Raw genomic sequence first — 63,612 nt, 5'->3', positions numbered from 1 at the left:
ACATCAATCACTAACAGCCAACTAGACTTTTTCATAGACGGCAACCATTTAAGCTAACGCCAGTCAATCGAATAACTTTCCTTGTTTGCTTCTGCCTCTTCTTTATAAAAGTCTCCCTTAGCTCTGGTTGGTGGAGACCTCCTAACCACTTCCTGTTTGGCCACTGCCTTATTGCAATTGATTTTTCCTCAAACTCAAACTTATTTTTAAAGATTTTAATTTTTTTCAGTAATCTCTCTACCCAGTGTGGGGCTGGAACCATAACCCTGAGATCAAGAGTCACCTGCTCTACTGATTGATCCAGCCATGTGACCCTCAAACTCAAAATGTTTAATATGCCATCTAGCTCACTGTTTCTCCTGTTCCAATTTTTTCCTCCCACTTGAAAATTTTTAAAGATTTTATTTTTTGATTGATTTGAAATACAGCATGTGCAAGCCGGTGGGGAGGAACAGAGGGAGAAGGATGAACAGACTCCTTGATGAGCTCAGAGCTTGACATGGGACTTATCTCAAGACAATGAGATCATGACCCAAGCAGAGATCAAGAGTCAGATGTTCAATCCACTGAGCCACGTAGGCACCGAGCACTTGAAAATTTTTAAAGATGAATTGAGAAAAAAGTCATTTTGGCATATGTGTAATCTAGGAATATCTAGTCCAAATAGTCCAAAGTGTCTAAGACAAAAAGTCTGTTAACCACTTGTGCTGTTTTGCATAAAAAATGTGGACAAGTGCATTTAAATAATAGCTTTTGTTAGTATGATTATAAGAAAGTTTTCAAGATAAAAGAGGATTTTTTAAATATGATTTAATGATTATGAATATAAGGTTTATGAAGTACTTTTTAAAAAGTTATATGAAATATTTCTGATAAATAGGTGCATTTGTGTAAAGGAATGAATATGCTCAACTATAGTCTTCTTCCAAGTTTTATTACATAAATTAATGCTAATAAAGTCTTCTAGTTTATATAAAACCAAGGTTGAACTTCTCATGATTTAAGCTTTCCAAATTTCCTATATTGATTTTATGGGTCAGATCATTTATTGTTGACTCCATCAATTGTGTAAGATTGCAAAATACAAAATGGTGTTTATCTAAATAAAATTACAATGTAGATCTCTTTTAAAGGGGGTTTAATCTTACAAGATTACTATAATACTATTTATTATAATGACTGAAAGTGTTAGCTAAAATTGTAATTTTCCAAATCTTTAGTTAACTTTTCCAGAGCTTAGAAAATATTAAATTAGTCCTTGGACACTTGGATAGTTTCTTTCTTTCTTTTTTTTTTTAAGATTTTATTTATTTATTTGACAGACAGAGATGACAAGTAGGCAGAGAGGCAGGCAGAGAGAGGGGGAAGCAGGCTCCCTGCTGAGCGGAGAGCCCAATTCCAGGACCCTGAGATCATGACCTGAGCGGAAGGCAGAGACTTAACCCACTGAGCCACCCAGGCACCCCATACTTGGATAGTTTCTAAGTAAAAACTGATACAAGATTTTGGTCACTGAAGATGGTTTCAAATTTCTTAGAGATTATAAAATGACTATGAATTAACTGTAGAAATGTTTTGGATGATACTGTATATGTGTATTTTGCCACTTTAAAAGTTAATGGAATTAAGAGTACCTGAGTGGCTCAGTTGGTTGGGTGTCTAATTCTTAATTTTGGATCAGGTTCTGATCTCAGGGTTGTGAGATCCAGTCTGCACAGGGCTCTGCACTGGCCGTAGAGCCTGCTTAAGATCCTCTCTTTCTATCTCTGCCTTCTGCCCCCAACAAGCTTGCTCTCTCTAAACACATACACACACACACACCCCTTAACAGAGATAATCTATAATAACATAAAAATTTAGCTAGACAGTTCTTGGTTTTCTGTCTTCCAGTTTTCCTTTTGGAATAAAGAAAAGTTGATTATTTTGATTAAAAGTGATTAATAAAAATAATATATTCAGGGGCGCCTGGGTGGCTCAGTGGGTTAAAGCCTTTACCTTTGGCTTGGGTCATGATCCCAGGATCCTGGGATCAAGTCCCATGTTGGGCTCTCTGCTCAGGGGGAAGCCTGCGTCCTCCTCTCTCTCTGCCTGTCTTTCTGCGTTCTTGCGATCTCTGTCTATCAGATAAATAAAATCTTGGGGCACCTGGGTGGCTCAGTGGGTTAAAGCCTCTGCCTTCATCTCAGGTCATGATCCCAGAGTCCTGAGATAGAGCCCCACATCGGGCTCTCTGCTCTGCGGAGAGCCTGCTTCCCCCTCTCTCTGCCTGCCTCTCTGCCTACTTGTGATCTCTGTCTGTCAAATAAATAAAATCTTTAAAAACATCAGCATAGTTACAGAAAAATATGAATACACAAGATAATGAGCATGAATTTTTACTTAAGCTTAGTTTGTTAAAGTGGTTTTAGTGTTGTAGATACGCTGTTTTATTTAACAATTTATATCTTTAAAATAACCTTAATTTAATTATCATTTGCATAATTACATATTTATGTATTTTAAGCAAATACATAAAAGGCTTATAAAGACTGAATTTTTGAAAGTCTAAACAAAAGTTTATTGGTTATACTCAGCATTAATGGATTTATTCTCTAATCAGTTTACAAATCCTTTCTTGCAAATTAATGCATGGATGGCATATGAAAAGTGAATTTGAAATTCATCATTGAAACTTTGATTTTTCTTTTCTTGTCCCTTGTAATTTACTCTGATTTCTATTTACTTATTCTCATTTGTACATTCATTTAATACTTATTGAGCACCTACCATATGCAAAGGGATACAGAAATTAACAAAACCAAATTGGTTTCCTTATGGAACTTACATTTCCATTGGGAGAGCTGGACAATAAACAGGTGTGTGAAATGTCCGGATCTATCTAAGAAGTGCTCCAAAGGAAAATTAAACAGCATGAGCAGATAGAAAGGGAGGAGGCTGCTGGTTCAGAAAAGTTGGTCAGGGAACTTCTCACTGATGAGGCTACTGAAAACAAAGCAAAGGGCTGCCACAGGATCTAGGGAAGAGCAAAGTCTCTGATTATATGAGGATCAGTAAGGAGGCCAATGTGGCTGGAGCAAAACCAGCGAGGGAAAGTAAGGCTATGTTGGTTTGGCTGCTGAAGTAGGGCATTTGCAGCCACTTACTCTGAGGAGGATGGGAAGCCACTTTGGAATTTTTTAAAAATTTAGTTATGAAAAGTTTCAAACCTACACAAAAGTGGAGATAACAGCAACGACGAACTCACTGGATGGAGTATTTTCAGCAGAGAAATGACAAGGTCTGGGTTAAAAGGATCCCTCTAGTTACAGGGTTGAGAATAAGTTGAGCTGTAGGCAAAGCAATGAGATCTTTAGGAAATCTATTATAATCTGGTGCAGAGATGGCAGTGTTGAGAGGCGGGGAGAAAGGGCAGATCCTGGATCTATTTTTGAAGGTGGTGCCTAGAACATATGCTGACAGGTTAGACCAGAGGTGTCCAAGAGTAGTAGTGAAGTGATATTTTTGTCTGGGCAACTTCAGCGGGGTTTCCATTTTCGAAATACTGGAGGAGAAGGTTTTGGGGAGGAAGATAAGCTCCGTTTTGGACACACTGAGCTCGAAATGCCTTTTTTTTTTTTTTTTTAAAAGATTTTATTATTTGACAGAGATCACAAGTAGGCAAAGGCAGACAAAGAGAGGAGGAAGCAGGCTCCGCGCCAAGCAGAGAGCTCGATCCCACGACCCTGGGATCCTGACCCCAGCCGAAGGCAGAGGCTTTAACCCACTGAGCCACCCAGGCCACCCTCAAAACACTTCGAAGAGATCTAACTGGAATCATCAAAGATGCCATCTTCCCTACGGCCTGAACATGTAACATTTAACATCCAACAGTGAACTTTTTGAAATGAGAAAAAACATTTATAATTGACAGTTCATTTTTCAAGTCATGTCTTTTTTCTTTTTAAAGATCTTATTTATTTGACAGAGAATATGAGCCAGGTGGGGTGTTAGTGGTGAGGGGCAGAGGGGAAGACAGACTGAGACTGACTCCCCACTTAGCAGGGAGCCCGCTGCGGGGCTCCATCCCAGAACCTTAGAATCAGGAGCTGAGCTGAAGGCAGTCACTTAACCAAACTCAGCCACCCAGGCGCCCTTCGGGTCATGTCTTATAATTATTATTTTTTTTTAATAACATAAACCAACTTCGCATTTTGTTTTTTACTTTATTCTGTTATAAACACATCTCCACATTTCTTGTTATATTGGTGTGGCTGTTCAAGCAGGGCCTTCTAGGCCCTTTAAAGGAGAGTGGAGGCTATTTCATAACTTTTTAAAACTTTTTTAAACTTTTAAAGTTTCACAACTTTTTAATTTTAATTTTAATTTTTATTTTTTTTAAGTTTTTTTATTTATTTGTCACAGAGAGAGCGCGAACACAGGCCGACAGAATGGCAGGCAGAGGCAGAGGGAGAAGCAGACTCCCTGCCAAGCAAGGAGCCCGATGTGGGACTCGATCCTAGGACAGTGGGATCATGACCTGAGCCAAGGCAGCTGCTTAACCAACTGAGCCACCCAGGCGTCCCTCACAACTTTTTAAAAAGTTATGAAAAATTTTAAACCTACACAAAAGTAGACATGACGGCAACACCGAACACGCAAAATAACCACGTTCAAAAGGTTGGGAGGTTGGGTGAGCCTGGGGATGGGTATTATGGAGGGCACGTATTACATGGAGCACTGTGTGGTACATAAACAGTGAATTCTGGAACACTGAAAAGAAATTAAAAAAAAATAAAAATTAAAAAAAAAAAAGGAAAAATAAATGTTGCATCTTCCTAGGGGCAGAGCGATTGCACTTTCTCTTCCAGGTCCGTAGAGGGCGCAAGGGCAGTAGACGGGGCTGGTCGGCTCTGAGGGCCGGAAGTCTCTCCTCTTTTCTTTCCTCTCGCCGCCTCCGCATCCTTCGACCCGGAAGCGCTCTTCCGGCACTGATTGCCGGCGTGACTTTGAACGCATTTTGATGTGGGTCAGGTTGTTGAGTAGACCTACAGCTGCCCCACCTTTACGCCACTTCTGCGCTTGCCATGAGACTGGTGGGAGCAGCCGCTGCCACGGCTTTGGGGCGCGGGCCGCTCCCGCGGGTCCTCGCTACCCTGGGATGGCAGAGGAAGCAGGTACTAGCGCCCGGCGAGGCGAAACCAAACCAGGGACTGCATAAAGGACCTTGCTGTCCCTCCAGGGCTAGGGAACAGTAATGCCTTCTCTGGGACCTCCTGAGAGCTCCGGGTACGAGGTGTCGTGCCTCAGTGCTGAAAAGTTTTTCGGTACCTGAACATCTCGTTATTCATGAGCTGCGTCTCGGTACCCTGGGGGAGTGGACGGGCCACCGCTTTATGTTTCAGCCTCTTTTGGGGGGGGGGGGGGGTGACTGGAGTGCCGGTCCAGAACAGCTGAAAAATTAGTGTGTTCAGGGTTCGAACCCAGGGCTTCTGACTCATTATCGAGTGCTCTTTTCTGCGCAGAGTCCTTGGGCTGTGGACAGCCCTCTTCGGGCAGACCCTGGGTTATTTGTTTTGTCGTTCGAACTTCCCGGTACTTTGATCCTATTTCTGTCTTTTGCGGAGGTTGCAGAGTGGAGTAGGTTGGGGTGGGAGTTGAGCTTTTCCTGGTATGCAGACGTCGTTTGCTTTGCTTGCTGATATTCATGGGATTTCATCTAAATGCCTGTCCACCAGAATCCATTTAGTATTTGCCCAGCTTTTCTAAGTTCTTCTGTTTCCCTTTCCCCAGAAGTGCTGCAGTACCTTTTGGATTTGCAGTCCTATAGGGAGAGGTTTATATTGTCTTGATTCGGTAAAATATAAGGTTCTCCCTTACCCCCACCTCCACCAAAATGAAATGAAGTTTTTAAAAAAGTAATTCTTCCCGTGCAGAAGGAATTGGAAACGTTTTGTGGGGTCCCTTGGAACTATCCGTACCACAACACAAAGCATATGTGTTGGAAAACATCCTTGCTAGCTGTCAACTACAATAAGGGAGAAGGGGGAATAGAAGTAAAATTTAAACGAAAAACTGTGTTTCCTTTTAAAATTGTTGGAAGCTGTCTTACTGGTTTTATTAGCCTCAGCATGTATTTTCAAACCTGTGGACATTTGGAAAAGTATCTGTCCCCCTTTATTTAACTAGCTTATTTGACTATATTTTTCTGATTTATTTATAAGAATGTGTGTGCCCTTTCTGTCCTCTCTTGCAGTTTCTCCTTTGGTTAAAGGAGTTGCACATAATCTCACATAATGTTTTTTTTCCATTGAGATTCTTTGGTGGAAAGATACCAACCAAACCAATTCTAGTTGCCCATTATCTCTTATAAAAAGTGCATTGATTTGAGCTCTTATTTTTTCAGGTTAATTGGGAAGTCTGCCGATGGAGTTCGTCAGGAGTGATTCCTAATGAAAAGATACGAAATATTGGAATTTCAGCTCACATTGATTCTGGAAAAACTACATTAACAGAACGAGTGCTTTACTACACTGGCAGAATTGCAAAGATGCATGAGGTGTGGAGTTCCTGGTTGATTCAAAGCTAGTTTGAGCTTGGTAGTTAAGATTTAATAAACATCACAAAACCTGAAAGAATAAAAGAACGGTTACAGTGGATCTTTATTGAAGTCCTAGAACAAAGGGATAGATAGGTCAAACTGGCTTGCAGTGTTCTTGTGAGGAATCTTTCTAGAAATCATGGGGCACCTGGGTGGCTCAGTGGGTTGAGCCGCTGCCTTCGGCTCAGGTCATGATCTCGCATCCCGGGATCGAGTCCCACATCGGGCTCTCTGCTCGGCAGGGAGCCTGCTTCCCTATCTCTCTCTCTCTGCCTGCCTTTCTGCCTACTTGTGATCTCTCTCTGTCAAATAAATAAATAAAATCTTTAAAAAAAAAAAAAAAGAAATCATCACTATGAGTATCCTCGGTAGATTGTCCTTTAGGAATGTTAAGTCTACACCTGAAACTAATACAACTATTAATTATACTTCAATTAATACATCATGATATATTCTTAAGCAGCTGTTAAAGTCGTATTTACATACTTTTTAACGTTATGGAGAGATGTTTAAGAAGGGTTTAAAACTATATATAGTATAATGTTAATAGTTACAAAATACATATATCAGGAAAAAAATTTTTTTAACTTGAACGTCTTCTAAAGAAATTACCATATTATTGGGTAACTTAACTCTCCATTTCTTCAGATGAAGGTCATCTTGTTAAGTCACATATTTTGCAAGCTGACTCCTTCCCACTCAGGCCTCAAAATCCACATGTCATAGACCAGGGAAAAATGTGTGCTTTGAGCATCTGCTCACGGACTACCACAAGGCTAGTGGGCAGGAACAGTGCAGAGGAAACGGGGTTGGCTCCAAGACTGAGGTGATTGCTCTATTTAGCCGTTGTTGGGAAGAGCAATGAAAAGAGGGTTAGACAGATAATAGAGGGAAAAACTTGTAATCATTTCTCTGTTTCATAATATGATATGGTCTGACTTCTCTGAAAGTTGCATCAGTTAACTTTCTGTGTTCTAGTTCCAGCTCAGTAAGATTTCTTTCCTTCTTGGGATGTAGGGATGGGGGACTCTGAATTGCTGTGCTGTGTTTAGGTGAAAGGTAAAGATGGAGTTGGTGCTGTCATGGATTCCATGGAACTAGAGAGACAACGAGGAATCACTATTCAGTCAGCAGCCACCTATACCATGTGGAAAGATGTCAATATCAACATTATAGATACTCCTGGTGAGTTGAAGTCTTAGTTTAATTGTTGCAGATTGTTTTGACAAAAGCACATTTAGTTCCTTATTATGTCCCAGCTCATTTTTAAGTGTCAAATGATATTCAAAAGTGTGACTGTGAGTTCTTGTTAGAGAAATCTGGGACCTAGAGCTCTTCATCATTATGTGGTTTCCTTAAAAGAGAGTGCAAATAGGGCGCCTGGGTGGCTCAGTTGGTTAAGCAACTGCCTTCAGCTCAGGTCATAATCCATGAGATCGAGTTCTGGATCAGGCTTGCTGTTTCTCCCTCTGCCTGCAGCTCCCCCATTTGTTCTCTCTCTCTCTGTATCAAATAAATAAAATCTCCAGTGCAAATAAATTTTGAGTAGGAAGGTTCTTGTCCATTGAAAGCTGTATCTGATTTAAAGGTGCCCAGGCCCTCGTAGTTTTGTTGTGTTTTTTTTTTTTTTAAGATTTTTATTTATTTATTTGACAGAGACACAGCAGGAGAGGAAACACAAGCAGAGGGAGTGGGAAAGGGAGAAGCAGGCCTCCCGCCAAGCAGGGAGACCCATGCGGGGCTCGATTCCAAGACTCTGGGATCATGACCCCAGCTGAAGGCAGGTGCTTAACAGCTGAGCCACTTAGGCACCCACCTCATAGTTTTTTGAAGAGTTGGGCCCCGGGACCTTATGGTGAGTAAACAGTATGGTGGTTTAAGAAATCCACATTCTAATTAAAAGACTTACATCATGAGGAGAGATACAAAAGCTTGTAATCGTGCATGTTAGAAAAATTCATACTTTAAGACCCACACTTCTTTGTCTAATTTAGGACATGTGGACTTCACAATAGAAGTTGAAAGGGCCCTGAGAGTGTTGGATGGTGCAGTCCTCGTTCTCTGTGCTGTTGGAGGGGTGCAGTGCCAGACCATGACTGTTAATCGTCAGATGAAGCGCTACAACGTTCCTTTTTTAACTTTTATTAACAAATTGGACCGAATGGGCTCCAACCCCACCAGGGCCCTGCAGCAAATGAGGTACTGAGCCTTAGAAAGAACAGGAGGGGCTGTGATGAAACCTGACATAGAAGGATAATTACTAATTCAATGTCATTAAGCTCTATTCCTAAAAAAATTTTTAGGGAAAAAAAAAAGTTTTTTTCCCTAAAATTTATGTGAGTACTTATCTTAGTAAAAGAAACATCGAAGTCAGTAGTTTGGTTTGTGATGTGATCTCATCAGTTACATTTGCTGTAAAATGGGGAAAATGTGACTTAAATTATAGGGAGGTTTAAGGTGAATTCAGATAACAATCTGGCATTTCACTGTTTTGCTGTGATTAGAGAAGTAATAATCTAGTGTGGATTCTATAAGTATATGTTTAGACAAACCTAGAGGATTGTCTGTTTTAACCTTTACTGAAGGAACTTTATTTTTTTATTTATTTTTTATCCTTTTTTTTTTAAGATTTTATTTATTTATTTGACAGAGATCATAACTAGGCAGAGAGGCAGGCAGAGAGAGAGAGGAGGCAGGCTCCCTGCAGAGCAGAGAGTCCGATGTGGAGCTCAATCCCAGGACCCTGGAATCATGACCTGAGCTGAAGGCAGAGACTTTAATCCACTGAGCCACCCAAGCACCCCAATTTAAGGAATTTTAATTAATGCCCTTAAGAAGTTATGGTGTATGGTAACATACTTGGGTTCATATGGTAACATACTTGCTAAAATAACAGTAACACTTCCTTTCTGTACCAGATGTAACTAAGTTGTGGTCCTAGCATTTTACACTTTGCTCAATATTGTATATTTCACATAGCCTTTGAAAAGAGTGGAAGTTTCACTTTCATCTTTGGTGGATGTGTAACTGGAGCTATCAACTTCCTATTGAAATATCCTAGGGCAGAGCTGATGAAAATAGTAAAGTTTCTGGTAGTGGAGACACCAAGAGCGATGTGTCTGATCATGAAGGATACGGTGTTGAAGAGCTTCAAAAGACGGTATTGCAGGGCGCCTGGGTGGCTCAGTGGGTTAAGCCTCTGCCTTCGGCTCAGGTCATGATCCCAGGGTCCTGGGATCCAGCCCCACATTGGGCTCTCTGCTCAGCAGAGAGCCTGTTTCCCTTCCTCTCTCTCTGCCTGCCTCTCTGCTTACCTGTGATCTCTTGTCTGTCAAATAAATAAATAAAATCTTTAAAACAACAACAACAAAAGAAGACAGTATTGCTGTGCGCACTGATGGAAGTGATATATTTGGGAATATGAGCTTGAAAGTTTTCTTTATTGGGTATTTGTAGTCATTTCTTACTTAGTTACTTAGTTACTTAGTAATTTCTTTCTTACTTAGGTTTGAAAACAAAGCCTTTTCACTTTTTGTCCTTTTTACTTATATTTTACTTGTACTTGGCAATGGATGGACTATTTCTACCATGTTGTGTGAATTCCAGGAAAATTCTCTTCTAGCATTTATGTGACTACTGCAGTTCTCTTTCTTCTCTGCTCCCTCTTATCTGCATTGTGTAACTCCTATTAAACAGATTTTAGAACTTCTGGATCTCATCTCCGTGTATTACCTTTTCTACCATTCATTCTACCATTTCATACATTTGTTTCTTCTCATTTTCATCTGGGTTATGAGAGAATTGATGTCAGTCTTCCAGCTCACTAATCTGAAGGTCATCTGTGTCCCTTCTGTTATGTTAGCCTTTTCTTTCTTTTTAATTTCTGTAATTATGTAATTAATTTCCTAAACTTTGTCTTTTATTGCATCGTCTTCATTAATAGAAAGGTAGTTCTCAGATCTTTGCATTTTATTTTCTTTCGATAACTCTGTCCTTGGAAGTTAATACTGTTTCTTGAGCTCACACGTCTCTTTCAAGCTATTGGTAACCTTCAAATATTTGGTGATTCTTAGTTTTCTATCCATAGTTATAGATGGGGGCCTAGAGTCTAGACTACACTATGGTAGCCAGAGCATGTTTCTTTTTCAGTGAGAATACCTGCCGTGAATCCCTTCAGTGGTTGTGCCTGACTGAGGGTATAGGCTGATAATGAATATCTGATTTTTTTTTTTTTTTTTTTGTCAGAGAGAGAGAGAGAGAGAGCTCACAGACAGACAGAGTGGCAGGCAGAGGCAGAGGGAGAAGCAGGCTCCCCGCTAAGCATGGAGCCTGATGTGGGACTCGATCCCAGGACACCGGGATCATGACCTGAGCTGAAGGCAGCCGCTTAACCAACTGAGCCACCCAGGCGTCCTGAATATCTGATTTTTAACATGCATGCTAAAAGTTCTCCTGTAAGAACTTCCTCTTTAACTGTACTCAGCTTTGCTAGAGTCAGATGATCTAAGGAGAGATGGGCAAGGTGATCCCACTATCCTTTAGTTTTCTGATCAACCACCATTGACTTGTTCTTCCCCCTTATGTTTTTGATCCAGGATATTCTGGGGAGCTGATGGAGAAACACTTATTTTAGAGTTCTCTTGTTGCTTAAATAGGGTTTTGGCTTCCTGAGCATGGTGAATTTGGTTACTCCCAATCGTTTTAAATTTTCTGAGTTTTTTGGCTTTTTTTCTTTTTAAGATTTTATTTATTTGACAGAGCAAGAGAGGGAACACACAGGGGGAGTGGAGAAGAAGCAAGCCTCCCACTGGTCAGGGAGCCTGATGCGGGACTCAGTCCCAGGACCCCAGGATCATGACTCCAGCCCAAGGCAGATGCTTAACAACTGAGCCATCTAGGTGCCCCAATATATTTTCTGTTTTGAGCTCCTGATGATACCCTTCTCGGTTCCACAATATCTGCCATTGATTTATTTTTGTCATTTCAAAGGGATTTAGGGAGGACATATGTATTTTTATTTGGTAAACATATATATTTTTATTTTTCAGGTCTAAACTGAGTCACAATGCAGCATTTATGCAGATACCCATTGGTTTGGAGGGTGATTTTAGAGGTATAATAGACCTTATTGAGGAACGAGCCATCTATTTTGATGGAGACTTTGGGTAAGTTAAAAATGTATTATTAATACCTTAAAAAGCATCAAAGAGAAAAAAGAAAGGATGATTTCTTTAAACATAGAGAAAACTTCTTTTTAAAATATGGCTGGAGGAATATACTCCAAAATGATTTTGTTTTAATGCCTTTAATCCTAGTTGGTTCCCATTTTGCTTAGTATTCTTTCCAAGGGAGAGTATGTTATTTTTTGGGTAATTTATATCATGTTATATGCATGGTATGGTAACAGGCCATCAGCTTGGGCTAGTAATGTATCTCGTTTTCCATTTGTTTATTTATTCATTGATTCATCCTGTGGACTTTTATGGAGTAGCTGCTGTGTCCTGGGTATTATGATAAAAACTGGGAAGAAAATATGGATCATGGTTTGCTCTATTTATGAGACTACAGAGATAAAACGACAATACATAAAAGCAGTTAAAAATAGTGCAGATGTGGTTTGGAGAACATAAGAAGCAAATTGGTGATTTTTTGACATGGTATTTGATCCATCAATCAATTTTGAGTGACCTCTACATACAAAACTGTTAATCAAAATTTGACATTCAGAAAAATCACGTGCAAGCTTGTTAAAACACATTCCTGGATCCACTTCCAGATGATTCTGATTCAGTAGGTCTGGGGGGAGTCTGGAATTTGCATTTCTGGAAAGCTCCCAGGTGATGCTGCCATTATAGGTCTATAGACCACATTTTGAGTGGCACTGTTTTGGACAATGTGGGAAGACATAAATGACCCTTCATTATGAGGAGTGGTCCCCAATAGCCTAGCAGTTTCTTTAGAAGTAATTCCTGAGAGGTTTTCTTTCTCTGCTGTGAAACTGGGATTGCTAGTCTGGCGGGTGGGTGAAGGGTGTTATGTTCAGTTAACTGTATCCTTTATCCTCATCAGCTGTCTTGTAGGCAGGGGAAGGATATAGGCTGTCTAGTAGATGAGGCGTTTCTCTCCCGTCTTGTATGACAGTAGTGACTGTGGTTTATCTACTATTTCTTAGAATGTAAGGCCCAAGAGGATAGGGATATTTTTTCATGTTTATTCAATTCTGTCCCAAGCCCTAGCACTTTCTGGTACACAATAAGGACTCAAAAATATTTGTAAATGAATTAATAAATCTACTTTCCCAAAGTTACCAGGGCACACATTTGTCTTCTAAAGTAAAGGCTCTTAAACTTTGTTATGCCCCTACCACAGATGAAATTTCTTATTATATCTGCCCTCTTTCCCAGCCCTAGACCTCTGGGTATATAAATTTTGAAAGGACCCACAGCTGATTCTGGCTAAGAACCAGGGGAGCTTGACAGGAAGGATGAAATTATGATCTGAAGGCTGTGAAGAGCATTTTTTGAGTTAAGAATTATTTTCTGACTATATGCGGTTGACTTCCTTTACTTTTTTAATTTAGGATCACATTTTCTGAAAAGCTGATATTTTGGACGTTAGTTTCCATTTTTAAAGAAGTACTTTGAAACTTTTGAGACTGATGTTTTGAGTATCATGTATATCTGTTTCTCAGTTGTGTATATTTATAAATCTTTCCTATCCAGCCCCTAAAGAAATGGCGATCTGGAGTTAAGGTTGAAGAGTTTGTCATATTTAGTAACCTTTTTTTTTTACTATATTCTGTGTTAAAATTGTGTAATTGGGTTTGTTATCAGTGGAAGGAATAGAGTCAGGTCTCTTTTCCTCTTTGTTAGTGACTGTGATATTCTGATTAATTTGGTTAATAGAATTTTCAAGAGTCATATGAGCTTTGGAGTCAGAATGACTTTGAAGCTTGGCTCTTGTATTTATTAGTAGTACAGCCTTGGCAGTTTGCTTTGCTTATTTAAGTATTTTTGCCCACTATTCTGTCTAAATTTTAAAGATCTACATTGGTCTTGCCATTTTAATGCAAATATATCAAAGCTCTTTCTCATTTAAAAAAATTTTAGCCCATTGGGGAGGGTATGTGCTTTGGCGAGTGCTGTGAAGTGTGTAAACCTGGCGATTCACAGACCTGTACCCCTGGGGATAAAAATATATGTTTATAAAAAATAAAAAATTAAAAAAAAATTTTTAGCCATTAGGGTTTGTGTTTTTCATTGGTGCTTTATATTGTATAATTGAATATTCTTATAGTAGTAAAATAAAGCATTTCTTTTCTTAGTCAGTTTGTTCGATATGGGGAAATTCCAGCTGAATTCAGGGCAGCAGCAGCGGATCACCGGCAAGAGCTGATTGAATGTGTTGCAAATTCAGATGAACAGCTTGGTGAGATGTTCTTGGAGGAAAAAATCCCCTCAGTTTCTGATTTAAAGGCAAGTGCTCTCAAAATAAGTCTTACAATAACAAGAAAAATAGGGTGGGGTTTTTTGTGGGTAAGAGACATGCTTTTATGCATGGGTTTTATTAATGAAATCTGAGTAAATTTATTTAATATTACTGGTTTTTTCAAAAAATACTTGCTATTTCTTATTATTCTTTAAATAATGAGTTCTATAACATCTTACAATGGGAAAGGAGTTATAGTTCTAAAAAGAAAAGATGATATTTAAACATCCAACCTCTTGGGCGCCTGGGTGGCTCAATGGGTTAAGCCTCTGCCTTCAGCTCAGGTCATGATCCCAGGGTCCTGGGAACGAGTTCTGCATCAGGCTCTCTGCTCAGAAGGGAGCCTGCTTCCTCCGTCTCTCTCTCTGCCTGACTCTCTGCCTACTTGTGATCTCTTTCTGTGTGTCAAATAAATAAATAAAATCTTAGAAAATAAATCAACTTCTTCGGTATATCTCCTTAAGGAGAAGATAAATATATAAGTGTTACAGCAATAAAACAGATTAAGTGATGAGGCTGCTAAATGGTTACAGTCTAAATGTTGATACTTGTACTGTTTAGAAGGCTGTATAGATTTCTTCACTTGGTCATTTAGATCCTTAAAAAAAAAAAAAGATCTCTGCTTAAGATTGGTATTTATTTTTCTAGTAGATAATTTTTGCACAGGAGACACACAGAGGCCAATAAGCACATGAAAAGATGCTTAGCATCACTAATTATTAGGGAAGGCAAGTTAAAATCATGGGATTTCACTTTATCCATTAAGATAGCTAGTAAAATAGCAAGTGTTGGCGAAGATACAGAGAAATTGGAACTCTTGTGCATTGTTAGTGGGAATGTGAAATGATGCAGTCACTGTGGAAGAAGTACGGCCATTCCTCAAAAAAATTAAACCTAGAACAACCATATGGATTCAGCAGTTCAACTTCTGGATAATATCCGAAAGAATTATTCAAATAGGTATTTGTACCCCTGTGTTGGTAGTAGCACTCTTCACAGTAGCAAAAAGCTGGAAACAGCTCAAATGCCCATCAGTGGATGAATGGACAAACAAAATTAGTATATACATACAATGGACTATGATTTAGCCTTAAAAAGGAAGGAGATTCGGATGCATGCTGTAGCATGGATGAACCATGAAGACATGCTAAATGACATGAACCATACAAAAGGACAAATGACATATTTTTCCACTTATATGAGGTACCCAGAACAGTCATAATTCCTAAAGACATAAATAGTGGTTACCAGGGGTGGTGGCAGAGGGGTGGGTTACAGAATAGAGAGTTTAAGAAGTACAGAGTTTCCATCTGAGATGATGAAAAAATTCTGGAGATGGATAGTGGTAACGACAGCATAGCAGTGTAAATGTACTTAATGCCACTGAACTGTATACTTAAAAATGGTTAAAGTGATAAATCTTGTTTATTTTACCATTAAAAAAACTGGTACTTATTTTACCAAACCACATGGTACACTTAGCAGAGATCAGATAAATGATTACTGTGTTTAAGACCTGGCACAGGAGTTGATAGTAGGCAAAATACACAAGGAAAGAACCCTGTCGAAGCTGAGGACGCTTACTAATCTCATAACTTGAGTCCTTTAGTTTTCACAAACTATGTAGGAGGGTATAGGTCAAGCACTGTGTCCTGGGAACCACAATACAGAGTTAGGTTTTTATCTGTTAAAGGGCATGTTAGAGGTCCCCTGGACCATTCCCAGGTTCAGTGATTTAGGAGGATCACACAAAATTCTCAACACCTTATCATAGTTGTGGCTCTGATTATTACAATAAAAGGATACAAAACGAAATCAACAAAGGGAAAAGGCACATGAGGTGAAGTCCATAAGAAACCATGTATCAGCTTCCAAGAGTCCTCTCACAGTGGAGTCATGGCAGGGTTTGCCTCACTCCTATAGCAGTGAGTTGTGACTATACTTGTGAATCTCATCTGTTAGAATGAGGTTTTATTAATGGCTATTGAAAGACATCCTCTGCCTGGCATTTACCCAAATTCCAGACTTGGAGGAGGAAAGCAGGTGTTTAGCATCCACCCATTGTTTGTGCAGACTGTAGCCATGGTGACCCATTCTCAGTTCTGGGAATGCTGGGAACCCCCCTGAAATCCAGGTTCTCAGACACCAGCCAGGAGCCAACCTTGTAAACAGGCCTTTCTAAGCATGGCCAATTCAGTGCTGCTCTGTTTACTGTTTTCTGAAGAGGATACATGAGTATACTTTCTGTATTATTGGATATATTATAAGGACAGTGGAAAGGCAACACCTTTGAAGTATGAAAACAAGGGAAATTTTTGAAAATAAAGCTTTTGTTAGGCTGGTATTAGGATGGTTCTAATTTTTTTTTTCTATTTATCTACCACCTTCCTGTTTTTCTGTTGTAAAGTAAATGTGGTAAGATTATTTACGTCCCTACTTGCATATACAGGAGGTTTGGTAAGTCAGAGTTTTGGTCCTGTGGCTTAAGGTAGCTTATTAAGTGGTTAGTGACTTGTATTATAGTGATGTTCAGAAGTTACGGTTGTAAGTTTTTGCTTTAAGCTTTTTTTCTTTTTTTTACGATAACTGGTTTTCTAGAAGAATAATTGTACACTGGTTTCCCTATTGCTGTTGATATCTTCTAGCTGCTAAGACTTAGTTAGTTCCATTGCTTCCTCTCAGAGACCTGCTTAGCCCGGAGGGCTGCCTGTGGCACACAGCTGGGACACATTCATAGCTCTCGCACCTTAAGCAAGAGTAACATCATAGCCTGTTACTCTCATGGCTCTTAGTTTATGAGTGATTTGTACTATTTGGCTTCCTGTATGTATGTTGTTTAAAAGAAAGAAAACATCTGTTAATTAAATGTGTTTTTTTAATAGATATTTTCATAGGTTTTAAACATTTAAAAGTACACAAAGGTACACAGTAAAGAAAAAAAAATCTCCCACGTGTCTCCTATTTGCCTAGTTCTCTGCCTCCTCCCTCAAACAGGTTGCCAGTTAATAGTTTTTGCTGTATTTTTCCAGACACAGCGCGTGTGTGTGTGTGTTACTTTTCCTTATTATTACATAATTGTTAGCATACTGTTTATACCTCTCTCTGTGTGTGCCTGTTTTCTGTGTGTGTGTGTGTCTGTGTGTATTTTTGTCACATTGGAAATTAGTGACATTCCAAGAGTGTCAAAAGCAGTTATACAGTAAATTGCTTCCTAGCCCTGGAGAAGGAACTGATTTTTTTCCTTGTATTTTGACCTTTAATGTATAGAGGACCTCGTTCTAGTCTCCACTATAGCCTGTACTCCAAAGAGTGTCAATTCCTTTTATTTACTTACTGGTTTGAAGTTTCTTTCTTTCTTTTTTTTTTTTTTTAAGATTTTATTTATTTATTTGACAGAGATCACAAGTAGGCAGAGAGGCAGGCAGAGGGAGAGGGAGAAGCAGGCTCCCCACTGAGCAGAGAGCCCGATGTGGGGCTTGATCCCAGAACCCTGGGATCATGACCTGAGCCTAAGGCAGAGGCTTTAACCCACTGAGCCACCCAGGTGCCCCTCACTTGCTGGTTTGTAACTGATCTGAAACACAAAACTTTTTTTAAGGTTAATTGTTAATTCTTTTTCTTTTTTAGTGTGCAATCCGAAGAGCTACTCTAAATAGGTCATTTACTCCTGTCCTTTTGGGAAGTGCGTTGAAGAACAAAGGAGTTCAGCCTCTTCTAGATGCTGTTTTAGAATACCTCCCAAATCCATCTGAAGTCCAAAATTATGCTCTTCTCAATCAGGAGGAGTAAGTCTTGGAAATTGAATCTTAGTCCATGCAGAAATAACATTTATGCACTGTGAAAGAATTTAAGAATGGTTCCTTTGGTTAAGTTATGTTTATCGGTTTTTTTCCCCCGAATAATTTACAAAAAATCAGTTGCCAGTTTCTATTTGGGTAACACTTTTGACATGTAGAAAACTATTATACCATTTGCCATATCATATTGTTTGTGAGTTAGAAGTATGGTTTATTATCTACTAAGGTTTTCTTCATTAGTAAATGTTTTTTCATTTGGGACCAGCTATTTTCCGCCACACCAAAAAAACCAAAACCAAAAACAAACAAACAAAAATCCTTAAAGTTTGAAATGCAAGCATTTTTTTTTTTAAGCTCTCATTGATTATTTTTCTTTTCTTTCTCTGCCATTTTTGTGTTTTTAGTCTGCTCTGGTCATGTCATAATGTGGTAACTAAGCCCCGAGAAGTTACTCTTACCAATCTCAGTGAAATTTCCCTTATATGAGGTAGAAATGTTTAACATGTAGATGCTTTTTCTTTAATAAAATAAAGTGATATAAAAGAGATATCAAATAATGCATCTCACAGATTTATATTTCTTTTAAGTGACTCAAGAGAGAAAAACAAAATCTTAATGAACTCCGAGAGAAGCAGTTCCCACCCATTTGTAGGCCTGGCTTTTAAACTGGAGGTAAGTTGTTTTCTAATGTATGTAATTGCTGTAGGTGGAAATTTTCTTCTAAGGTATTCTTCCTATTACAAAATGATTGTGTTACAAATTGCTCTGCTGAAAATTACTCCCCCTTCTCTTTCCAAACTGCATCTTCAGAAGGAAGTTGGGTTGCTGTAAGCAGCCCACACTTAAGCTGTGAGAAATCATGTTCCACCTCCTTGAGGGAGCAGTATCTACTGTTAAGTTACTTGGGATTCTTCTATACGGGAGAGTTGTCTTGTCTCCCCATTTATATTTTTATTCAGTCTATCTTTATGTCAGTATGGCCTCATGGATATGTATTTTGAGTCACAATGAGTAGTATGTTATTTTGTTGTGCAGGTTGGTCAAATTTGGCCATTGGAGCTCTTTGAGTTGTTCCTGTGTCCTTTTGTCATTTGTATTTCCTGACTTTGATGGCACTGCAGGATCCTCCAGGCTTATCCTCCCTGTCTCCACCCTTGAGTCAACCATTTTAGGTGCCTTGGTTCCATTACTTTTAACCGAGAATGGTATTAGAAACCCAAGATTTGGGTACTTTTTGTTAGGTTGTTGTTGCTGGTGTTCATATTATTTTAACAGGGAAAGGAAGTGGTTAAGTTAGAAGTGTTAAAGTGGTTATTTTTGGGATGGGATTCTATTTGGGGGGCTTTTAGTTTTTATTGTAAAATTTTTACAATATACTTACTCTGGAAAACTTAAGTTGAAAAGTACAAATAACAATTGTGACAATTTTTATGGGTAAAGCTTTTAAAAATATACCTTTAGGAATATCTTCTTAGGATTCCTGAAATGGTGATTACTGAATTAAAGGAATGTTTTAACACTGTTTTGTTTGTTTGTTTTTTTAAGATTTTATTTATTTATTTGACAGACAGAGATCACAAGTAGGCAGAGAGGCAGTCGGGGTGGGGGGAGAGCAGGCTCCCTGCCAAGCAGAGAGCCTGACTCAGGGCTCCATCCCAGGACCCTTAGATCATGACCCGAGCCAAAGGCAGAGGCTTAACCCACTGAGCCACTCAGGTGCCCCAGGAATGGAATGTTTTAATATTAATATTAATATTAATGGTTTATTATCAGATTTCTTTCCTAGAGTTAATGTATTAAATTATTTCAATGAATCTTTATCAGCATTGAGTATTATTTAAAAATTATTACCGGTTTTATAAGTGAAAGTTAGTAATTCTTCTTGCTTTACATCTTGCTTTAATTCCTAATGGTACAGAACATTTTTCCATATATTGATTATGGAAAGATCAACAACAACAACCATTTAACTCATTTATATTCAAACCTAGTATTTAAGTATTTTAGACAATAAACCAAAACGTGTATAATTCCTCTTTTGCGATTGTCTCATTTCTTATTTTAAAAATTAGTGTCAAAGTGTTTACTTATTTGAATGCTATCTTATTTTTTAAAACAGCAGTTAAAAAAAAAAACAGCAGTTTAAATTTATAGTCAAATGTATTAGTCTTTTTTACTTCTCTCATTTTTAACCTTAGACATCCTCTTCTTTGTATATATTTTATAAATGTTTTCTATTTTTTTGTGACCCTTTTTTTTATTGTTAATTCTGCTGGAATGTGTTTTGCTGTGTGCTGTGAGGTGGACTCTAAATGTATCTCCTCTGCCTTCACATAGAGGACCAATTGTCCAGCTCCCAGTTATTGAACAATGCTGTACTTATCCATTGTCATGTCTTCTGTCATCATTGTCTGTTGACAGATGTGTTCTATTCTGCGTTTTAGATTTTTTTACTCTGCATGCTATTGAGTTTAAGTTTGGAGTATTAAAATGTTTTTATATCAGTCATGTAAGCTTCTCATTGTCAGAATACTTTAAGAAATTGCTTTTTCTTCTCATTTATTTTTCAAAATTAATTTTAAAATCAATAATATGTTTAAAAATTCCTTTTGGGGTTTTTATTGTTATTGTGCTAAACCTATAAATCAGTATGGGAACTTTTAAATGTTAAATGGCAACTTTTAAAACATACCCAGTTTGTTAGTGTTAGTATTGAGGAGGAATTGATCCTTGGTTATTTATTTTATATTCAGTTACTTTTTTTTTTTTAAAAGATTTTATTTATTTATTTGACAGGCAGAGATCACAAGTAGGCAGAGGCAGGCAGAGAGAGAGGAAGAAGCAGGCTCCCTGCTGAGCAGAGAGCCCGATGTGGGGCTCGATCCCAGGACCCTGGGATCATGACCTGAGCCAAAGGCAGAGCCACCCAGGCACCCCCTATATTCAGTTACTTTAAAGAATGCTTATTTATATAGCTTTGCAGGTGCTTATCGAAGGATTTTTTTTTAGATGTATGATACAGTCTTACCATTTCTAATTATATTTTTGTTGTCTTTCCAATAATTATATTTGTGTTTTATATCTTAATTGCATTAAACCAAACTTATGAAATAACAAGGCAAAAGGATAATTCCTTATTGTATATGCAATTTAAAATTATTTTCTAATTTTTATTTCAGAAGAATCAGAAGTAGTACCAAAAAGATCAACAACAACCATTTAACTCCTTTATATTCAAACCTAGTATTTAAGTATTTTAGACAATAAACCAAAACGTGTATAAAGAATACTACCACAATTCATAGGGAACGATTGGAGGTTGTTGTGAAGTTTTTCTCTTAAATTTGATTTTTTTTTAAAGATTTTATTTATTTATTTGACAGAGATCACAAGTAGGCAGAGAGGCAGGCAGAGAGACATGGGGGAAGCAGGCTCCCTGCTAAGCAGGGAGCCTGATGTGGGGCTCAATCCCAGGACCCTGAGATTATGACCAGAGCTGAAGGCAGAGGCTTAACCCACTGAGCCACCCAGGCGCCCCTTAATTTTGATTCTTATGTTTCTTTTTTCTTCTTTCCACCTTATCCAATCTTGACTTCTAGGCTGGACGATTTGGACAGTTAACTTATGTCCGCAATTACCAAGGAGAGTTGAAGAAGGGTGACACCATCTATAACACGAGGACAGGAAAGAAGGTGCGGGTGCAGCGGCTGGTTCGCCTGCATGCTGACATGATGGAGGCAAGTATAGGTTCTTCCTGGCACATCAGAAATTTCTCTAATGCAAGGGATGGCCCTGTGTGAAAGCCCTGTTTAGCCCTAGAGTTTATTATTCCTGTTATAGAATCAGCTCCCCCAGAAGGACCATATTAGTGCTAGAATCCCTCTGAAGATTTAGAACCTCTCAAAGTCTAATTAGGGAAATAAACTTTGGCTTACAGCTTGTATTTTTTAATTGGGTCTCAATCTGTTCTAGCCTTCTATGTGGTCTTTTAGGGTTAGGCCTTAGTAGAAATGCCATGTGGGTGGGGTTGTCTCTTGCTCACACTCTTTCCCCAGTCAGCTCTATTGCTGGAGAAGTTTATTGCTCTGAACAAAAGCTTAGGACGTACAGAAATTTGTGTGGCCATACTGTCTCTTGAATAGGCAGTCTTTCAAAATTGGATGTTATTGCTGTTTTGTGAGATAGGCAGCAGGGGGCATGATACAGGAATTAGTGATTGTCACAGATGTTCTTATGGGTCAGAGGCTATGAGAGGTTTACATCTGTGGAACTGTTAAAGACTCAGGCACATTTGGTCATTCATAGCCACATCTGTTATGAATGAACTGTCAGTATAAATGGACAAAAACTAGGAAGCTTAAGAGGCACCAGTGCTTTGTTCTTAGATTTCCTGTGTTTATTTGATGGCTTGCATCTGTGAGAAATTAAGACTATTTTAAGTACAATGGGCTGAACTCGCCTGCCTTTGTTTTCAAAACTTCCTGTGCAGTTTTTCCTTGTACTTCTTTGTCATATACTCATTGTTGGACTGTGCCAGCATACATAATACATCCTTTTGAATCCATAGAAATAACTCTAAAAGTGTGAAGCTCTGTGTTCTCTCAGTAATACAGATCTTCCAACTCATGATGCCACAGCTTGGAGTTTCCATGTAAAGTCAAGTCCTGTCAGTTGAGATGTGGTTTTAATAAAGGCCCTATTCAAGGTATATCTCGCCTTGGTTATTATTGGTATTACATTGGTTCTAGCTAATTCATTCTCTGTAGAATTCATGGTGAGATTCTGCCATGTTTGTTTATATCCAGTGTGTTCGTGTGATTACCATGTCCTGATGTGTGTTATTTGCAAGTATTACTTTGTTTTATTTCTTTATTTAGGATGTTGAGGAAGCGTATGCCGGAGACATCTGTGCATTGTTTGGCATTGACTGTGCTAGTGGAGACACATTCACAAACAGAAATAATAGTGGCCTTTCTATGGTACGTGATTTAATTTCAAAGTTATCACTTTTTAGAAGTCTGTGTTTATATAGTATATTTAATACTTAAGAAAAACAGTGACAGTTTTCGTTTATTGCCACAGGCATCAGTGTAGATTTCTCGTGGCTCTTTGGATGTCAGTTAGGCAAGTGCTCTATGTGACCTAACTTATCTGATTTTTCTTAGTTAAATAATTCCACAGTCCCCTATGATTTAGCATGGAGGGAAAAATCTTCACCAGATACACCTGAACTTGAAGCACTGACTCCTGCACTCTGAGATCTGCTTCCCCTTTGTGGATGCCTCTCGACTGCCTATCACCAGAATCCGGCTAGTCCCAGTGGGCAGCCACTTATTAACTTAATAACCAGCCAGGGCCCTTGCCTCAGTCCCAGAGAGCTGTAACATGTAAACTAGGGTATAAGAGATTGGAACGTTGCTCAGAGGCAGGGTGCAACTAGGCAGTCTGACTTACTGTACACAGCCTGTCCTGTGGAACTCAGAGGTCCCTTTTCATGACTGAGGGATCCCGGAGGGAAGAGCATACTTGGGCACTTCCTGCCTTTGAATCCCCCTTCACTCACTTTTCCCTTTATTGAGTAGGCTCTCCGACAGTATGACCATGTGTTCATGAGGGCGGTCCCTCTCCTGAATTTAGTAAAGAAAGACCTAGTACACCTGGGTAATTTGCCGTGAAGGAATTTACAGTGGGTCATTTACCTAAGAACTGATCCAGCCCTAATAGATGAGCACTATAATAGTCCCTGTATTATGTGATGAATTCATAATTTTATAATTTAGCTTTTCTGTATAAGATATTCTCTAATGTCCAATGTCCATGGCTTTCCATGTTGATTTAAGATACTACAGAAAATCAAAGTCTGTACAGGTTTGGGGGGATCTAGAGAAGGGGCATAGTTTGTAAACAAATAGTGTTGATAAGGCCTTCTCTAAATACCTATAATTAGTAATGTAAGGGACTGGAGGTTGTGAGAAATGCTTAGGCTTTGAAGCAAATAGACCTTGATTAGAGTCTCACCTCTGTCAAGTTATTTTGTCTTTCCACGCCTTTAATGATTTTATTTGTAAAATGGGGATATCTGCTTGTCAGAGTTGTGACTGACTGAATGAGGTATCATATGCATAAAGAATCTAGTGCCCTTTCTCTGTTTTATCAGTCATGGTATATTTTTGATTAAATAAAGTAACTTAGCAAAAGACAGCAACAGCACGTGTAGCCACTAGCCTACATAAGAATTTCAAATTTTGGCATTTGGGTTCATTATGATTATATTTAAAATGAATGTGTCAATAAACTTAGGGGTTTTAAATAGTGAATAATCTTTTTTTTTGTTATTTTGGGAGGGAGGAGATCATGTAAGTATATGCATTCATTTATTAATGTATTGCATTAATATATTTAATAGAAAACAGACCAAAGAGATGTATTGTCTAGCATAAACATGATGACTAGTATTTGTCCTTTGTTCTTTTGTAAGTAGCACATTAAAATTAATCCATCCCTGACCCAAATAGTACTGTACTTGAATTCTTCTTTGTTCTTTTAAAAAATATTTTAGGAGTCAATTCATGTTCCTGATCCTGTCATTTCAATAGCAATGAAGCCTTCTAACAAGGTAGGAGTTTGGTTTCAATCTCAGTATAGCACAATAAAAACTTGAGCCCTTTTTCATCTTTCTACACAATGCACATAGTATCCTGTGATACCCAGCAATCTTATGGTCTCTCTTCTTTTGGTATTGAACTTACGTTCTAAAACTACCAGTCTCTTGGTAGTAATTAGTTCTCATTATACCTGAAAAAGTTGATGGTATTAAAGTAGGCACAAGACTGTGCTTTCTAACTCTTTACAGTATCATTGGCTCCAAAGTGGTAAGAATATTTTCCTATATACAGATCATAAAGGAACGGAATAGGGGAAATAGGACATTTATCCTAAGTTATAGTGAAACCTCACTGAACTACATTAGATTACTACATAGATTAATTGCCTCATGGATTATAATACATCTCTGGATTTGTGGTAGTTATGAAGTATATATCTCATTATAACATGGAAAGCCTGCAAACAAGACTTTTCCTCCCCCCCCCCCTTTTTTTTAAAGATTTCATTTATTTATTTGATAGAGAAGGAGAGGGAGCAGGAGCAGGGGGAGAAGCAGAGTGCCCGCTGAGCAGTGAGCCTGATGCAAGGCAGATCCCAGGCCCATGGGATCAAGACCTGAGCCGAAGACATGCTTAACTTACTGAACTACCAGGCACTGCATCACTTTTTTTTTTTTTTTTTAAGTAGACTGCATGCTAGGTGTGGATGTGAGGCTTGAACTCACAACCCTGAGATCAAGACCTGAGCTGAGATCAAGAGTCAGATCTTAACCAGCTGAACTACCCAGGCACCTCTTTGTCAGTTTCAAATAGAATAGTTTTATGGTTGGATTTGAAGTCATTTAGCTTTTTATGAAACCAGAATTTCTTGAATAGTTTCTTACTTGTATTACTACCACTGGAATTAGTTTGCATTGCTCGAATAATTGAGTTAAGTTGGTTTGACATTCATAACAGTCATGTTAATATGGTAAATTGAAATGAACTCATTCATGCATTGAGTGAATATTTTATAATCTCATGTCATCTGGGAACTATTATTTACAAAACATACTCTGATGTATTGTCTTGTGGATACATTAACAGGTACTTCTTCCTCTGTTTTGAGGAAATGAGGTTTTCCAGACCCTTCTCAGTATAGAAAAAAATGTTGAGGGAGCAAGAAACATTATGTCATTCCATCTCAGAAATTTGAGGAAAGCTCTGTGGCCTAGAGCAGGTCATCTTACCATACAGTGAAATGCCACAGTTCCAGCTGCTTTGCTAAAATTGCTTGCTTTTCCCTTCTGAATAATCAGGGAGAGAAGTTAAAGATATTTAACTGTTGATAGTTCACAACAGTGGAGGAAAATCAAAGGCATCAATATCTAAAAGGTTTTTGGTATCTCAGGATTGTCTGTTTGTTGGAGTAAATTTAAATCAAATAATGAAATCACTGCATAAAGCTGTGAATCTCGATAGTGGGGGCAGGGATGATCTTCTAGTAAGTTGGGGGTTCTTGGCTAATGTAGGGAAAAGGCCAAAAAACTTCGGAGATAGACTGAGGATTCTGTCTCAGCTTTGCCATGCACTAGCTCTGTGGCCTAGAGCAGGTCACTCAGCCTTTCTACACCTAGTTTCCTCACCTGTGAAATGTGGGTAATTCTGTCTTGCAGCATTTTGGTTAGAATTTGAGGTACATATTCAAAACATATAGCACAGTTCCATGCACACACCTATCGGTGTTAAATACTAGTGATTCAGGGTATGTTAATTTTCTATTACTGCCATAAGAAGAAAGTACCACATACTTGGTGGCTTAAAATAACACAAATGTATTATTATACAGTGTTAGAAATCTGACGAAGTTTTTATTTGACTAAAATCAAGATATTGACAGGACTGTTGCTTTCTGGAGGCTCTTGGGGACATTTTATTTTTTGCTTACTCAAATTGTTAGCAAAATTCAGCTCTTTGTGGCTGTTGGGACTGGGGTCCCCATTTCTTTGATGACTGTCACCTGGGGCCTGGGGTTTTTTTTGTTTGTTGTTTTTTAGTTTGAGAGGCTATCCATTTTCCTAGGCTTGTGGCCCTGTCATCTTGTCTTCAGTGCCTTCAACCATGAAATCAGTCACTTTTGTGCTTCAGATATCTTCTGCCTCTTCCCTCATTCTGTCTTTCTAACCTAACCCTCTGTATTCCTCTTCCTTTTTAAAGGCCCATGTGATTACATTGGGCCAACCCAGATTCTTCATGGTAATCTTCCCATCACAAAGTCTGTAACTTTAATTATAACTGCACAATCCCCTTCACTACATAAAGTAACATTCACAGGTTTGGGGGCATTAGGGCATATCCTTAGAGGACCATAATTCTATTTACCATGTATGGAATTATATCTAAGGAGAATAAAGATACATGCAATCACATCCAAGCAGGCTGTTTTTAAAGGAAGAAGTCTCACTGTGGCATTTGCCTTACTCTTGGTCTTAACTGTCCTGCTTGATTCTACAATCAGGTCTTGGGAAACATGCGGATTCCTTTGGTTATGTGTAGAATTTCTAAAATGTGATAGAGTAACACAGATTCTTCTTTTCCCTTGATGGAGAAAGTTTTCCACAAATGGACAATTTCTATGTATATCCAAGAATAAAATAGGAAAGGGTATAGTTAAGCCTTAGACTCTTGTTTTGTATCTTGTGGAAAGAAAATTCTGTCAGCCAACCATTCCCTGCTCTGTTGACTGTGTGGTGTCCAAGCTTACATGTTGAAAGGGTCTGGCCTAGGAACTAGATGGGGATCATTATTATTTCTTAACTGTTCGTGTATTTGATTACATTTAGTAAAGTTCTTTTAACAATCCTATTGCTTATCATGCTTACTAAAATGTGTAATGACTTTCTTTTTTTTAAGAATGATCTGGAAAAATTTTCAAAAGGTATTGGCAGGTTTACAAGAGAAGATCCCACATTTAAAGTCCACTTTGACAACGAGAGCAAAGAGACCATTGTATCTGGAATGGGAGAATTACACTTAGAAATCTATGCTCAGGTAATGAATAATACGGAAGTTAACTTAAATTCATTTTATTTATGTCTCTGTTTTGTTACAAGTCAATAATTCTCAGTCTAATGACTGTAAACTAATAGTGGTTCTTCAGACTTCATTCTGGTCTGTATCCATATGTGGTATACTATGTTATAAATGTTACCATCTCTTAAAAATTAATTATTTATTTCTAAATCCTTATATTTGTAAAACATTTGCAGACTCCTAGAATCAAGACTCCCAGGTATTTGCAGTAAGATCGTTCATCCAACACTAGGTCATGGTTAGTTGGGTCATTGCAAATCCCAGTGCCAGCCTTAGGGAGACAACCTGCCGGGAGAGACCTGCTGAGGCAGTTAGCCCACCAGTACCTGCTCTTGGAACCATTTCTTAACTGTTTTCTTCTGAAGTCAGTACTTGAAGGTTTAGATAGATACAGTACTAGAATTGCTTTATATTTTCCCCTCGAAATGGTCTTCTGTATCTATGAATGAAAACAAAAGCTATTTGACTTATGATTGAAAATTCTGGTTGTGATCCTGTTTTTGAAATTAAGGTAGTAGAAACTCTGACAACAGACTTATAGGCTATTCCAGAGAATATATAATAATATGAAATAAAGGTGACATTTTAGTGGATAGATTAATTAGAGGTAAGTGTAAGTTAAACAGTCTAAGTTAGAATTCATTTCTATAAAATCTTTAAGAATCATTTGTATTACTTAAATCATGTATCTAACCTTTGTAAGATACTTAAATGATTTAAGATTTATCATTTTTATCATATTTAAATGAGTGCTTCAAATGTAGTTAAGATTCTTTTTTCTTCTTTCAGTGTGTTTTTTAAGTATACCAAAAAATTATCTCCTCTCTTCTTTTTAGAGGATGGAAAGAGAATATGGCTGTCCTTGTGTCACAGGAAAGCCAAAAGTTGCTTTCAGAGAGACCATTACTGCCCCCGTCCCGTAAGTATGCAGCAGAATTAAACATACTGTGAGGCCAGAATTGAAGCTTTTTATTATGGGATATACATACCACTATTAGTGTTGGGACACTTTTACATCATGTGAGTCTCTATTATGGAATCTGTGTAGTTCTATACTGTCACGAAGACATTTATACAAAGTGATATTTTGGGATTTGCTTGACCCCATAAACTAGGTATCAGTGAAGGCATACACACATCATCAGTAAGTACATTGACACGTCAGTGTGAGGGTCTTCCGTTATTCTAGTTGTGCTTCCTTTGGCAGACGGCTGTTATGTTTGACTTTAGTACCATACTGCGGGTGCCAGAGAACTTGCATTTGCCAAGGAATAATCTCCTGCAAGTAAAGGAAACTAACTAATGCTGTGATAAAATTCAGAAAACATGTAAGAAAACAACGTTGGTTTAGATTTTGTTAGAGACAAAACAGTCCTTATAAAGAATAGCAAAAAAAAAGTTTGGCTACAAGTATAATATACTTTAACCTGGTGTCTATATTAATTTACAGGAATTCTGACTTAGGGTCAAAATTAATAAGGCATACATACACTGTGGCTCTAAAACAAGTCTCAATTTTCAAAGTCTCATCAAAGAAAAGTAGCTGATACTTTACCTGAGATGCAATGTCATGAAGTAGAACGGTGTAGTCTAACTCAATGAAGTCATCATTTCTTTGCTATCATAAAAAATAAAAATCTGGTGTTTGAAACAGTATCTTTGGCAAAAATAGTATTTTCATTTTAAAATTCAGCTTTCATTACTAGATGATAATACTTCCATTTAATACGTAAAAACAAAAATTGAATGTTATAATTTATTTAGCCTGATCAGAAAACCTGTGTTCCTGGGGCACCTGGGTGGCTTAGTCCGTTAAGTACCCAACTCTTGGTTTTAACTCAGGTCGCAATCTCCTGATTGTGAGCTGGAGCCCTGCACTGGGCCAGCACTTGGCCTGGAGCATGCTGGAGCTTCCCTTTCCCTCCCTCTGCCCTTACTACTCAATACCCATGCCTGCATGCTCTCTCTCTCTCTCTCTCTCTCTCACACACACACACACACACACACACACACACACACAAAAGAAAAGAAAAAGAAAAACTGTGTTCTTACAAAAAAGCTGTATTTCAAACTACATTTTGAAATCATGATTTTTCACCTGTTCTAAAAGTTGTGTTCCCTGAGTTGTGATAGTTACTTCAGAACATTACGATCTAAAGTTTGTCAAAGATTGATTCCTTAATGTTTTTATTTTTTAGAAGCATTGTTTTAGGGGATAAACTACTGAAATGAGTGTTTACAGTAAAGGAAACCAATTTTATAATGGAAATTCTCTTTTTAAAAACTGAAAATAGGATCTTTAAAAAAATAAAAACTGAAAATAGGAAAACAATGTAGTTACATGATTTTGCAATTAAAGCCTTGATCTGTGCTGCTTATTGTTTTGGACATATAAAGTATTTAGACCACCAGCTACCCAGAAATATTGCATCCACATCGTTTAAAACTGCATTCACCAGAGATTTGCTGTACAAAGCTTTTTAAGGTTTATAATCAATGTGTTGAAACCATCCCTGGCCTCCAAGAGGCAGCATGAGCTGCTATGGCCTCTTTGGTTAATAGCAATTATAAATGTGCAGTCAACCTTTCTACTGAAATTTTAATAATGCTTTAAAACTTTGATGAGGGGTTATAGGAGTTTTCTGTCATCAAACTTCTAGCACTGTCTTGAGCATATTTTGCTATAAGATCATGCCTTGAAAACTATGATTATGATTGTATAACCTCTGTAACCTGGACCTTTTACTCAATTATTTGAGCCTTGTTACCCCAATAGGAATTTGTACTTAAAGTAGATGTCTGCAGAAATGCATTAACAAAAATCCTCTGTTGGGATGCCTAGGTGGTTCAGAGGGTTAAACGTCAGACTTGTGATCTAGCTCAGGTCTTGATCTCAGGGTCAGGAGTTCAGGCCCTGTGTTGAGCTCCACGCTGGGTGCAGAGCCTAATTAAAAATTTTAAAAACGAACAAAAAAAGGCTCTGTTTCTTAAAATGTAGTTGTGGTATTTATGTTAGATATTGACATCATATCCTAATTATTGTGATTGGGTGTCCTGGCCGTCAGTGCCCGTAGGTGTCTACTAGGTGGTTGCAAAAGTCTGTGGAGTAAAGGTGCTCCAGCTGCCTTGCAGTTTGTTTCCAGCAAGCTGAAACAAGTCATTTGGAAAGTCCTTTTCTCTTATAGAACTAAAACTGTTGTGGTTTCTTTGTACTGTTTTTCTTCATATCCATTAGATATCAACAGTTGACTTTTTTTCTTTTTAACTTCTTAATAAAGCTAAAGTGTGAAGATCACTTTATGTCTTTAAAGACTAGAAAGAGGAGGTTCTAGTCCTATCAGACTTAAAAGACTAGCAGGCTAGCAGTTAGATATGAGGTGGTAGATTATGACTAGAAAAGAAAATGATATACAGCAAATTTCACAAAGATTAAAAGATGCTAAGATATATGTTCTAGCTAATTCTTAGGGCAAAAAAATGCCAGCCTTGTCTCTGAGGAGCTCTGGCACCACCATTTCAATAGAGAAAAAAAAACAGAGGCAGTTTCATTTGCATAGCTATAAAGACTTCCAATACCAAATTTAGATCACCAAAGGGTATACTCTGTATTAAGCTGAGCACAAAAACTGAATGCCAAATTATTTATAACTCAATACTTTACTCTCTTGAAACTGTAGCTTCAACTTTTTAAACCTCAGTTGTAACTGACCACTCCTTCAAAATACCAGCATCACTATTAAATATAAAATGACCGAAGGGGCACTATTTATCCAATTATGAATGATCACACTTTCAGTAAAATACAACCCTGTTAATAGTATATTTTATAGAAATCACTTACCACTTGCTTGACAGTTTGAATTTTTACCATTTTATACCATGTGTTTTCAGTAGAATTCTGCCATATTATATAACCACAAGCAACCCAGGCTAAGTGTCGAACTGGCTTCATTTCTGGAGCTACATTTCCAAAACTGTCTGGTGAGGAAACAATTATATGGTAAATAGGATTATTTATACATACAGTGTTAACCTTTAAGAAATCTAAATTCTAAATCATGTTTTAGCTTCCTTCAAATGTGTACAGAATATAAGTAAGTCCCTTTTTGTTGAATTAGATTGATAATGAATATTTTTCAAAAAGCCAGTATATTTCCAACATATTGTTAACATCTAACGGTTTTGAGCACAGATAATTTATACTGATCTTAAAGTTGAAAAAAAAATTTTCCATGCCATATTTATATACCTGGAATATTTTGTGCTTCAAGTGGTTCCTTCGTGGACTTGAGTCTTTGATAAAATGTGTTATCTTCTTTATCTGGGTTCTTTCCAATTTCTCCTTCAAATGTGAAGTTGACTTCTGGTGCAGTATCTTGTCCCATTAGAGGGTAAAGTACTTCCGCTGTACAGTTCAGTGTAACTTGCTGTTTGAAACATTTTGCAAAATACCTTTACATGTAAATGGCCATCCATTCCTAATTGTCATTGTTGAGATGCAACATTTAAAGTGTTGGCCCCCAATCATGTTTCAAACTTGACTTCAGAGTGTCTATTACAGAGCTATCTTAATTGGGTGTGGCCTACAGTTTTCTTGAAGGTATCTAAAATAGGTAACTTATTTTATAACTTATTAAGTATCATAATCTTACAATTCATCTTAAAACTTTATTATGTCAGTGTTAATGGTGTATCCCATTTGTGAGGCCAGATTTTAGTCAGACTTTATGTACTACCTCTAGACTTCGTTACTTTTAAGTCTTACTCTACCCTCTGCTTCTGAAACAACAGAAATATCCTCAAGCCCAGATAAATTAATCTGTATCTAGATGTAAAATTAGAAAATAGTAGCAAATAGTAGCTAGTAATAGTTGGTTCTGCTTTGAAAGATGGCTGTCTAGTAGCTCAGATAATCTTAATAAATCTCTTATGTTAGCCTGTGTCTCTTCTGAATTATGCTCAACAAAAGAGCAAGCTTTTTAAAAAGTTTTAAGATGGTTATGGTACAAACTGCAATTCCTTTTTTTTTTTTTTTAAGTTTGTCTCACTAATAATTTGGCAGGTATGTAATATTTAAAAATCTCCCTGCCACATTACTGAAAGATTCCTATGAACATACTGGTATCATTTGATCATTTTATTGCTCATGAATATCTAAATGCACCAGCTTTCTTTAAATGGAAGAAATAAAAAAATAGAATGAGAAAGGCAAACATAAGAAAGTGATGATGACTGGAGAGTAAATTACTTTATTTGTTCATATCATGCATAAGTTCAGACTGCCCTAAGAATATATTTAAGAGAATTTATTTGAATTGATATGGGTAGTCTTTTCTAAGTAGCTGAATAGAATTACTTCATGTATCTCAGAGTATGTTTTTAAAAGAGTATAATTAGACCCTTGAATGCTCATTATTTTTTTCAAGGCAGGAATTTCACAACAACTTAAAAAAGAAAATACAAGTTAATCCTATGATTTGATTAGGGAAGGTGATCTAAAATATTTATAAAGTCAAATTTTATTTTATAATAAAGGACATTTTACTTACTTTTTGGATAATTTCTTCCACAGAAAATTTAAGGCAATACTTGTGTCCTTTTCCCGGAATATCCTATTAAGAAAATGTGGTGATTTATTATAAGAATAACTCCATTCTTTGTGTTTTTAGAAAAATACATTCTCATTTGGTTGGGGCAGAAGGCTGACTTGGTGAGGGCAAATGATTAAAGCCTTTGACTTTGAAAAAGGCATGTCACCATATATGTAACATCTAATTTAGGAGGTGCATTAAGAGATTTATTTTGGATGGGAACAGAAGAGTGGGATAAAAGCATATATAAAATAAGTTATAATTGGGACGCCTGGGTGGCTCAGTTGGTTAAACAGCTGCCTTTGGCTCAGGTCATGATTCCAGCATCCTGGGATCTAGTCCCACATCGGGCTCCTTGCTCGGCAGGGAGTCTGCTTCTCCCTCTGCCTCTGCCTGTGTTCGCTCTCTCTCCCTCTCTCTCTCTGACAAATAAATAAAATCTTAAAAAAAAAAAAAAAAAAGCTATAATTCACTTTCATTCATCAGAGGACCTCAACCTCTGGATCTGTAATCCTGAATTCTCTACAAAAGAAATTGTGAAACCTTTTGATTCTAAGATGAAAAACAGGATATACCATTGAAAACATTTTCAGAAAGCCCTGTGTACCCTCCAAACACTGTCCATTTGGGGACAGATTACTGTGAAGTGGTTAGAGATGTTTTTATTTGTCCATTAGTGAACCTGCAAAATGATAATTTAACAAATTTTATAACTGTAAGACAGTTGTGTAGGTATTTCACTTTTGAATCAAGATAGAGTTAAGAGTGTGTACCTAATTATCTGGTGCAGTTTTGAAGCAACATCTACTCCCTATCAGCTCTTACAGACTGTTAAGTTTATGTCAGATAACTAAGCGACAATCTCAAATCTTACATTTTAGTAAAATAGAAACAAGCCTAGTTAGTGACAGCTGTGGCCTTAAGCATTTAATTTAATCCTTTGCCAGTGAAAGCATTATCTTTTACATGAATCAGTGGTAGTGGTGTTTGGGTAGTTAAAGCTTCAGCCCACAATGCTTTTGTTCTCTGACTTTGGTTGTCAGTTTGTTTTGCTCTTTGCTTCCCCTTTCATTTTGGTCAAAGGGTCTGATAAAGATTGTTCTAAAATTTCGGCAAAGAAGTATTGTTTGGAAGACAGGATGTTTTGTTGGCTCAGATTGGAGTAGCAGATGAGAAATGCAGTAGCAGTTTTGAGATTCTTTTGAATGGTTCTACAGGTTTCATTCAGAAAATGGTTAAATGCTGCCCCACATTTAGAACGCTTTTCCATTTCTTTGTAAGTGCCCATTAAAACCTGTATCAATGTCTCTAACTTTCCAAGAAAAAACAAACAGCTGTGACTGTCCTGGAGTGTCAGCTATCCCCAGAAATGTTAAGTTCCCTAGACCTGACGTCAACAGCTAGTCCAAAAACAGGCAAGGGTGGAGTAGAAGGGAAATCTCCGGAAGAATGAGGCAGAGACCCTCGGGAGTGGAGGGAAAGCAAGTAGGTGCAGGCCCCCGCCCACTGCCCTCTGTCGGACTCACCTCCATGCTGGCTTGTTTGATAGTCTGCACCAGAAACACCTTGTGGGGGGTTCCCTGCTGGTAGTTGATGCAGTTCTCCGCCACCGAGGCTGCCCTGGAGGCTGGGAAATGGGTCGGGGGGATTTCCATTCTTGGTGGGAGCCTACGGCTGCTCAGGTTGCAGGGACCAGACGTTCCCAGCGCACCGCTGGTTCAGCCTTCTGCCGGGGAGCTGCGACGGCGGAAGAGTCGCACGCTGAGGTCTGCCGGGTGTGGGCGGGATCGCCAGCTCCCACCCTTCTCTTCCTCCTTCCCTCCTTCTGATTAGGAAGCAGCCGCAAGGGCGCTGGCTCCCGCCGCTGCTCCTGGGGCCCCGCCCCACTGCCACCCACAGCACGGACTTGTTCCTGCGAGGGCAGAGCCGTGGCCTTTCCGGCTGGCGAGGGTGGAGGTGTGGGGAGGGAGTTGGTGGGTTAGGCTGGCTGGGACTTTGTGCTTCCTTTCATTAACCTTTACTGAAGTGCAGGGAGGGGCGTTCTGGCCTTTTCGTTTATGGAGCGTGCCTCTCGGGCCTCCAGTTTCCTCTTCATGGAAGAAATCTGGTTGCTTCACATGCCCTTCAGAGCACACCTTCCTCAGACACTACTCACAGTGTCAGGCCCAGGGCAAAGTGCAAAAGGAGCTCCAGGTAGCGAGTGGGTTGGTTACTTTTTTCTCTTTCCCCTTCTGAGGTCCAGGAGCCCTCTTGGTTAATCCTCTTTTCTGTGGAATTGGACCAATGCTGCCCAAATCAGCATATGAGAAATTAGCATTAATTTGGAGGGCTATGTAATTTCTTAGATCAAGAGAAATAAATAACACCTGCACCCCTTTCTCCCTTTGCTGATCTTAGAAAAATAAGATTTTGCTGTAAAACCATGCTTCCGACCTTCTGATCACTTTGAAATTTTTACTTTAAGAATTAAAACATTTAAGAACTGAGCTTCAAGCACTGCATTGAAGAAACTTCTAACAAAGATGAGAGTTTTTATAGCTGCTTAAGCAAGCACAGACTTTTAGTAGGTAGTGCATTTCCATTCTCCAGATTTCTTAATTACCTTGTTTTACCTTTGAAGGGACTATACTTTAGGCTTTGGATTTGCTCTAGCTCAGGAAGCAAAGGTTCCTTTTTATCTGTATGGCCAAACTTTCCAAGCTCATTGGCTTGGAAAATAGAGATTCTTTGCTTTTTTCCCTCAAAATGGATTTTTGAAGGTTCTTTGAAAGTTCCTTGGGTGGGCATATGTGTTGTACTTTAAAAAATAAACTTAAAAATGTATTTGTAATGTGTTCTTTCCCTCAAATATCCTTAATTTACTCAGTCTTTATTTGCAGTAAGTATATATATATATTTTAATGTAAGGAATAAAGCATTTCTGTCTTTTCTAGTTACATTAGGCCACCAATTGTCAAGTGAGTTGAGGATGACAGGGTTTCTCTCCTTAAGGCTTTTTTCTTTTAAAAAAAAAAAAAAAAAGATTTTTCTTTTTGGGCTTGAGAGGGTGAGTCATTCATATGTATCAGCCAACCTCTTAGGTTGTCATTGTGTGTGTATGTGTGTGTATTGTTTGAATCATGTGTTTCTTTGATCGTGTCCAGGAAAGAGTGGCTGAGTACATTCTGATGATGCTGAAAGAGCTTTTGGTTGATAATGAAAACTAATATGAATGAAAACTAAGTAAAAAGATCTCTATCTTGCAATTTTGGCACAACTATAAAATCAAAATAAATGTGCAAAATAGAGATAAAACCAATACAGTTATGAAGTGCCAGGGTGGTTCAGGCAGTTAAGTGGCTGCCTACAGCTCAGGTCATGATCTGAGGTCTTGGGATCAAGCCCTGCACTGGGCTCCCCGCTAGGCAGGGAGTCTGCTTCTCCCTTTCCCTCTACCCCTTCCCACCATTCATGCTCTTTCTCAAATACATAAAATCTAAAAAACAAAACAAAAACCCCAACACTGTTCTAATTAACATTAATTTTATCGTGAGAGATGATGTTTTGCCGAAACAAAATTGCCTCCCCAACATGACTGGGGCCTGGGTTCTTTTACCTGCAGCACTCCTGTTAGCTCTTAGTTCTTCTACCTCTTGTAAGCTGCTGTAGTCTGTCTTCACGTACCGCCGTCTAACAGCTTTTTCAGTGAAATCATCATTTGCAGGTTATGTCAGCTTATGTTCTTATTAGCCTTCTAGAAAAATGTTTAATTAAGAGCATTGGCTTTAGTACAATCCTGGCTCTGCTATTTAACTGCATCATATTTGGCAAGTTACTTTCTCAAGTTACTTCTCATCTGTAAAATGGTGATAGTAGTACACAATCGTAGTTTGTGGGGAAGAACAAATAAAATGATCTGTAAAATCTGCTTAGCACAAGCCTGGTGCCTCCATGTTTCATTATTTGGCCTTCACTTGATTACGATTCAGACGTGAGCCCTGAAACTTACTGGTTTGTAAACTGGTCCTGCAGGGCACTGCTGGAAGTGTTCTCTGTGCTGTCCTATATTGTACCCATTTCCCACATTTGACTGTTGACCACTTGAAATGTGACTAGTGCAACTGAGGAACTGAATTTTAAATTTTTAAAAAATTTTAACTTAACTATAAACATCCCTGGTTAGTGATTACCCTACAGACAACAGAGCATATGTTTGTATTGATGTCATATTATTGTCAAATTGAAAACAAAACTGTAAACATGTCAGAGAACTTGTGCATACCCAAGACTTGCCAGGGGCCCATGGTTATGGAATCCCTGCAGCAAGTCCTTTCATTCTCTTAGTTCTGATAACTGGTTTTTTCCCTCCCAGAACAGTGTCTCTGTCAGTACTTTGTTTCTCTCAGCCCATCCCGAGTCTCCTGGTGGCAGAGAGACTGTTTATAGGCAGTTCAGCAGGCATATTCACATTTAGGCTTCTTATGAAACCGCATACTCCAAGCTGGTGTCTGCTACAAAAATGAGTATTTAGTAATTTCAAACCACCACACATCTGTATGTAGGGACACACTCATTCACGTCCATTTACCTGCAGTTGTCTGAGATAATTTTGAAAGCAGGTGGCCTCTTTCATCTTGAGGTCTTGAGGAAGGTTTCACTTTAAAGGAAGAAATGCTTTGCAGGCAGTGTGGATACTCATGAAATGGTTTTTTGTTTTTTGTTTTTTGTTGTTTTTTGTTTTTTGTTTTTTTTTCAGGGAAATAGCGTATGTTTACAAATGTTTTAATAAGTATGTAGAAAGTGCTTACTCTGTTTATGTGGCCATTAGTGGTTTGAAGTAAACACTGCTATGTCTGTATATTTTCTGTATATGTATCTATTTATATGAGTGACTTATGTTAGTCACCGTTTTGCCATTACTCTCTTCAGGTATTAATCCACCTGAAACTCCCGTCTCTTGTATTGTGTCACTCCATAAAGTCCAAGTGGTAAATTAATTTAGATAGGAACTATCTGAATAAATTAACTGCAGAGCTCCCATTTTCAAGTAACTGTCTCTGGCTGTAGAAATTAAGAACAGAACGCTGTGTCCCAGGGAAGGGAGGCATTCCAAAAGAAGAGGCTGAGCTCTTCGAATGTAGGTTACTAGAGCAAGAACCTTAGACTGACTTTTAACACTTTTACGTTTCTACTTGTGAAGTAAAGAATTGGCAGAATGAAAGAAAACCATGGATTATTTTGGTGTTGTACCTCATCCTCACCTCCAAGTAAAAACATGAAAGAGAGAATTACCTTTTAAGTAAATTTTACAGTAAAATTTTATGACAGTAAATTCAAAGGAACAAGTAAGTAAAAATGGTAAAATGCAGTTTTTCATTTAAATCGGTAGGAATTATTTCATTTTGGTAATTAATTATGTTAATGCCATGTTGATTTTTTCTCCCCTCCTAAATCACTTTCAGGTTTGAATTTACACATAAAAAACAATCGGGTGGTGCAGGCCAGTTTGGAAGAGTGATAGGTGTACTGGAGCCTCTGGACCCAGAGAACTACACTAAGTTGGAGTTTTCAGATGAAACATTCGGGGCAAATGTTCCAAAGCAGTTTGTGCCTGCAGTAGAAAAGGTAACAACAAAAATGACTTGATTACATTTTTTTCAACCAGTTTATTAGGTGGTATTGAATCGTATTTCTTTTGTTTGTTTGTGTGTTTATATTTTTAATTTAATTTTTTCAGTGTTCCAAGAGTCATTGTTTATGCACCATGCTCCTCCTCTTCTTCTTCTTCTTCTTTTTTAAAGTTTTATTTATCCAAGTAATCTCTATACCCAACGTGGGACTCAAACTCATGACCCCAAGATCAAGGGTCTCATTCTCTTCTGACTAAGCCAGCTAGGTGCCCTTCAAATCCTATTTCTATCACATTGTCTTCTGTGGTTCATTTCATTTACAGTCCTGCTTCTTTACCTGATTGGTAAGCTTTCCATCTGATTTAGGAACTTTAGTTCATTAGGATGAAGAGCTATAAATATATGCTATGACAGTGAGGGGGGAACTCATTCTGTTTCTTTTCCTTTATATCTTTTTTCTAAAACAAAGCAGTAGTTCTTTCTCTAAGAGGACTTATTTTCCTTCTCATAGTCCACCCGTCTCCAGATTGTAGCCAGCTTTTCAAAGACATGCACTTAGCAAATATATATTAAGCACTTTTCATATTTAAGCACTCTCCTAAGGGGCAGAGGGAGAGGGAAAGAGAGAATCTTAAGCAGGCTCTGTGCCCAGGGCAGAGCCTAATAGAGGGCTCAATTTCACATCCCTGAGATCGTGACCTGAGCTGAAATCAAGAGTTGGATGCTTAACCGACTGAGCCACTCAAGTATCCCTCATTCTGTTTCTTAATCATAGTTATTCTATTTCTTTTGATAAATTGAGCCTATGTTGTAAATAGCAATCAACAATAAAAATTTTGTAGCAGTCAGTAGGGTTTTATGAAGGCTTTAAGTTTACTGTTACAGTAGCATGATCTTTTGCCAAGATTCCCAATATCTGAGTTCTCCCAACGTCTCTGCTACTGATTAATGCACTCTTTGGTAAATCATGGTGTTCAGAGCCAGTTTCTTCATTTGTAAAGTGTAAGTAAATAGAAAACTAAACTTGAACCCTTTACCAACTTGAGGGTCAGATAATACTCTGTGACATTTCTTTGTAAAGTGTGAAGTGCTTTGCACATGTAAGAGGTTAGTGTTTTGTTTGCTTTCTAGGTCACTGGCTTTAAGACTGTTGTAAACCGGGCGCCTGGGTGGCTCAGTGGATCAAGCCGCTGCCTTCGGCTCAGGTCATGATCTCAGGGTCCTGGGATCGAGTCCCACATCGGGCTCTCTGCTTGGCAGGGAGCCTGCTTCCCTCCCTCTCTGCCTGCCTCTCTGCCTACTTGTGATCTCTGTCAAATAAATAAATAAAATCTTCAGCAACTGTCCTCCTATATTGAGATTTTTAGGTTTTCATTTACCCTTTTAGCTTAGAAATCTTTGCTAATTATAATTTCAGCTTTAGCGGTGGTAGCATTTTGTGATTACTGTATTTCGTTCACTGTACTTTATTTCAGGAGAGTATTTTGTCACTCGTATACCTTTAAGTTATCTTGTATTCTTCAATATTAATGTAGGTAAAGGAGGGTTTATGTTTTTTTCAGCATATAGAGTTTATAGTTTTGCAGAGTCAGAAATATATTGTACTCTATGTGCAGCAATGTGATTGTCAGGAAAAACTAACTTGAATTGTGGGAGCTCTACAAATGTTGAAGTGGCTGAAAAAGGATTGCAAACTTATCACATTATACTTTTAAAATATGTTTAGTTTATTGTGTATCAGTCATACGTCAATGAAGCTGGTTTTTTGTTTTTTTTAAAAAGAACTGCATCAGGAAAAATGAATTTACTTTTGAATTCCAGTTCTTACTGGCATGTATAACACCAAAGCCATAATGTAGTGATCTGCCAGTGAGGCAAAGCCCTGATAGGTGTATAATGGGAGCTCAGGACATAGCTGTTGAATCAATGCCAAGTTTGATGGAAGTATTCTTCCTTGCTTTTCCTCTGTTTCCTCCTTATAAAATTAAGAGCAGGCTGTCTGTATAATGGGTTATAAGAGGTAAGTAATTCCTGAAGATGTTAAGTGTCGGCACTCTCAGCATCACTTTCAAACCAGCTCGCACTTTTAAGTGATAACGCTTTTCCAAGGGATTGTTCATCTAGATGCCACAATAATAATATTTAAGTAGTTAAGCTATTCAGCTTTTTAAAACTTATTTTTCTGAGGAGTAAAATGTAGTATTCATAAAAATGTTCAATTTCTGAACAGTAAAATGTGTGAGTATTTTTGATAATTCACCTGGAAGTGAAATCCACTGACTCCATAAGTTGTATTCATTCACTAACAGGGGTTTTTGGATGCCTGTGAGAAAGGCCCTCTTTCTGGACACAAGCTCTCTGGGCTCCGGTTTGTCCTGCAAGATGGGGCGCACCACATGGTTGATTCCAATGAAATCTCTTTCATCCGTGCAGGAGAAGGTGCTCTTAAACAAGGTACTGTGCCCTGTGTTTGCTGCAGCACGGTGTGTGTTTCCCTGACAGATCGTCAGAGACTCTGAGTGCAGTGCTGTGTTTTAGTCTTGGGCCCCAGAATCCCAGGCAGCCCACCGGGGCACTTGGCAGGTGTGGGCAAATCTAGAGTTGAAGTGAGGGTAGCTTACTGTACTCTCTTCCTTACAAAACTGAAAGCCTACCTGTTCTCCTAAATTACCTAATATTTGTCATATGCTTAAATTTAAAGATAACCTGTAAGTTCTGGTTTTTTTGCCACTTTTTAAAAATCAATTAATTAGCATACAGTGTAGTATTAGTTTCAGAAGTAGAGTTCGTCAGTAACATTAACACCCAGTGCTCATTACATCAAGTGCCCTCCTTAATGCCCGTCACCCAGGTACCTCATCCGCCCACCACCTCCCCTACAGCAACCCCCAAATTTGTTTCCTAGAGTTAAGTCTCTTATAGTTTATCTCCCTCTCTGATTTCACTTTATTTTATCCTCCCTTCCCCTGTGTTCATCTGTTTTGTTTCTTAAATCCCACATATAAGTGAAATCATATGATATTTGTCTTTCTCTGATAGACTTATTTTGCTTACCATAATACCCTCTGGTTCCATCCACATCATTGCAAATGGCAAAATTTCAGTCTTTTTGATGGCTAAGTAATATTCGTGTGTGTGTTTGTGTGTGTGTGTGTGTGTGTGTGTGTAGATAGATAGATAGAGATATGCATGCCATATCTTTACCATTCCTCTGTCAAAGGACATCTGCACTTTTTCCATATTTTGGCTGTTGTGTTTTTAATAAAGAAGATAGATGTGCTTGGAGTACTAAGAGATATTTTATAGAAACATTGCCATCATGCTCTTTTACTGACTTACTCAGATATCAGGAAATCCATAAATTTTAAGTAATTTTTGTAAAGTGTGACATTTTAGGCTTTTAGGCATTTTGTGGGTGGCAACATATTTTGAAGGAATTCAGTAAACTTAATTCACAGTGCAGACCTCTTGATAAACTGCTGGAATTGTCAACCTTTTCCACACAGAATAACTGGTGTATTAAAAACCCTGATGAACCAGAAACCTAAACAATTGCAAGTGTATCTGATTCTTGCTTTTAAGAGAGAAGAGCAAATAACACAGCAATCTGACATCAGGGTTATTCAACAAAGGAACTTGAAACCTCTGTCCTGGACCCAGAAAATGTATTCTCTCTGTCATCTCTTCCATATTATTAATAATGTACATAAGTATCTTTAGACAGGAGAATTATATTATGGTTTATGAAACATTTCAGAAACATTTTTATCAGAGGCAGTCAAAATGGACAGTAAAGATTAGATTAATCATAATATTTTTTAAGCACTCTGTAAATCACAATTTTGTTGATTCTACATGAATTTTGGACTTCATTTTGTTTTTCTGTTTGCATCTGTGACCAGGTGTGGGGCAGTCATTGGAAAAGATTGCTCATTTCTTGACTAGGTTGCTAATTCCTTATATACTTAAACTAATGGCAGCTATTAATAATTTGAGTATTAGTTTCTCAGTTGTGAAAGGGAGAGAAAGTCCTTCATTTTCTTTTGCCAGCTCTGTTAAAAATGCAGTTGAAATCTGTGATCTGGAAATCTTGTCGTAATCTGAAGATTGTGTTAATAGGAAAAAGGGAAATTAAGTCACAAAGATTTTCTAAGGCATGATTCACATTAAAACACTTGCCGCTCCTGGCTCAGAGGAGAGCCTGCTTCTCCCTCTTTCACTCCACATGCTTGTGCTCTCTCTCCTCCTTAATACCTGCCACCAGGCTAATCCATCCCCTCACTCCCCTCCCCTATGAAACCTTCAGTTTGTTTCCTCTAGTCCATAGTCTCTCATGGTTCATCTCCCCCTCTGATTTACTTCAATTCATTTTTCCTTTCCTTCTCCTAATGTCCTCCATGTTATTCCTTATGCTCCACAAATAAGTGAAACCACATGATAATTGTCTTTCTCTGCTTGACTTATCTCACTCAGCATAATCTCTTCCAGTTCCATCCATGTCGATACCTTCTACAAGAATAGTCAAATTAGAAATCACCAATTATTTTATGCTGCTTCTTGACTGGAAATTAGTAGCTTTCCTGGAGATAGAGCTTAAACAAAGCCAGATAATTGGTATGGTTCTCAGTTAACAAAAAGCCTCATCTTCTTCTTTAATTGCTCCTATAAGAGATATAACTAAATGGAGACATATATGCACATAATTTACACATGTGCATCCATGAAAACAGCCTGTACATCTGTGTATATTAGCTAAACTGGTGAATATGTGATCTTTACTTTTTAATTATTTAAGTGTACAGACATTAAGTATGAAAACTGCCTCGTAGGTGTGCAAAGGAAAAACACTAGATAGTAATTGAGATTTTTTTTTTTTTTGCCAGATAATCATGTACAAATCAGGATGCTAGCATGAAAAATGAGTTACTTGGCTGTTTCTTCATTTGTTATTCAGTCATCCATGATTGAAGGACAAGTGTATAGGGTAAAAGGAAGTTTTCCTTAGCTCAGTAAGAAAATAAGCTTTTCATGCAAACCTCTCTTGAATCCCATATGAGAGTTTTGGGGTAAAAATGTCGTGAAATGAGCCCAGTATCAGAATAGCTTAGATGTTTTAGCCATTCTCTATTCAAAATTGGAAGAAAAATAGTTTGGATTGTCATTTTTTCCAAAACAAATGCAAACTGGAACTGTTGGGTCACAGTTTAAACTTTGCCTCTGAGATGAATCAGTGATATAACTAAAACCGAATCTAAAATTGAATGTTCTCTTTGGGCATGTTTCCCCTTACAAATGCGACCATTGCCATCTTATTCTGTGGCCAGGTTTTAGAGCACTATGCTTGGTCCTCCCAGAAACCTCAAACTTGTCGCCACCCAACAAGAGAAATAAAGCCCTAGAAGTAAAGGTTAGCTCAAATAACTTGACAACACCCCTTCTTTGAGCTCCTGCCCCATTATGTGATGGTCTTGGGGATTAGATCCCAGCTCTGCTCCATACTTAGTGTGTGGAAACTTCCCCCAGGCTGCTTGGAAATAGTAATTCCATACAGGAACATCTTTGAAAACTTGCACGTGCATACTTGGGCAGTGAATGCTAGTCACGCTTTCCTTCAGATTGCCTTTGACCTGGTACTGTGCCATGCCACTATTCCCTAGCTTCTTGTCTCCGAGTACTCATAATAACATTTATTGATCACTTATGTGTGGTGTTTTATGCTGAGTGCATGAATTATCGTATCTTACGTTCACAGTGACATTACAGTTGAGAAAATAGGACTCAGAGTAGTTAATTGAATGGCTCAAGATTACATGATAGTGGTGGAGCTGAGAGCTAAACCAGCCTAGAGTCCTATCCCTTGAACACCACCTCGTACGGCCTCTTCAACACCTGGCATGGTGTTATCAGCATTATTCCTAGTGGTTGATATAAAAATATTACTACCTCTTCTCACCACCACAGGCTTAAAAGTACCTGTGATGATGTTGGTATTTTTACTTGCTATCTTAAAAAGCCATACACCACACGGATCTGCTTGAGGAAACATAGGTTTTAGGAGTGAGCTGCCGTGTGACTGTTGAATACAGCAGGGTGAATTCACTCCAGAGTCTTGCCACAGCAGCTTAGAAGAAGGCATGATTTCTTTGGAAGTGAGTCAGGAGATGAGTTGAGGAAGAAAGAGGATCTTAAAGGGAAAGGAGCAGGATGAGAGAATATGAAACTGAGAACTGGACAAGACATCCTCAGCAATTAAGTGATGGGCACTGTCTACCTGGCCCTTTCTTCCCTTTAAAATATGACCCTTTCACAATCTCACTCTTTTATATTACTGACCTATTGAAAGCATGAGGTAACGTGTTCTAAATCTTAATACATCTGCTCATATCTGTCTTTCTGGGTATCTTCTTCTGCATGGATTGCATTTCTTTAGAGCCAGGGAAGCTCTGCTGTTGGATTAACCCCAGACATTGCAGGAGCTAGAGCCGTTTCTACGGTCCCAAACTGTTAGCTGCGTTCCACGTCTGTGCGGGGTTTTGGGGGGCTTAGCTGAAGAAGCTTTGGAGTCTGCAAAGTTCAGTTGCTTCTCTTTTTTAGAACAAAATTCACTAATGAGGACTAATTAGTCAAAGGTAGGTCTGAGCTATGATTTGAATTAGAGAATAATTCAAAGAAATCCAAGCATATTAAGTTGCTGTTCTTATAATTATTGCACTTAAGCTACTAGTGGCTTTAGGAGAAGTGCTTTAATGACTATATGAGAATGATTGCCAATTAATTAATTAATTGATTAATCTAAACAAATTGATGCCTGGAAAGCTGTGATTATCTTAAAATATTTTCTTTGTCATCTTTTCTAGGTTTTGCTTAAAGTTTTTATTTAGAGGTGATTCATCCAGTCTGAAGCTGAAGTATTATTCCACACTGTCATAACATACAAATTCGATAAGAATGTTTGAAATGTTATTCTATTCTCTCCACATTGTTAAATATAACCCTCAGTCGGCATTTGTCACTTTAAGAAGTGTTCTGGTTATATATTAAGGGGAATAAAAATAAGCTTAGACACACACGTTTCAGTGCTTAAATGTCTCTTCACATCCAGTGTCATTTTATAGGTGAAGAAACTTGAGGGCTGGACACATTTTGTTTTTCTAAAAGGCATATATAACTTGTTGAGGTCAGAGCAGAAACTAGAAACTTGGTCTTCTGATTCTCAATCACGTGTTGAAAATGTTTAGCCTAGGAAAAGAAAGACATAACTCAGGTGTGACTTGTTTATTGTCTCCAAATATATGATAAAAGTTATTTTCTTACAGTTAAAAATAACTGTCTTCCAGGGACCAACCAGAAGGAACTGGTTTACCTGGACAAAGACTTAATTAACAGTGAGAGTTTTTACTCCTGAAAGTATTCAGAGAAAGAGAATAAGTAACCCTCAGCTGGATAATTTTGATGCTAAAGAACTTGATTGAATGTCGTTTGAATACCCCTTTTATATTCTCTGCAGCTTAGTGATGTTTAAGGATAAAAACATAGTTTAGAACTATTAATACTGTAATCATGTGTTGTCTTACTGGAATTTCCATCTAGGAGAGTCCAGATCAAAACTTGAGCCTCATCACTTGCGTGTACCTTTGGAAGCACTCTCTCTTTTGTATGTCTGGGTAGGGGAGAGTTCCCATGTATTTAAAGATTAATAAACTAATTTGTGTATTTTTTTTTAACCCAGCTCTGGCAAATGCAACATTATGTATTCTTGAACCTATTATGTCTGTGGAAATCATAGCCCCAAATGAATTTCAAGGACCTGTGATTGCGGGAATTAACCGACGCCATGGGGTAATCACAGGACAAGATGGGATTGAGGACTATTTTACGCTGTATGCCGATGTAAGTACTATTGATCATTGACAATCTTGCTTTTAGTAACCGCAGATAGAAATGAGAGCTAGTTTTTGGTTTTGGAGAGTTGGTTTTGGAGAATGTAGAGCGAATTGACACATTTTCCTAGCTATTCGGGTATTATATTTGTGGCAATTTCTATAATTTGCTGTTAGAGCAGCTCTTAAATGCAAAAACTAAAAATAAGATCTGTGTGGGCCTTTATGATGAGTATGTCATTTTCTTAGATGTATAGAAGTTGTCTTTATTTCTTGTTATAAGTTTCATTTGTGTAACTGCTTTATCACATTAGCTCTTATTTACTGGATAATACTGAGTTCCATTGCCTGTGCTTTACTTAAATCTCATGGGAGAAAGTGTATATCACATTACATAAGGCCTCCTAAAAGACACTACTATCAGCATATTATTGAGGTGTCCAGAGGAAAGTTATATTAACATTTTCACAGAAGAAACGCTTCTCCATGTTTGAGCTGCAGCCAGTGTGTGGAGTGGGTATGAGTGGTGTCCACCCTGTGAAACAGAAAGATTTGGTTTCTAGTTGTGACTGCCATGTTAAATTATTTTTAAATAAGATTCATACTTTCAGTAAAACAAATATATACTTCTCTGGCTTTTAATTCTTTTAAATCAAGAGTAGTTAGTAGAAACCTAAGACTAAAAGAATTAAATGCCTAAGGCTTTTCTGTACTTTACGCAAATATTTTTCAGTAAGCAATTCCAGAATATCCTGTGTTTGTTTTCAGGTCCCTCTAAATGATATGTTTGGTTATTCCACTGAACTTAGGTCATGCACAGAGGTAAGCAGATATTTATACTTTACTCAGGTGCTCTTTAAGAAACCGCCCTACACAGTGCTCAAATGTGTGAAATCCTGTCTTGGTAGATGTACCGAAACAAACAAAGAAACAAACAAAATCTCTGTTGTTTTTAACTCCTTAGGGAAAGGGAGAATACACAATGGAGTACTGCAGATATCAGCCCTGTTCATCGTCCACACAAGAAGACCTCATCAATAAGTACTTAGAAGCTACAGGTCAACTCCCTGTAAAAAAAGGAAAAGCCAAGAACTAACTTCCCTCACTTTAAGTTGACTAGCTATAACTGAATCTGCAAGATGTATAGACTCTCATGGGTTCTGGTGGAATGAATTCAGGCTAAAACAAATTTTAGAAGCCCTTCCTCTTACATTCAGGAGCTTCTATCATATTCAAAGATAATTCTATATATATCCCAAATCTGTGGATTGGCTTTATAGTTCATTGAAAAACCTCAAATAAAATATGACTGTTACTGATATATTTAATATCTAAGGGAAGAAGAGACTGACATCAGTTATACTTCTAAGTTTAGAATGGTATGTAAACTTCCTTTCCGAATTTTTTATTCTAAGAATTTTCAACATAGAAAAGCTGAAAAAGACAGTACAGAGAATAGCCAGTATCTTCCATCCTCCACTCAATAAGGAACAGTCTTGTTAACAATTAGTTCATCACATAATAATTTATTTTGTCATAGTTGCCTTATCTCTTTGTGTCTCATACCTATTTAATTTTTAAAAAAATTTTTGCTAAGCAACAATTTGAAAGTGAATTGCTTATATCATGACAGTTCTTGGGGGAAGTGTCCTCTTTTAATGAGCAGGCTTTTGTGGAAGGCAGCTATGCTCACCACTGTACCACCAACGCACACTTGAACAAGACTTTTTTGTTGGTGGATTTCATATGTTCTTAATATAGAGCATGTTCCAGATTCTTCATGGGGATGTTACAATGGCTAGTAGATTTCTAGCTGTTTTATATACAGGTGATTGCTTCAATTTGTGACTTCTGCAAATTTGTAAATGCCTACTTTTATGTTAGTTTCTTGTGGATATGTTAAAATGAAAAGCAGACCCTTGCATATTGCTATTTTTACCTATGTTTATTTTAATGTTTCTGCAACTCTGAATAATAAAATAGAATTTACATAGTTGCTGTCTGGTCAGTTTCATTCACTTGGTAAACCCTAGCTGAATTTGAGTCTGTGGGGAGTTTATCCTATATTGTATTCCTTGACATGCTGAAAGAACAAATGTTAAGTTTTGTTTCTAGACTAGTTTGGACTTTCCTGGACAGTTCTGCCATATCGTTGAGGATTATTTCATCCCCAAATGATCTGATGGGAAAGGCGTTTCCTAGTCCTTTCTCTTAGTGGATAACAGAAATAAAATAATGGTTCCTTTCTTTTTCTTGATTTACAGGTTGGGCTTTATAACTTAAGGTTTCTAGAAAAAGATTTTTTGAAGTTTTGAGCATGTTTTCAAAGTATCTGCCAAATGCTTTAAGTGCATTTAATTTAGTTTTCACAATCCTATGAAAGCCAGTACTGTAACTATGTCCATAATAGAAAGAGCAGAAGCACAGAGAGGGTAAATAGCTTGTCTGGGACCACACAGCTTGCTGAATTTTCAAGTTGGTAATTAGTTGTATTCATGAAACCAAATGTATTTTCCCCATGAATATGTTTGTTGCTATAGTAGCATGAAGCCTGAATAATATTGGCTTTAGCATTTCATCAGCATCTCATGCTATTGACAATGATTTTGAAAATTGTTCCTGATGAAAAACCTTCCTAGAATTTAGTGCAGTTTCTCTGGCTATTGCCAACAGTTAGGAAAATGGAACTAAGATGGATAAGTTTTGATGTGTTTTTAACTTGTTAAACATTCTGCTTGTAAAGATAGAGCATCAGAAAAAAACCTAGATATTTAATCCAACACCAGCATTTCATAGACAAAAACACAGCCCTGACTGGTGGGGGAGTAACAGCAACAGGATGACATAGGGATAGATCTAGGACCAGAACCTGCATCTCTTGCTAATTAGTTTGGTTATAATTAGTAAAGACCACATAGCAACCAAGGTTCTGTAGCAAAGAAAAATTAATGAGAATATTCACAAATGAGGATTTTTTTTTTTAACTCTTACAAAGGATAATTGTTGGCTAATTTAAAGAAAGACAGTATTGTGTTGGAGAAAGGTAATAGCACTAGGCAGACACTATTGCAGTGATTCCCAACCTACTAAATCTGGCTGCATTTAAAAATCATAGGGGGAGCTTTAAAAAGAAATGCCCAGTCCAGCCTCTAGATACTCAGATTCTTTGGATCAAGATCAAAAGTTTCTAATATACAAGAAAGTTTAAAGACCAGTATTCCCTGCACCTTCAAGACATGACATGGAAGATTTGTTTATTTGTGTCATATTTTTCATTTTCTCTTGTGTTATGTTAAGAGTTTGGGCCATATAGGTTCTTAGTTTGATAACTTTGTCTTTAAAGAAATGTGGTCAATTTTCTGTCATTCCTTTCCTCCCTGCTCACTCTTAGATTATTTAGTTATAAAATCATTAAGTTTTAATACTGAAGTCTTAGAATTTTTCATATTGTAGTATTTTGAAATCTGGATTAGTTTTAAAATTGATGCCAGTGGCTACTACTAGCCACCACCAGGTAGTAGTAAATTGTGACCATGCAGAAGTATATCCTTTTGTAAGAAGACAACTATTTGCATTGCTAAACTGGAATTTCAGAAGAATTGGTGAATGAGAGCTTTAATTGCTGCTTCAAGTGTCTTCAAATAACACTGGAATGTACCCTTGAAATAGTCTGTTGTATTTACAATTTATTGTGAGCATTCATTCATTCATTTGTCCATTCAAATAAGTGCTAGGCAGTGAATAGGTGGTTGTAGTACTTTGAAATCTAGGCAAGGTCATACATAGAACACGTCAGAGAATTTTCTAAGCTGAGAGAAATTTGTGGAATAAACTCACGTGATGAAGAACTATCATTCAAGGGCAAATACAGAAGCTTCCAAATGACTTTCAGAAGAATTTATTTAATTTCTAAAAATTCACAATTCAGGTAGGAAAAATGAAACAGTGGAAGGTAGTGGGATACAGACAAAGTCCTGGTATTATTTTGTATATCCTAAATTTTGAAAGTTCTAGAGATTAGGAAGATAAATGTGATGCTATGTATACCTGCCATTGGCTCAGTGAGTCAGAAGAGTTTAGCCTCCTAATGAAAGACGACTTCCAGAATTTAGAGTTTTCATTTTATGTTAAGGCTAATGAAGTAATTTTTCTCTGCATTAGCTTGCAAAATCAATATTAATAAAATCAGGTCAGCAACTTTAGAGTTTGTGCTAGAAAAGATGTTCTAATGATGATATTAGTAAGAAATATTTAGTTGGTTTTACTTTTGGAAGTTTTCTAAATGTAGACAGTTGTGTTTGTGTGTTGTCTATGTGTAGAATTCCTCTTAATAATATGTTACACTGAAATCTGTAAATTGAATAATGGTCATATCTGAGCCTAATCTCATTAATTAAAAAATGCTTTCATGAAGAAGAGGACTTTGAGATAAGCCAGACTAGAAAGCTGAAAGCCCTTTCTTAGCCCTTAAGGCGATACTAAAAAGTTGATTAAAGATCACAGGACATTGACATTATTATGCTCTTGGTATCTTTTTTGAGGATTATTTAGGGGATTTCAGTTAGAGGAGCTTGTTGCTTGGTTTTGACCTGATTTAATCCTTGTAGATGGATATTTTAGGAAAAGTATTTTCTTTGCATTATTACATAGGTGGGAGATATGTTTCATTTAAATAATTGTTTCCAGTATTTTAGGATACTTAATGTTTTTTAAATCAGGTGGATATTGGGAAGATGAAACACAGGGGTTTAAATAGAAAAATACATAAATTAAATCTAAAAAGTTTCTGTTCATTTTTATTTTGTTGTAGTCTGTAAAATTTTTCTTTTCAGTGTAAACTTTTCTAATTTTCTTACAGTATAGACTTAAAAGTAGTAATTTGGTATATTTTAAGGCTGATGCTTCCTAATCAGTTACTGGCCAAGGAACCTGGTTAATGGTTTTGAGACACTCATATAAGCATTCCATTAAATGTGTAGCAGCCAAGGACAGACCACCCTCAAAATGTCCCACTTTGGAATATTGATTATTCTAAATAAAAGTTGCATAAGAGACAAGACTGTGCCCAAGGACACTCAGACCACACCCTCTCCCCCGAACAGCAGGAAATGAATCTCTGATGTGAAAAGGCACCATCTCTGTACCACAAGGTAAAGAAACATCCTTGTTATCAGAGATAGGAAATTTAGAGCCAAGAAATCTGTATAAGCACTGCTTATAACTTGTTACTAATTTGCTGCCTCAGCCCTAATTCAGTTTAGAATTCTTTAATGGGTTAATCAAAGTTAAGTTTTCTTTGTCCTATCTATTATTCACAGATTATCTATCTATAAACTACCCAGTTTTTTATGTCTCAATTGCACTGTTGGGTCTCTCTACACATATAATAAAACTTTTCTCCTGTTAATCTGTCACCTACCAATCCTGTCACCTACCAATTCAATTCCTAGACTAGCTGAAAAGAATCTTGATGGGTAGACTGAAATTTAAATTCCTCCCCTATAGTTGGTTTCCATGGAGTAGTTGCTCCGAAGATTCTGCAGTTTTAAGGTATTGGGACATCTAACATAAAACCAGCAGAAGGTAAGATTTCTTTCCACGTCTGCCTCCCAGAATCTCTGCAGAATCTGGTGGAGTGAGAGTAATGAGAATCTTTGGGCTTTAAATTTATTTATTTATTTATTTATTTATTTATTTATTTATTTAGATTTTATTTATTTGACAGAGAGAGATCACAAGTAAGCAGGGAAGCAGGCAGAGAACGAGAAGGGGAAGCAGGCTCCCCGCTGAGCAGAGAGCCCGATGTGGGGCTCGATCTCAGGACCCCAAGATCACGACCCGAGCTGAAGGCAGAGGCTTAACCCACTGAGCCACCCAGGCGCCCTTTGTCTTTAAATTTAGATTAGCAAGAGAAAATATTGTGGAACTACTACACTGGACTTAACAAGTCTTGGTAAAAATGTGGTTGAGTACTAATATTGATCCATTTCCTTCCAGAGATGGTCTTTTCTTTTCCTTTGTCTCTGTGTTTTGTGTTGTCATAAAAAGGAATTTCCAGGGGGCAGAAAGCAGGCCTGTGCTCTAGAAGCGCACTTTTGGAGCCAGCCCCACAGACTCATGAAGTGATGGCTCTCAGCAGACTGGTGTCTGCTGAGACAAACTCCCCTGTGGATTAATGTGCACATGAGGTAAAGGATGTTGCCGTGGGCAATCTTGGAAGCCAGAGCCTAAAAATTGGTAGGCATGGGTTGAGCACTTAAAAGCTTTTAGAGTGCTTACTGCCTAACTCAGGGACTCCCGTGTTAGGATCAGTTGGTCACAACAGGTTAGATTAACAAGAGGTTACCTGCCTAACACCGCACCATCTCAACCCACAGCACATCCTCCTAGATATGAAAGAGAACCATATCTGAGAGACCCAGCACTTAGCTAAAGCTGTCAATGTGCACGTGGGGTTTTTCCTTTCATCTTGTTACATGTACTAAGAGCCTAGCTTTGTGATCAGTAAGAATCTTCTCGTCTTCACTGTCCAGATGTGCACTTACTGGTGTGTACCTTGGTGGCCAAATAGACTGGGGTTCCAAGTTACCAGCAGCACGCTTTGTCTGGGCATGCCCGTCCTCAAGGGAGTTTGTCATAAAATGTCCTAGCCCACGAGGGCCTCCGTCATGTCATCCTTCGTTGCTTGTTAGTGTTGGAAGTCCCATTCCAGTAGTAGTGGCTGCCGTCACACATCAGCGGATCTACTCATTTTCGTGGGAGAGAGCTGACACCGTTTTGCCTGTGCAACAAAGCCCTTTGCTTTCTTAGACAATCTTGGGAGTAAACTTTTGTATGATAGGACCTGCCTTATCTGCCCTAGAGAGGGACACCTCTTACATATTTGATCACACCATAAAAGGGCTTAGTGGTTTGAGTTGCTATTGGAATTAATAAGATCCTACTTGTCAGTGGCCGGAAGAGGGTTCCTTTAAATTGGCTGTATTTGCAAGGAAAAAATTATTTATGGAGAGCTCTCAGTTGTCTGATTAGTATAATCACTATACTAGGGACTCCCTGAATGAGATGGGAAAAAAAAATTAGACCTAAGATATTAATGTCCACATCTAACATAAATTCATCTTAAAATCCAACCCTATCTGCTTATTTAACTTTCCCTGGAAGATCCACAGTGAACATGCTGGTCTAATCTCTAGGCTTAAAGGAGACGGGCTATTCAGGCTAGTCATGTACATGCTGAAAGCCAGAAAGTGAGTTTAGCAGAAGTACCCCGGACAGGCAGTAGGGCTTGCTTCGCTATAATCAGGCCCTTTCAGCTTCAGGATTTTCTGGGCAGTACTATCGTGATGTATCTAAAACCCCACCACTGCAAAACCCATGTCTCCTGAATAGCAGCAATCTTTTGAAATAAAAAGCCTCTTTTCCTCCACTTATCAGAAGATCCAACCAAATTCAGAGAAGAATTAGGTTAATGGCTATTCCCAAGTCTACTCCCAGAGACCTTGACTGGCTGCTAAGGTGAATTCTTCCACTATGATTATACTATGGTTATTCGTGCACATAGGCCCGTGGAGAAGCCCTTCACAGAGGGAAAACAGAAGGCCAAAATTTCTCCTACTTCTACAAATGAATCGGGGAAGGCCAATATTGAGACACTAATGGCAGCTAAGGTTAAATTCTGTACTCGGAAAAAAAGACTTCTGTTAAAATGTTTGACACAGATTTTACAAAGGCAAAAATCTTTAGATTCCCTTTTTTAGTTGAAAACCTCCCAGATATTAGAAAAACTAAAAGTTTCTGGGGCACCTGAGTGGCTCAGTGTGCTGAGTGTCCGACTCTCGGTTGTGGCTCAGGTCATGATCTCAGCTTTGTGGGATCGAGCCCCATGTTGAGCCCTTGCATCGCGAGGCTCCATCCTCAGCGGGGATTCTGCTTCTCTGTCTCTCCCTCTGCCCCTCCCCCTTCCTACACACTCTCTCTAAAATAAATCTTTAAAAAAGGTAAAAGTTTAATTAAAAAGGCAGGTCAATCCATAGATATTCAGTCTATAATCCATTTCTTTGGGTTTTGGAAACAACTGTCTTTGTCTTACAAATTGCCCCAAAACCAGAAATGCAACTCTAGAAATCTTTTCAAGCCCACCTTTTCTTTTTAAAAATAATTTTGTAAATTTTTTTAATAAACATATAATGTATTATTAGCCCCAGGGGTACAGGTCTGTGAATCGCCAGGTTTACACACTTCCCAGCACTCACCATAGCACATACCCTCCCCAACGTCCATAACCCCACCACCCTCTCCCTACCTCCCCGCCCCCTGCCACCCTCAGTTTGTTTTGTGAGATTAAGAGTCTCTTGTGGTTTTTCTCCTTCCCGATCCCATCTGGTTTCTCACCTTTTTTTTAAATTAAGTTTTAAATTTTGATTCCAGCATAGTTAATATACAGGGTTATATTAATTTCAGGTGTAAACCTGAATATAGTGATTCAACAATTCCATACATTACTTATTTCTCATTATATGGTAGACTCTTCTCTTTTTTTTTAATAGATTATTTATTTTAGAGAGAGAGCATGAATCGGGGGAGGGGCAGAGGGAGAGACAGAAAGAGAGAGAAGCAGACTCCCCACTGAGCGTGGAGCCTGACAAAGGGCTTGATCTCACAACCCAGAGGTCGTGAACAGAGCTGAAATCAAGAGTCAGTCATTTAGGGGTGCCTGGGTGGCTCAGTGGGTTAAGTTTCTGCCTTCAGTTCATGTCATGATCTCAGGGTCCTTGGATCGAGCCCCACATCAGGCTACCTACTCTGCGGGGAGCCTCCTTCCCCCTCTCTCTCTGCCTACCTCTCTGTCTACTTGTGCTCTCTCTCTCTCTCTGTGTCAAATAAATAAAATCTTAAAAAAAAAAGTCAGCCATTTAATAGACTGAGCCACCCGGGGGGCCCTGTAAGTGTAATTCCCTTAACATATTTCACCCATCTTCTCACCATGTCCCTCTGGTAACCACCTGCAGTTTTGTTGTTGTTGTTATTTTGTTGGTTTTTTTCACTATAGTCTCTTTTGGTTTGTCTATTTTTTTCCCTTTGTTTTGGTTCCATGTATGAGTGAAATTATATGGTATTTGTCTTTCTGATTTCACTTTGCATAATACACTCTAGCTCCATCCGTTGTTGTTGCAAATGGCAGATTTCATTCCACTTTTGTGCCTAAGTAATATTCCATATCTATTTATCCATTTAGATAGGTATATAGATATCTATATCTATCTCTATATCTATATCTCTCTCTCTATATATATATAGTATGGGGGCACCTGGGTGGCTCGGTGGGTTAAAGCCTCTGCCTTTGGCTCAGATCATGATCTCAGGGTCATGGGATTGAGCCCCTCATGGGGCTCTTGCTCAGTGGGGAGCCTGCTTCCCGCCCCCGCTCCCCCCCCCCCGGCCCTGCCTGCCTCTTTGCCTACTTGTGATCTCTGCCTGTCAAATAATAAAATCTTGGGTCGCCTGGGTGGCTCAGGGTCCTGGGATGGAGCCCTGCATCGGACTCTCTGCTCAGCAGGGAGCCTGATTTCCCCTCTCTCTCTTCCTGCCTCTCTGCCTACTTGTGATCTCTGTTTGTCAAATAAATAAATAAAATCTTTATAAAAAAGTATAAATAGTATGTATAAATAGCATGTCTACTATTAGTATATATTAATATAATAGTGTATATATACTAACATAATATATACTAAACAGTGTGTATATATATATATATGGTTGTGTGTGTATGTGTGTATATATATATATCTGATATATGGATATCATATATATATATCTGATAGATGGATAAAGATGTGGGGTGTGTGTATATATATATGTGTGTGTGTGTATGTGTGTATACACATACACACATACACACACACCCCACATCTTTATCCATCTATCAGTGGACATTTGGGTGCTTCCATAATTTGTGTGTGTATATATATATATGTGTGTGTGTGTGTGTGTGTGTGTACACACACACCCCACATCTTTATCCATCTATCAGTGGACATTTGGGTGCTTCCATAATTTGGCTATTATAAATAATGCTGCAATAAACATGGGGTACATGTATCCTTTTGAATTAGTGTTTTTGTATTTTTTGGGTAAGTACCCAATAGTGCAATTACTAGATCAGAGGATAGCTCTAATATTAACTTTTTGAGGAATCGCCATTGTGTTTTCCACAGCAGCTGCACCAGTTTGCATTCCTACCAACAGTGCCTGGGAGTTCTTTTTTTGCCACAACCTTTTCTACACGTGTTGTTTCTTGTGTTATTGATTTTAACCACTCTGACAGTGTGAAGTGATAGCTCATTGTAGTTTTCAGTTACATTTCCCTGATGATAAGTGATGTTGGGTATCTTTTCCTATGTCTGTTGGCCATCTGGTTGTCTTTTTTGGAGAAATGTCTGTTCATGTCTTCTGTCCATTTTTAATTGGATTATTTGGCTTTGGGGTGTTGAGTTGTAGCAGTTCTTTATGTATTTTGGATACTAACCCTTTACCAGATATGTCATTTGCAAATATCTTCTCCCATTCCATAGGTTGTCTTTTATGTTTTATTGATTGTTTCCTTTGCTGTGCAGAAGCTTTTTATTTTGATATAGTCCAAGTAGTTTATTTTTGGTTTTATTTCACATGCGACGGGATTTTAAAAACGGAAAAGGTGCTTTTTTGAAACACACATTGCTAAAAGGGCTGATATGCCCAGACTAGCACCTCTGAGAAGCCAGTATGTCCCAAAAAGTCCATCTTGGAGAAAAGTTGGGTTCTTTCTCTGTCTTTGTGATGTAAATTTTCTACCCCCATCTTCTCTGGGACCCAAGAGCCATCCTTGGAAACACAAACTTAAAGAAGTTTCTCATCAGAAAAACAAAATAGGTTGGAAATCAGGCCTATAATGTCCTCACTACAAATACTAGTAAAAATAAAAGCTATAAGATTTTTGTTTGTATCTGTTTGTGTGTCTGTCAACCTATCTATCATCTGTCTGTCTTGCTAAAATTAGTTTGTGAAAGATCTCTATTTAGTTGGTTTGAAGGCAAGCACTTCTAAGGACCGGGCATTGTAAAGCTCTTAGAAAGACAGAAACTAACCCAATTGTTTTTCAAGTTCACAAGATCTGAAAAAAATATTCTGTACTGAAGCTAATTTAAGGTTGTTGGTTTAAAAGAGACATATTTTTAAGATGACCAGCATTAAAATTAAAACTTTCATTCTGCTTGTGTTCACTTAGAGTCAAATAAGTTGGTGCTATTTCTGTTTAAATGTTTAAAAATATGTTTAAAAAAATGTTTAAAAAATAATTACCATAGCTTGAGAGGATGACTGACTTTGCTATCTCTTCAAGTTTTTATGGGTGACTTAAGCATACTTGTTAAGAACAAGTAAATTGAATAGAGGTAAATAAGAAAAAAGTTTTTAGGTGAACTTTTAAAATTGTTTCTCCCCAGATCTTTTTGGTAATTCTAGAACTTTGAAGTTTTACTAAGAGATGAACTATGTTGGATTCATTGAATATCTAGGTCATTTCCAAATAAGACAAAATAAGAAATAATTACTAAACATAAGGCTTTCTACTTTTGGTTTCCTTATTACAGGGAAACTAAAAATCAATTTGGGTCTGTTAGTAAACATGTTTTGTGCTTTATTAAAATATTATATTATGACAAAACTCATGTTCCTAGAAATTATATAATGCATTCATAAATTTGCCATTGTAAAAATTGGTGGCGTAACAGGCAATTCATAATTGCTTACTACTTAGTTTTTACTAGAAATTAAATTTCCTAAGGTTGAGGAATTCTAAGTATATGGTATTAAATGTACTAGAAATAAGAGAAACAGTTCTGTATGCAAGGAAAGTAAAGTACACGTTTTTGGTAAGAAAAAGTGTGAGATATAAAAAATACATTTTTGTTGAGGGAGAAAACAATTTTGTCCTAAAGTGAGTCTAATTATTTGCAGAGGGAAAACTTAGGAGAAATTCTGAAAGTCAAAAAGTTGTAGAAGGTTCATAGCAAAGGAGCCTTTGGAAAGGAATTTTATTTATGGTCATTACTGGCTAAGATTAATATTTAAGAATGAGTTCTGGGTGCCTGGGTGGCTCAGTGAGTTGGGCCTCTGCCTTCGGCTCAGGTCATGATCTCAGGGTCCTGGGATCAGGTCCCGCATCGGGCTCTCTGCTCAGCAGGGAACATGTTTCCCTCTCTCTCTCTCTCTGCCTGCCTCTCTGCCTAATTGTGATTTTTCTCTGTCAAATGAATAAATAAAATCTTAAAAAAAATTTTCTATCAAAAGTACAGTGGTACAAAATTAGAATTTGTTTTTTTCTCTCTGTTAAAAGGAACACATTTTCTTAGGCTAATGATTTGCTTTTTATAAGAGTTTGTAAACAAAGTTTTCCTTTACCTTTCATGCAATCTGCCTAGAAACACAAAGATGCTATGTTTTGTCTCTGTTGAGTCTTTATAAAAAAAACACAACACCTGAGCCTTATTGCTCACAACTATATAACCTTCTGTACTTGCTTTTGAAATCTCTTACCACTTTTGTTAAGTATTGTTTCAGATTGATCTGTGAGCCTATTTAATCAAATGTATAAACCTTCTGATATTTTTTGAGAAACCTGCCAAAATCAAAGTCTAAAATGAAATCTTTTAACCACACTCTAACTGAAATATTCCAGAGGCCTGACGGAACATTTAAAGATTTGTTCTTCTTATACAAAGGGAGGTATGTTACACTAATTAGGCTTGTACATTCGATTACATGGGAAGCACTGTCAGTAAGTGATACTAAATGCTCTTAAATTATATTTGTGTAGTTAGGTTATTAAAATAAGTGTTTAGAAAATTCTATGAAACCTGGTATGTCCTCGTATGTTGTTATCTCAATGTGTTATGTGTCACAGAAACAACCAAATTTATAATTCATTCTAATCAGCTGTTTCACCATGGCCATTTTTAAGTCTTTTATCATTTACAGACACATATACTTTTACTTAGATGCTTTCCCAAAAGCTTCCCTGTAGATATGTTTCATCTTTGGTGAGACTTGTGGGAGGAATTCTGAGTACAGAATTTATTCTGATGACCTTGATTATAAAACTGAACTGGGTAAGAATTTCTGGAACCAGTGGAAAAACTAGATTCAAGCAGAACAAGACTTAATAAAATGGGACTGAGTGAATTGAAGAGGATGATTGTAATTTCTATGACATTTCTATTGGAACTATTAACGATTTTCTTAAATATGTTTTTTCAGATTTAAGGGAAAGTTCTTCTCTTATACTATGACTTACAGCAATTAGATAAATATTTTAATTTGTTCACAAAGGTATGTTTTATCTTTTTCTCCAGAGCTACCTGATCTTTCCAGAATTCCTCAACTTTCAGTGAGTATTCTTACATTTTCATAACAATTTTTATTTGTGTAAGTTTAGTAAAAATTTGTTCTCCTTATAACAGGACATAATTGGAAACACTGGTTATATTACCACGATTTTCACTGGAATGTTGTATTTGAGGGAGACATGGGTAGACTCAGACATGCCCACAGAACTTTAAAGTTGACTTTATGGAAAGTCTTGCTTACAGGGATCCAAGCAACCTTACTAGGTGAGTAAGCATGGTCACTACATTGTGGGTGCAAGAACTTCAGGATATTCTGGGGACCTCAAGAAGAGAGAAATTAACCCAAAACTATAGGTATTATGGGCCAAGTCTCATCGCAAGTATTTGGCTTGGCTTATAGCCTCCAGAGGCTGTTAAAATTTCAGTCAGTAGATTCCTTAAAAATGTTCAAGCAGGAGCGCCTGGGTGGCTCTGTGGGTGGTTAAAGCCTCTGCCTGCCTTCAGCTCAGGTCCTAAGATCAAGCCCCGCATCGGGCTCTTTGCTTGGCGGGGAGCCTGCTTCCCTTCCCCTCTCACTGCCTGCCTCTCTGCCTACTTGTGATCTCTGTCAAATAAATAAATAAAAATCTTAAAAAAAAAAAGTTCACACAAAGCAGATTTAAAAGAGCCTTTGCGGTCAATCACTATTCTTGCTGTACTTATATAAATAATCAGGCCAAGTTTACTGAAATTAGATTTATTTTGCAAACAAATTAGCTCTTAGTCTGGCTATCTTTGGTTAAAAGAAAAGAAAGAAAAGGGTGAGTACAAAGAGAAAAATTTTGATTCACTAACACACCTTTGTGGATATTAGATTCTAACACATTAAACTGGACTAGATACTGATTTCTTTTAGTTTCCTCCAGTGCCTGGCTACAACTCTTCAAATTTTTTGCCATCCTTTTGACTTGGAATCATTTGAGAACTAAAGCTGTCCTTTTCCCTGAAGCCCTGCAAACTGAATATGAACAACTTGGTGTAAAATTCAGAGAAATCACCACAACAGCTCATATATAGACATTCTTCGTGCCTGTTGTTCAATAGGCCACTCAGAGCAATCACCAGAAATACTCAAACTACAAAGAAAATCAGACCACCACCACCACCCCTAAAAAGTACGTATCTGAAGTTGCTCTAAGCCCGCATTTAGAACTCCTCTTGACTAGCTACTCTCAGTACTCAGAAACCGATTTATATTTTGATCCAATCCTTAACCACTGTTGTTATTTCCATAGAAATGCCTCTTATTATCTGATTATCTGAACCATAGGCTTAACTTTGAGAAGACATCTAGATCACTGTGTCCTGAAATGAGTTTAAATCAACTGATGTATTTTCAGAACTAAGAGATTCAACAAGAAGGAACAATCTACCAGCTGTTTGTAATGTGTGAAACTTCCAGGAAAGCTCCAGTGGTGGGAACTACAGAGGCCAAAGGTAGTTCACCCCAAAATGTCCCCTTTGGCATATTGATTCTTTTAAGTAAAAGTTATTTAAGAGACAGACTAATACAAGAGAGACATTCAGATCCCTTTCTGTCTTCCTGAAAGTAGGATACAAGTCTCCCATGTGAAAAGGTACCCTTTCTATACCACAAGGTTAAAGAGAAATTTAGAGCTAAGAAGTCTACAACCTGGGGTGCCTGGGTGGCTCAGTGGGTTAAAGCCTCTACCTTCGGCTCAGGTCATGATCCCAGGGTCCTGGGATCGAGCCCCGCATCAGGCTCTCTGCTCAGCAGGGAGCCTGCTTCCTCCTCTCTCTCTTTGCCTACCACTCTGACTACTTGTGATCTCCATCTGTCAAATAGATGAATAAAAATCTTTAAAAAAAAGTCTACAACCCTGGTTACTTGTTATTAATTTACTACCTTAGTCCAGGTTCTGTTTAGCATTCCTTACTAATTGAGGCTCCCAAAGTTTTCTTTGTCCTGCCAGTTTCTTATAGATTTATACTCTGTTTATAATGTCTAAAAACTTCCTGCCTTGGTCATTTCTTTAGGTCTCAACTGCATTACTGGGCCTCTCTGTTTTTTATTCCTGTCCATCTATCTCATATCAATTAGGCCAGACGGAAGAATCTTGACAGGTAGAAGAAAATTTGAATTCCTCCCCTACAAATGATATGGCCATGTTTCCTGGATCCCTTCTTCCTGCCTTGGGGAGAGACTCTACTGAACTTGATTTTGGTACATAGTGCGTTTACTTTTATAAATTAATTTAGGCCAACACTGGGTATAAATTGTTAGAAATGAAAACTGTACATATTTGATAGAATTTCAGTTACATCACAATTCCATTTGCAGACACTTGGCTTTATCTGTGAAACACTTTTATTTATAATATTTGAATTAAGCAATATTAAGAGTTAATTCACTTTAGCACAAATTTTGCATATGTATATAAATCTCCACACACTGAACACATTTTATATAGAAATGTAAACATTTATTTAAAAGTAGATATCAAAAAAGAATACTTGCTTGAAGTGATAAAAAATAGTAAAATTCCTTCTAAATTGATAACATTTTCCCCATAATTTGCTTTCTTTGAGCTATATTATCCTTTTTACATCCTAGGTAGAAGGAATTCAGCATTAGAAAATATTTGGCTACACTTCGTTCAAAGTAATGAGAAATACAGAGGTGAGACCATCAATGGTTTTGTTCTGTTTTGTTAAGTACTGATTGATCTAATTATAGCATACACTGAGTGTTTTTTACATTTTAGGGCTAAAACCCTGAGAAACCCATAGAGGAAACTGTTAAGCACTGAACACAGTTCACTGTATGCCTATTTCCCAGAATTAAATAAACCAAACTAATCGAACAACAAAACCCCATCTTTTCATTAATTTTTAATTTTTGAGTATTGTATTTTCAGGCTTTCTCAATTATTAGACTACCCTACCTATTTTACCAGAGTAATTATTTAGGCTATTTAAATATCCTCACTTTAGAATTTGGTATAAGCAGATCCTTTTTTCTTTTCAGAAATTAGTAAGCTCTGTTGGTGCCACAGCTGAACCTTCTTCGGTTCCAGAGGCTTCCTCAGGCGTCTGTAGCTCTTGACAGTGGTACTTCACTTTAAGTGGTTTACCAGGGTACCAGACCAAGTGAATACGACAGGGAATGATTTCCTAGAAAATAAGAGTTCTAAAATATTATGAGCTGCAGGAATTTCTGGTGAACGCAGTTGTGTATTGCAGGAGAGCTGGCCGTACTGACTCCGCCTCTGGCCCTCCGTCTTGTTCCTGTCCATGCACTGACTTCCCCTGGAAACATGTTCCCGGCCCCACGAAGGTAATGTGTGCCCTGACCCTAATGCTGGAAGACTTGTTTGGATCACTAGTAAAGAACCGCCCCCGCCAACCCCACACAGATGGTGCCATAAGGTCCGTTAAAATATCAGACCCCTGAACTCACCACGATGGCCCTGGCACATCCCCTTGTTTTAGCAAATCTGTGGAACTATCGGGACTTTGCACAGAAGAGCTGCATGGTGCCTTGATCCCTGCCTGCTGACCCTCCTTGGCAATAAGTTACCCTGAATCAGACTCTGTGTAAAGTGTGT

General features: G+C 37.8%; 3 protein-coding genes across 3 annotated transcripts in view; 1 reads left to right on the top strand and 2 right to left on the bottom strand.

Annotated features, from left to right (window-relative positions):
• The first annotated feature begins 4,932 nt into the window (after positions 1 to 4,932).
• On the top strand, positions 4,933 to 48,612 carry GFM1 (G elongation factor mitochondrial 1). Its single transcript, XM_059391663.1, has 18 exons — positions 4,933 to 5,153; positions 6,383 to 6,535; positions 7,630 to 7,762; positions 8,572 to 8,776; positions 11,626 to 11,742; positions 13,902 to 14,052; positions 17,693 to 17,850; positions 18,450 to 18,534; positions 21,462 to 21,599; positions 22,740 to 22,841; positions 24,422 to 24,478; positions 27,360 to 27,497; positions 28,376 to 28,458; positions 38,572 to 38,734; positions 41,049 to 41,193; positions 46,469 to 46,629; positions 47,388 to 47,441; positions 47,584 to 48,612. Exons 1-18 carry the CDS (start codon positions 5,064 to 5,066, stop codon positions 47,713 to 47,715), a joined length of 2,265 nt encoding a protein of 754 aa, XP_059247646.1. The 5' UTR covers positions 4,933 to 5,063; the 3' UTR covers positions 47,716 to 48,612.
• Positions 28,494 to 35,058, bottom strand: LXN (latexin). The gene is made up of 6 exons (XM_059391664.1): positions 34,657 to 35,058; positions 33,089 to 33,151; positions 31,789 to 31,966; positions 31,381 to 31,517; positions 29,095 to 29,157; positions 28,494 to 28,818 (listed from the first exon to the last, which is right to left on the bottom strand). Exons 1-6 carry the CDS (start codon positions 34,783 to 34,785, stop codon positions 28,720 to 28,722), a joined length of 669 nt encoding a protein of 222 aa, XP_059247647.1. The 5' UTR covers positions 34,786 to 35,058; the 3' UTR covers positions 28,494 to 28,719.
• Positions 48,613 to 62,354: 13,742 nt separating the features above from the next.
• RARRES1 (retinoic acid receptor responder 1) overlaps positions 62,355 to 63,612 on the bottom strand; it is a 57,613-nt gene continuing 56,355 nt past the window's right edge. The window contains exon 6 of the mRNA XM_059391662.1: positions 62,355 to 63,178. Within this exon, the coding sequence (XP_059247645.1) occupies positions 63,029 to 63,178 (150 nt within the window). The 3' untranslated portion in view covers positions 62,355 to 63,028. The remainder of the gene's footprint in view (positions 63,179 to 63,612) is intronic.

This window comes from Mustela nigripes, chromosome 2 (genome assembly GCF_022355385.1).
Source record: "Mustela nigripes isolate SB6536 chromosome 2, MUSNIG.SB6536, whole genome shotgun sequence".
Classification (NCBI taxonomy): domain Eukaryota; kingdom Metazoa; phylum Chordata; class Mammalia; order Carnivora; family Mustelidae; genus Mustela; species Mustela nigripes.
This window is presented reverse-complemented; position numbering and strand designations above follow the sequence as displayed.

Bases quoted from the DNA above. Each gene is read 5' to 3' on its own strand.
- LXN (XM_059391664.1), bottom strand. From the start codon at position 34,785: ATGGAAATCCCCCCGACCCATTTCCCAGCCTCCAGGGCAGCCTCGGTG. The intron at 31,518-31,788 runs GTATATAAATAT...TTTCCTCACCAG, and splicing joins TGAAGCACAAAATATTCCAG to ACAGTTTTGGAAATGTAGCT. The intron at 28,819-29,094 runs GTAAAGTATCAG...CTTTACTTGCAG, and splicing joins TTCATGACATTGCATCTCAG to GAGATTATTCCTTGGCAAAT.
- GFM1 (XM_059391663.1), top strand. From the start codon at position 5,064: ATGAGACTGGTGGGAGCAGCCGCTGCCACGGCTTTGGGGCGCGGGCCG. The intron at 14,053-17,692 runs GCAAGTGCTCTC...TTTCTTTTTTAG, and splicing joins CCTCAGTTTCTGATTTAAAG to TGTGCAATCCGAAGAGCTAC. The intron at 47,442-47,583 runs GTAAGCAGATAT...TTAACTCCTTAG, and splicing joins AACTTAGGTCATGCACAGAG to GGAAAGGGAGAATACACAAT.